Here is a 72089-nt window from a genome sequence, read left to right on the forward strand (position 1 = left end):
TTATCGTAAGAGAAGTTTTCACAACAGGACAAAAATAATAAAGGAGTTATGAGATAAGTGATGTGAACAATGTCATGATAGCTTTTAATATAATTAGTTTTTATGGATATGAGTGAAAGGAGATAGGACAAGGAGTCATAATGGATGTGTACTTGAAAGATGACAAGTTGAAAGACATAAAGAATGTGTCTTATAAGAGTTTAGAGTATACGTGAATATGGAAACCTATTTTGACTAACAACAAAAAAATCGATAAGAGAAAAAAAAATTTAAAATAAGATTTTAACAAAACTTATAAGAAGTATTATAATAAGTGTGATTGATTTATAAGTCACTTAGTTTGCATATTCCTAGTTCTCTTCTAATTCGTGTAAAGTCTTCAAGTTTCAATGGTTTAGTGAATATGTCTGCTAACTGTTGATTAGTGGGTATGAATTCGAGTTTAATTATGTTGTTTAAGACTTGTTCTCTTAAGAAGTGGTGTCTTATTTGAATGTGTTTAGTTCGTGAGTGTAAAATAGGATTCTTAGATAAGTTTATAGCACTAGTATTATCACAGAAAATAGTTGTATTTTCAAAATTTAAACCAAAATCTTTTAAGGTTTGTTTCATCCAGATGACTTGTGTACAGGCTAGGCTAGCAGCAATGTATTCGGCTTCAGTAGTTGATAAGGATACACAGTTTTGTTTCTTACTGAACCATGATACAAGTGAGTGCCCTAGCATATGATATGTTTCGCTTGTGCTTTTTCTGTCAGATTTACTTCCAGCAAAGTCAGCATCACTGTATGAGATTAAATCAAATGTAGAGGATTTTGAATAGAATAATCCAAAATCAATTGTGTCTTTTAAATATCTCATTATTCTTTTTACAGCCTTAAGATGTGATTCTTTTGGATTTGACTGAAATCTAGCACACAAGCAAACACTGAACATAATATCTGGACGGCTAGCAGTTAAATAGAGAAGTGATCCTATCATACCTCGGTATACCTTTGTATCAACAGACTTACCATCTTCATCTTTGTCCAAAACAGTAGTAGTGCTCATAGGAGTAGATTTTGAAGCAGTTGAGTTCATGTTGAACCTCTTCAGAAGTTCACGAGCATACTTAGACTGATTGATGAAAACTCCATCCTTGGTTTGCTTAATATGCAGTCCAAGAAAGTAGGTGAGTTCTCCCATCATACTCATTTCAAATTCTTTCTGCATGGACTTAGAAAATTCTTCACAAAGAGTGTTGTTAGAAGATCCAAAGATGATATCGTCCACATATATTTGAACAATTAGGGTATGATTATTCATTATTTTCACAAATAAAGTAGAGTCTGCTTTGCCTACAGAAAAACCAATTTTTAATAAAAAGGTTTTAAGTCTATCATACCAAGCACGAGGTGCTTGTTTTAATCCATACAAAGCATGTTTGAGTTTGAAAACATGATCTGGATATTGTTCATTTTCAAATCTTGGAGGTTGTTTTACATAAACTTCTTCATTTATAAAACCATTTAAAAAAGCACTTTTAACATCTATTTGATATAATTTGAAATCCATATAGCTTGCATATGCTAAAAACATTCTAATAGATTCAAGTCTAGCAACAGGAGCAAATGTTTCATCAAAATCAATACCTTCCTCCTGGTTGTATCCTTGAGCTACTAGTCTTGTTTTGTTTCTTATAACATTACCTGTTTCATCTAGCTTGTTTCTGAAGATCCATCTTGTCCCAATGATCTGATGATCCTTTGGTCTTGGTACAAGATCCCAAACTTCATTCCTTTGGAATTGATTCAGTTCTTCAGTCATGGCTAGCATCCAGAACTCATCAATGATGGCTTCATCAATCTTCTTTGGTTCAAGTTGAGAAATGAAAGTCATGTTTGCAATCCGTTCTAGCTGAGCTCTAGTTTGAACCCCCTTTGTCAGTTCTCCCAAAATCTGCTTTTGAGGATGATCTTTGATATTGACAAATGTTCTTTGATGATCATCTTCATTAGACTTAGCTGCGTTATCTAAAAATAAATCTGTACTTTCAACATCATCATCGTTAGTTTGCTTATGAACAGATTGATCAATAGATTCACAGAAACTAACATGCATAGATTCTTCAATAGACTTAGAACACTTATTGAAAACCCTGTATGCTTTACTATGACTTGAATATCCTAAAAATATGCCTTCAATAGATTTAGCATCAAATTTATCTAGGCTATCTTTTGTGTTTAGGATAAAGCATTTACAACCAAAGACTTTGAAATAGTCTATTCTTGAAGTTCTGTCATAGAATAGTTCATAGGGAGTTTTATTTAATAAGGGTCTAATGAGAACTCTATTTGTTATGTAGCATGCAGTATTAACAGCTTCTGCCCAAAAAGATTTAGCAAGATTATTGTGTTGGAGCATAGTTCTAGCAGATTCCTGAAGGGTTCTATTCTTTCTTTCTACTACACCATTTTGAGGTGCAGCTCTAGAAAAGGCAAAGTTATGAGAAATACCATGCAAGTTACAAAAGTTTTCAAAAAGTTCATTTTCAAATTCTCCTACATGGTCACTACGGATTTTAACAATAGAACAAGATTTTTCATTTTGTAATTTTTTACATAAAATTTCAAATTGACAAAACGTATCACTTTTGTTTTTCAAAAATATCACCCAAGTAAATCTTGAGTAGTCATCTACAATGACAAAAACGTATTTATTGTGATTATGACTAGCTACCCTAGAAGGACCAAAAAGATTCAGGTGGAGAAGCTCTAAAGGTCTTTTGCTTAAAATGATATTTTTTGATTTGAAAGATGATTTTGACAGTTTTCCTAATTGACATGCATCACAAAAATAATCCTTTTTAAAAGATATTTTGGGTAACCCACGTACTAACTTATCTTTAGCTAATTTAGACATGTATTTAGAATTGACATGACCCATTCTCATGTGCCATAGATGTTGAGAGTCATTTTTAGCTATGAGGCAATGTTCTGTGATGTTTTCTAGGTATAGTTCATATATATTATTTTTTCTTATGCCTTTTAAGATAATATTTTCGTTGGTGTCTGCTATAAGACAGGAATTATGATTAAAGCTAACATTATAACCTGTATCACACATTTGACTAATACTTAGAAGGTTATGTTTTAAGCCTTTAACCAGGAGAACGTCTTTGATAAGAGGTTTATCTATATTTCCAATATTACCAATACCTATTATCAAACCTTTGTTGTTATCTCCAAAGGTGACGGTTCCTCCTTCCTTTTTATGAAGAACAGCAAAGAGGTCTGAATGTCCAGTCATGTGTTTTGAACATCCACTGTCCAGAATCCATCTGTTCTTCTTGTTTGGAGCCTGCAAATCATTAAGTAAAATTTCTTTTTGGTACCCAATCGGGTCCCTTTTTGTTAGACTTTGGAACCCATATCCATTTGGATTTGGGTTTGTCTACAGCCTTAGAGGAGTTAAAAAAATTAAAATTATAATACTCCTTATTTGGTTTAGACGAACTTTTCACAAAAGTGGTCTTTTGATTTATACAAGAAGGCTTGTTGAAATGAGAGTAGCCAATACCATTCTTGTAGAAAGAGACTTTTTTAGAAGATAGGAGTTTATCCAAGTTCTTTTTTCCTTTAGTAAACTTGAAAATCGTTTTCATAAGGTTTTCAATTTTACTTTTTAATTCTAAAATTTCTACTTGCAGATTTTTAGTCTTGAAGCCAGTAGATGAGATTTCAGAAGTAATAAGAAGATTTTTCTTTTTCAACTCAGAGTTTTCACTGCTGAGTTTTTCATTTTTCTGGGAAAGCTCTAAATTTTCAGATTTTAAAGTTTTATTTTTGAAGCTTAATTTTCTAGATTCTTCAAATAGTTCTTGAAAAGCATCTAGAAGTTCTTCAAAGGAAAAATCAGAAATTTCACTTACAGAACTTTCGTTTGCCATGAAGCACATGTTTGCAGTTTCGGCTTCATCATCACTTGACTCTTCACTGGTGGATGGTTCTGAGTCATCCCATTGAGCATGCAGAGCCTTTTTCTTGAAGAACCTCTTCTTTGGTTCCTCGGTCTTGGACTTTCTTTTGAGAAGGGGACAGTCACGCCTCAAGTGACCTGGCTTATTACACTTATAGCACATGGGATCTTCCTTAGGATCTTTTTTTTCCTTGTGCTTGTTTGGAAGTCGGTTCCTTCTCATGAAGCGCTGGAATTTTCTGGTTAGTAGCGCAATTTCGGATTCTTTATCTGAGTCTTCAATCTCAGATAAAGCTGGGAAAGCTAGAGTTTTCTTTATCGGTTGTTCTTCTTCCCTTCTTTCTTTCATGCGGACTTCATAGGCCATAAGATTGCCTATTAAGTCGTCCAGAGTAAGCTTAGATAAATCTTGAGCTTCTTCAATAGTTGTAGTCTTTTTATCCCAATCAATTGAGAGAGATCTCAAAATTTTCTTCACCTTTTCTGTCTGGGAATATGTTACACCCAGAGATTTCAGATCGTTGGTGATGTTGGTGAATCTGGTAAACATCTTTGTGATGGGTTCATCTTTGTTCATTTTGAACAACTCATATTTTCTGACAAGAGATGAGATTTTGGCTTCTTTCACTTTGTTGGTTCCTTCATGAATAACCTCTAAAGAATGCCAAATATCATATGCAGATTCACATATAGATATTCTATTAAATTCGTTCTGATCAATGGCACAATATAAGGCATTCATAGCCTTTGCATTTAGGTTTGCCATTTTCTTTTCTTCATCAGACCATAAGTTATAGTCTGCAGATAGAGATGTGTATGGATGCTGAACAATTTTCCATACAGCAAAATCTATGGATTTGAGAAATATAGCCATTTTGCACTTCCAGTATCCATAGTTGGAGCCGTTGAAGAAAGGAGGATGAGATGTGTGTTGACCTTCAATATCAAGAGCATAAGAGGTAGATGTCATTTGTGTTGGAAGACTTGTTATGTCGAAACCAGCAAACCTGCTCTGATACCAAATGAAATTCCACTAGAGGGGGGTGAATAGTGAAATACGATGCAGATCGATAAAATAAAATAATTAGACAATAAGGCACAACACATAAAACACAGAAGTTATACTGGTTCGGTCAAAACCCAGACCTACATCCAGTCCCCAAGCAAACCACTTGAGCTTTCCACTATAACATCTGAGTCACCGGATAAATAGTACAACACCCTCTTCCTCAGAGGTCTTCTTCTCTCAACAGAGAAGGGGCACACCCTCTTTCACAGAGGTCTTCTTCTCTCAACAGAGAAGGACAACACCCTCTTTCACAGAGGTCTTCTTCTCTCAACAGAGAAGGGCACACCCTCTTTCACAGAGGTCTACTTCTTTCAACAAAGAAGGAAAATAGTGAATAACAGAGTTGTAATACTTCCTATAGAACCTTCAGAATGATATGAATGCACGAATGAAGGATTCTCAGAATGTTTTGTTTGTCACTCAGAGGATACTCTTTGTCAAAGAGCTAGACTTGACTTTTTCTCTTTTCTTTCTTTTCTTTTTCTCTTTCTTTTTCAAGGCTCTCTTTTCAAATATCGAATATGAATTTTTCTCATTGTAAGCTCACATGTCCATTCCATGTTGAATAGTTTATTTGAGTGTGTTTATATAGCTTTTAAAAAAGTAGTCGTTACTTTTTGAAATCGTAGCTTTTTGAGATGTGAAATGTTATGTCATTTCAAAAACATCTTTAGAGAAATTCGAGAAAGTCTTTTTTCCATAAAAGTAGAATGTAGGGTACACTAGTCGTTGTAATATTTTAGGTAATACATATTTTATGTAAAAAGTCTATTTCTTACAATAGTACATTGAACGTTGGATTGTAGGCTATTATGTAGTTTTGTCTTTATTCTAATTAATGATTTGAGGTACATAAGTACTTCTTTACTTTAAATGAGTGTAAGTACAATGAGTGCTTTGAGATATTTATTTGTACATAGTCATGTCAAGTGTTTTCTTTATGTTGTGTTTTTCAAAGTCTTCAGAGAGAATGAAGACTACAAGAAAGTCGACATTCTTTAGAAGGATATTTAACAAGGATTTCTTAGAGGAGGTATTTAATGCTATACAAAGAGAATGATGACTTCAAGTAAGTCGACATTCTATGGGTTTGTAAAAAGGTAATTAGAGTCTTTTCAAAACCTTTTTTATATTTGTTTTTCTTTGTGTAGCCGATTTTATGTTTTTGTCTTTTTCCTATATTTGAAATCATTTCTTTAAAGAAGGTGACTAGAGTCTTTTCAAAACATATTATATTTGTTTTTCTTTGTGTAGCCGATTTCATGTTTTGTCTTTTTCCTACTTTTAAAAACATTACTTTTCAAATTGTCTTGTATATGATATAAGGTACAATTATTACATTTTGAAATCATGTCAAAATACCTTTTCATAAATGGTTGTAAGAAGGTACAATTATTAGTTTTCAAAAAGGAGCTTTTTGAAACTATCGTATACTTTTATGATATAGCTTTTATGAATGAGTATGTAATATGCAATATGCATGTTTCTGAAGGTTCTGTTACATATGACTCTAAAGAAGAAAAAAATCTTCATCTTGAGGTAGCCGATCTCTTCAGTTGATCTTTAGGAATGCATGGCTCATCAAGCTTTTTCTTCAAGGAGTATGATTGCACCATAGTTGTACTTGAACAGGAAGTCTCCATCCTTTTTGGGTGAGATATCCTTGCATCAAATACTCGTTAGATTTATGGCAAAACATATCCAATCATAATATAACATTTTTCAAGAGAACATATTATCATATCATATGAAATTAAATAAGACAGTGTATCATATTATGTGACATCAAAACAGAGTTTCTCAACATCCAACACCCAACTATACACTTGATGATCCTATGCAGAGCATTACCACGCTCGAGACACTGAAACATTGCAATGACTGTATGAAGGATGACATAAAAATATCAGAAGTGCAAGTGCAGTGACAGGAAATCCTTGACAATTTTTGGTTATTATCATGGAGGCCCAGAGGTTTCTATAATGAATGGTGGAGAGTGATGGCATGACAACATTCAGCAACTTCCCAATACCATGAAACTAAAAAATAGAAGAAAAAACCAGCTTCCAGCAATATAGTCAACCTCTGCAAGAGGATACGTGAATAACATTTCCTGAAATAATATTCAGACTTTGATCACCTGTGAATCAATGAGAATTTTAAGTAGCAACTTTGTGGTTTCTCAAATAATCAGATGGCATCATTTCACTTCTAGTCTGACATCATAACCGTGGATCTGACCACAAATTTCCATTCAAGAAACAAACGAAAGATACCCTTTTCCTCAACTTCAATAGGATCTTAAGAAAAAATCATGGAAGCTCCAACATCGCTCAATATTGATTTTGAACAATGAGTAAGACTGGTCATTGGACTTACATTTGGCCACATTGCACAGTTTTGAAAATACTCTGCTGCTTGCCAACGTTTCCGAATCCTGAGATGTAACCCCTTTCTTCTGGGTCGCCAAAAAAAAGACTAACAAAATATAACGGGCCCAACGACTTTTAACTTTGTCAAAGAAAACTCAAGGCCCAACGCGAACAAGAGAAAGATGACACCAAATTGGGCCACAGTTTCAACCTGGTCTAGTTCACCAACAAAACTCAAGCCTTCAGGACTAATGATAGGACATATTAGGAGATAACCAGTTATCAAGGTTGTCCCAAGTAAGCAAAGGTAATTCCATCAACAATTACAACCACCAAGTCTGACATGAACTGCAGATCCACTCGAAGAATTGGATACCTTGACTTCTTGTTGGAAATAATAAAGACGTTATCCCTTTTATCAATTAAAGTGGGCATCTCATCAGAACCCTCATTTTCCAAGGCAAAAAAAAAAACATCTTGAATTTGGAATGGCATGGCGGTATCACTTTCTCGCTCTTTTCTCCAATAAAGCTTTCAACTCCATCCTTTTGATTAACTGGTTGTCTTTCATCTCAGGGTCACATTGCTGCTGGGATGCGGGGGTGCTAGATAATTTGAAAGTGATAAAAAAAAAAACACGAGATACAATGGAACCATTGATGTATAAGATCAACTACCAGCTAATGATGCAGGGTGAAAGCAAATGTATAGTGCTGAATGGAATCAAGCTATGGATGATGCAAACTGAACAAAACTTACATGAACTGACTTCACATAATTGCAAATAAAAAAAAAGGGTTCGGAAATAGAAATTACAGGCTTAGCTTTAAACGAAACAAAAAGGTGCTGGAATTTTGAATGAGATTAACTTGAGTTTCACCTTCTCCTGGACATCCCTCTCCAGATTTGTCTTATGTAAGCCAACTCTCACCTGTTTTCCAGTTAATTCATGCCGATATACCATAATACTATTGGTTTATGATAATGAGCACTTGGATTCCAAAGCTCATCTACAGGATTAAGCCTCAGAACTTCTGCATACTGAATCCAGGGCCACCGATTCATCCCCTTTGTTCTTAATAAACCTTGTATTGCCATTTTGAACAGGGAATTCTCCATATGTTATTTTAATACCCTATAAGACATATCAGATTTAATTCTGAAACAAACAGCTGCTAACTGGAATCTCACTGAGCATATCCAGCAATACAAGGGACGTAGGAGAACCTCATCACCATTCATGATGCAGAGCAGATCAGTGCGAAAATGGAATGAATGCCATACAAATCGTATGTTGGTAATATAATACAGAGCGGCTGAATTATGATTCTTAAATGCAACAGTCCATTATAACCGAGATCAGCATAAAACAGAAACGAATAATGATGAAAAATAATAAAAAAAATTAAAAAAATTAAAAAAATAAAAGAAGAAAGAAAAAGAAAGAAAAAAATGTTGGAACATAGTGGTTCTGTTGCTGTTGCACGGGACCGTGTTGAAGATGCTATGAGCTACTCAACACGATCCATAGTGCGTTAGCGGAATACAACTGGGAGAATCAAAGTAAAAGTTGGACAACCGAAATGAGAAGAGGAAGGGCGGCGAAAGAAAATAAATCAAAAGAAATGAGGAAAAATGAATAGCACCGAAGAAATGAGAAAGGGGTAAGTGTCTTACCTGGTTTTTGCAGAGATTCCGAAGGAAGGAGGAAAAAAAGTGATGCTCTGGCCTGCTGTTATTGCCAGTATTGGAAGCCTGACTGAGCTAGAATGAGAGGATTTCCCGCGAATTGACTTCTTGAGTGATCACCGGGTTAAGGGAGCTTCGGTTTGGGGAAAAAGTGAAAAGCCTCTGGTATATAGCGGATGTGCTGAAACCTGGAGGTTGATATCAGAGAACGAGGGGAATGAAGAAAGCTTTTGCTGTCAGGAGGATCGATTTCCTCCAGTGGGTTAAAAAAAGGTCAATGAAGAGGGAAAGGGGAGGAATGTAAAGAAGAAGAAGCAAAAATATAGTGGTGGGGTGAGAATAGATTGTCAAGGAGAAGGATGATGCGGGGGTTAATGGATGGAAGAGAGGGTCTCCTGAGTCCCTTCTTAAGGAGGAAGAAGAAGCTTCAGGAGGGAGTTTGTTAGAGATGAGCGGTTCGGGAAGGTGTGTGATCGAGGGTGGAGAGAGAAAGAGAAGGGCGATGAAGAAGGGTGCGGCCATCTTTTTCTCCGAGGTCTCCCCAAGAGAAACCCTAAGAAGGGTTCTTTTGTAAAAAAAATTGGTTTTTCCAAAAAGAGGCTTCGTGTAAAAAGATTTTTTATAAAACGGTTTTAAATTGATTTTTTAGCAAAATTGATTTTAAAAAGCTTAAACCCATTTTTTTTCTCATAACTTTCCTAATTTTTTTGGTTTTTGCATTATCTTTTTAATTTTTTTGTATTTTTATAATAAAATCTTAAAATCTATGAGAAAATAAAGATTAAAACTATTTTTTTTTGTTTTTTTGCAAAAATATTTACAAAAGGGAAATTTTTTTTTTGAGAATTTTAAAAGCCATTTTGAGAAAATTTCTTCAGAAATGGGTTTTGATCCGGATTTTGAGGAAATATGGATTTAAAGTACTGGATTCGGATCCGGAGTTGATTTTGAATATATCAATATGTATTTTAATTCAGAAAATCTGAAGAATAATCAAAATTTAGCTTTGGTTTTCTCCGAAAATGAAACCAGGGGCAAAAAGGTCATTTTTACAAATTTTTGAAAAATTTGGGGTGTTCACAGTTACTCAATTATTTTTCTATAAATTTCAATTAGGATTAGTAGATCATGTTTATATGGATGTACTGTAAAAATTAGAATGATTTTCAGGTTGATTTCATAGGAAAATACGTGTTTTATGTTATTAGGTTTCGCAGGAAAAAATTCAATAATTTTAGCAAAAACCATGATATGTCTAATTATTTTCATGAAAAATTTAATTAAAAATTATAGTGTATGTGCATGTGATTACTCTAAAATTATAACATGATTTTTTGAAATTTTATTTATAAGAAAATTATGTGATTTACTTATTTTATTGTAACATTTATCGAATCCATTTCTGAGAAAATAACCTTTGGTGAGATGGGTCTGTTTTTTGTCCCAACGGCTGCAAAAATATGGTTTGTCCATTGCAGTTTATCTTAGTTTAGTGTGGTTAAAATTTTATAATTTTTTTTGCTTAGTTAATGTAAAAAAGATCAGAAATATGAATTCGGGCGACCTGTTTTTGTAACGTCCCTAAAAAATTCAACCTTTTAAAACTTTCCCAAACCCTAAATTTTGAGAAAAAATTAAAACTTTTTATTTATATAAACAATTCACATGGTTTCCAAAAGTAATATGCCAACAAATTCATCTATGGCTACATTCCAACCGTTTCAAATACTAGACGACCCACCTGAGCGCAAGCGAGAGTGTATATTAGCCTCCTAGTATCAGATCCAGTACGGAATCATCCATAGACCCAACTTGATTGGGACTATTACTCTAAAGGTTTCTCACATGTGAAAAAGGAAATGCGAAAGACAAAATATATCAAGATTTAAGATAATTGAGGTGTTACATTAAAATTTAAAATTCTAAACCATATGCAAGACATAATATGAATGAAATGACAGAATTTAAAAATCTTCTCATTCCAAAAGATTACCCTTCTTTAAATATAAGGATTCAAACAAAAAGTAAAATTTATATAAGTTTTTAACCAACTCAAACTTTTGCCTGATCCCTCCAGAAATCGTAGTAGGTAAGAGTGAAGCCTTCAACCATGCAGCAACTCGCGCTTCGCTTCAATCCTCTACAAGGTTGTTTGTAAATATTGTAGGACATCAACCACATGCTCGTAGGAAACCAAAACTAAACTTGAAGAATGCAATTCAAGTTGAAATGATGCAATCAAGTGCATTCCCATAATTTTAGAAATGAGAGTCAAGAAAATCCACATCATAATAAAAACATGATATTCAACCACATAAACCATCATTCATTGCATGGCATTCATAATCACTTCACTTGTATTCATGAAAACTCAAAATCATTCTCATTTTAATTCATGGTATGCAATTTCATAACCATTCATATACATGATAATCATTTGCATAAATGAATGAAACTAACAGTTTATAGCATACTCCAAAGTGAAGTAAAAGTGCAATCTATCATGCATTACCATTATTCACTTTCTTTATGCTCAAAACAAATGTGCTCATGTCAAACTTATGACTAAGGCATGCATTATTTCAATTATAAATTCACATGTCATTTATTATAATATTTATGCACTTTGCATTCAAATATAATAATGGAACAGGTCCTATATTGACCATTCTCACATGCCTCGTACACACAAGCACCTAACATGCATCAACCAAGCTCTTGGCTTGTAACAACAGGTCAAATCTCATGACCAAGCATAAACATGTCTTTTTCATTCACATGTAACAAAATTCATATGCGATAATCATGTAAACTTAAAAGTCTCTACAGGTTCACAATATATGATTATGCATATGAAAGCAGTTATCCTAAAAATCTAATTAATTGTCTCTTGTTATTCAAACTCATTTGGTACAAAAAGGGTATAGACATCCAGAAACAACCATAAGAGTATTTATTATTCTATATATTTTTTATTGCCTTGCCATGGCTTAACTGAGTCTTTCCTGAGTGATTCAACCCTACAGTGCAGCGGTTGGGAGAACGGACCCATGGTCTCAAGTCTTGGCCTACACCAAACAAAAATTGCTAACTAAAAATCGAGCATGCATCCCTAACTCTGTAGAGTTGTGGTACTACCACCTAAGACTCACTGGTAGACCTATCTCGTAACCTCCGTGGGACGGAGACAAGAGGCATATTCAGCCCTCGAAACACATGTCCCAAGAGGCTTGTACCATCTTTTCTTTTTCCGGGAGGACACGAGATCGGAGCAGATCCAGTCATCTTAGGGAGCTCAGCCTTGGCGGCGTCTCAAATAGACCCATGGTCCGGGGTTATCTTCATTATTAAGTCAAAGCCAAGTATTATATACTCACAAGATAAGCCTCTCATGCCCTCATGCATGAATTCAAAAGTCTGTCACTTGCATAACTTAAACTTATATGCTCTCATGCATGATATCAAAATCTATGCCACTTGCATAATTCAAATTTATATGCTCCCATGCATGATATCAAAATCTATGTCACTTGCATAATTTAAATTTATATGATATCAAAATCTATGTCACTTGTATAATTCAAATTTATATGCCCTCATGAATGTTTATAACAAATTTGTATTCACTTTCATGCATGACCCTATCATGTCATGATTTACTATACATGCTCACATGCATGATTCAATTTTTAACATGATTGCATGCATGATTTAATCTCAATCAGGCTTAACATCAAATGCAATCACATAAACTATTATGCATGCATTGATAACTCAATATTTTCATATGCAAAATCATCACATCATATTTGCACCCATTACAAAGATATTTAGAATGATAAAATCACATTCATAAACATGGCACATTCATTTTAAGTATGTTTTCATGATATAATTTTATATGGAAGGCATAATCAATTCGAAAGTAACTTCATGCAAGCATGTATACAGTCACGTCAAATATGGCAATACATTTAATCATTCATACAATAATAATGTCAAACATGTACCTACAACAAATATACTCCAATATCCCGCTAACTACAACCATGCTAGCATGGTCTTCAAACTACAAAAATAAGAGCACTTCTATTCTTATACATTCAAATCAAGCTCAGCATGATCTCCAAATTCCAGCAGAACAGTCCTAGATATCTACAACTAAGTGAGTGTATGAGCAAGAAAGTGTTGCATTCAAGAAAGTAATTAACCTGTGGTGTGCTTGCACCACTTACTTACCACAGCTATTTACATGATTTACATGCTTTTGTATTTGCATTTTACTTATTTCTTTTTTGCATGGCATTTTTAGCCGCATGCGATGCTTAGCACTAAACATCGTGCAATATCTCCTCTATACATCTGTCAAGCACAATTTTTCAAATCATTTTTTCAAAATGGATCTTTCACACCATTTTGGGTTTTTAAAATTCTTTTTCAATATCCATAGATGTTCTAGGCATAAATTACATGAAAATCCAAGCCCTAAATCAAAAAAAGGGTATGCTAATGCATCCCAAAATTAAATATCTTAAAAGTAGAGATTTTCTACCGAAAACACACTTTGTGTAATGACACCATCGCATTTTTCTCCACTCGTACCTTATTTCGGGCTGGATAGACCTTCACCAAGGTGGTTCAGGTATCTAATGAAGGTCTGAACTTTTCTAATAGCTTAGAGGAATAAGAAGATGTGAGGAAGAAGGGAGAGATGCACATCTCTATCATGAGGGTCTCTATTTATAGATGGGCCTAAGCAAGAGTCTTATCTGTAATATGTGTCCTAATTTATTAAATTTTGAAATTGATTAAGCTAAAAAAGAAAGGTGGGGTCTTCTTACCCTAACTTGGGCTCCAGTGACATGGTAACCTTCTGTGAGGCCTATAGACCCAAAGACTCAAAAAAAATTGATGTTTAAATAATTGATTTGATAGCCCTAAAAACATAGATTATCTTGGTTGTCTTAGATTTAATCGTATGCACATGGATCGACAAAAAATTTTAATTGATGTCAAAAACGTTGATTTTTGACTTACAATTAGACATGAACTTTGGTCGATGATAAAATGCTCAAATCAACACCAATTTTGACGTGTAGATAGACGATTTTGATGCCCTTGAAATAAGAAACGTCGAGGTCAACTATGATTTAATAGGTAAGGCACTAATCAACCAAAATTTTTGTCAAAACAATAATAATATTGTTCAGAGCATCTATCCCTATGGGTCTAATCCAATAAGATTAGATCCAAATATCTTGAGTTATATTCAATTCAATTCATCCCTAATTAGATCCAAATTTCATGGATTATATCCAATCTAATTGGGTTGGATCCAAAATACAATCCGATCAATTTTAAATAATCAAATTTTGAACCTTATCCAAGTTGGAAAACCCAAAATAGAAGACAGTCAATTTTAAAAATCATATTTTCTGAACCAATCTACAACCAAAATCACCAAATATGATCTCTTATGAGATCTACGACTCAAAACAGACCAAACTAGAGTCTTTGTTCAATCTAAACTCTTAAATATCACCTGAATTTAACTTGATTTTAACATGAATTTTGCTTGCATTTCACTCAAATTTAAAAGTTGAAATAAACAAAATTTGTAAGTGTTACATTCTACCCTCCTTAAAGAAATTTTGTCCATGAAATTATCATTTTCTAGGTTTTCAATCGCATAAATAATTTATATCAAATAATAACACTATAATTAAATCAATAAACAATTAAACCTACTTATCGAGCGATGTCGGACTGCTGGACGTGTCATGAACTAATGTTTTCAACCAGCTCTGATACCATTTTATAACGCCCCAAAATTTTAACCTTAAAATTTTAGAGAAAACTTTTTTTTTTCTTTTTAAAACAATAGAAACAACTTTTTCCTTTGGGTTAAACAATGGTTGGGTTATAGTACAATCAATCATCACAACTAAATCAAAATGTGAACATTAAGATTTAATTTAGTTTCAATAATTTAAAATACATATCAGAGTATTTTGATAACAATAATTATTTTTTTCCAAAATCATCCACGAGAAAGAAAAACACTTGCTCTTGATGCCGCCTAAGCATTCCACATTCGCTTCGCACTTGCACATTATAATCTATCTAAAACCCTATAAAATGGGCCATACTCGTGAAAGCCTGGTAGAAAATAACATACTTACAATAAATGAAGGATATCGGAATACATTCAAACACAACCTCATATATTAGTTATGTAACACATATCTCAGCAGACATAACATAAAAATCATGCTATCAACAAAATAACAATTCAATTTAATGCACATTCATTCATGCTAAGATTTGCAACAATACAATACATTATGCATATACATGAACATATACAATATTCATAAACTTAGCATTCCAATGATGTGAGTCCTTCATGCATGAGCAAATTATTATCTTCAATTATTATTTTCTTTCTTAAATGACATATGCCATGTTCTATCTATAGACAATTCATAATTTTGTTTCACTTGTCAATATTTGTCTATAGGTACAACACAGACTCTCCCAGATGGAGGTATAACCAAGGTATGTATTTTTCAAACAATTATATCTTATTAACTTGCGTGATTCCCCAACTATGACTATTCTAGAGAGAATATAATTTTATAGAGAGAGTTATCAACTCTTTGTGAACACCCAAAACTTTTAAATTTTCAATTTTTTTTTTTGCCCTGGTACCCACCTTTTGAGCAATCAAGTTAATTTCTATTTATTTATCAGATTTATTTCCTTGTTGAAGATCCAAAATTCAATTTCAGTTTCTATATTTAACCCAATCTCGGATCCAGATAAGATATCCAAATCCAATTTCGGGTCCGGATCTTCTATTTTTAAAATCCAAAAATCAAATTCTTTGTACTGGCTCAAGTATTTTGCCCAGATTCAATCTCATTTCATTTTTTGAGTTTGAGATCCAAACTCGATATTTGCTTAAAACCTCAGATCCAAATCCATTTTGAAACTCAATTAAAAAAAATTAAACTCTGTTATTTCAAAAACTCTCTTTTTATAAAAACCTTAAAATTTCAAATTTAATATTTTCATAAATCCTTCAAAAAACCATATCTGGATCCCATCTTTTAAATCCCTCATATTTTTCCTCGTATATTTTAGGCTTTTCTTTTCAAAAATATGAGAGGGGCGATTTTAGAAAAATAACTCTTGCCCCCTTTTTTTGAAAATCCTCATAACTAAAACCACTTATCTTAAAAATTTCTCGAAACTGGAGGGACCGTTTTTGAAAAATTCGTAACGGTCTCCTCCTATATAACAACCACAGCAGGGGGGCATTAGGGGGATCGAGCATCGCAATCAAGCATCGATTGGGTTCTTACAATGAACTCTCTCGATCTCTTTTTTCATTTCCCCTCTTCCCTCTTCTTTCTTCCTTCTTCTCTTTCTTCTTTTCTCCATTCCATTGGTGAAGAGGCTCGATCCACCATTGAGAAGAAGCATTTCTCTCCTTCCAACCAATGCACGGATCAGCTGTGATAAGAACTGTGCTTGACATATTGTAGAGGGACACCAATGTTTCCAGTTCATTAGGAACATACCTTTTGTCTCAGATGTCATTGATTTGTTTGGATATGCTTAATGCGTACAGAATGTATAATGAACTTATTTCAAGCAGCATAGCTGAAGGAAGTTCATATGCATCAAGAACATCCTATGTAAAACTTCTGAGGTCAGTAAAGAGAGAGACACTGAAACTGATTGAAACTTTTGTGGACAAGGTCGAAGATCAGTTATAGATAGGAAAGTAGTTTGTGCCACCAATGATGGATCCTATTCTTGGCAATTGTGCTAGGAATTTGCCAGATGTCCGAGAGGCAGAAGTTTTATTAGTTTTTGCAGCGATAATAAACAAGTACAAAGGTGTCATGACAGAGGATGTGCCTCACATATCTGAAGATGTTTTTTTTTAGTGCACTCTTGAGATGATCACCAAGAACTTTGAAGATTATCATGAGCATCGCCTGAAGTTTTTCTCATTATTACGTGCAATTGTTGCTCATTGTTTTAATGCTCTAATTCATTTGTCAAATCAGGTTGGAATTGTTAGAAGAATTGGTGACCAGATCATGAATCATGATCATGACGAATTACAATGCAAGCTTCTTGGAGTTGAATTTAAGGGTCTAGGATAACAATGCTCAAAATGGAATATGTTCACATGACGGTCTGAACACCTTCAGCTGACATGGATGAATATATTGAAATTAAAAGATGTAAACTCATGTTTTCTTCTATCTTCGCTTGCTCATCATAGCATTTTAGTCTAACATTGTATTGCAACGATTCACCTTCACTTGCTTAGGATAATGGTTTGTCATAGCCATTCATTGCACCTCTGTATTTGCTGAGTCATTAGCATCTCATTACAACATATAGTAGTAACATCGTGTATTTCCAGGTATTTGCTGATCCTATTAGCTTGTTCATCAACACATCATCTATTTTATTATATCTGCTATAAAAATACATAATACCATTTACACCAAAATCTGCATCATTAATCTCATTATAGTTGATCTTAAATCATTAAATGCTCGAATTCCCAGAGAGTTGTGGCCTACTTTTATCACATTTGTGATGCATGTTCATTACTTTAGTCATCGTTTTATTACTATGTCTGCATCTAGGATTGCATCTGAAGGTTGTTGATTTAGCAATACAGCATCTACATTGTGTAACTTGGGACCTTTGCACAGAATAATTAAGTGTCATTGCCTCTGTTGCATTCATATGTCATTTTTTTATACATACTCTGTATCACGTCATATTTTCTTTTCTGCACACATACATATTTCATCTAACTGACTGTGACCTCATGCATTCATAGCATAGGCATTCACAACAGCCTGTTGTGACCTCATAAGCATTCATAATACTTCGTTATGAATATGCACAACAGCTCATGAGCTGCTGTAAGCTTCATAGCAGCCCATGAGCTGATGTATCTTTGCATCACAAGTATTCACAGCAGCTCATGAGCTGATGTGACCTCATAGCAACTCGTGAGTTGTTGGATCCCCATAACATGTGCATTCACAGCAGCTCATGAGCTGTTATAGCCTCATAGCAGCCCATGAGCTGCTAGATCTCCACCTCATATATATTCTCATATGCATACTTTCATTAGCATAATGCATTGCATATGCATTTTTTCATTAGCATATGCATTGCACTTATGCATTGCATATGCATTTCTTCATAAACATATGCATTGCACTTAGGAATCGCATATGCATTTTTCCATTAGCATATGTATTACACTTAGGCATTGCATATGCATTTCTTCATAAACATATTTATTGCACTTAGGCATTGCATATGCATTTCTTCATTAGCATATGCATTGCACTTAGGCATTGCATATTCATTTTTCCTATAGCATATGCATTGCACTTTGGCATTGCATATGCATTTCTTCATAAACATAAGCATTGCACTTAGGCAAATGCATATGCATTTCGTTCATGTATTAGGCATTGCATCTTCATTAATGCGTGTATTTCCATTATAGCCTAGACATAAGCATATGTCTATTAGTTTTAACATGATATCCTCAATTTCCTTTCTATATTTTGCATTTCTTTTGCCTTGTATTATCTTGTGTTTGCAGAAAAGCCTGGAAGATGTTGATTGCTTTTCTTAGATTAGGAATTTTAATATTTTAATTTTAATTTAAAACTGTAACAAATCTACATTAATGAGAATTTATATTTTTCTATTTAGAATAGAATGTATGAGCATATAGTTGTATTTTAAATTCTTATAATTGCTTGTGGTATCTCCTTTTATTTTATTCTTCAAAAAGCACAATGGTGAAACACGAATGACACATGCACCGTTCTAATAAGTGGTAAATAACCCTAAGTAAATTATTTACATTTATGATTATAGTTAAAATGCGAACAATACTTAAGCTTTTTATCTTTTATGGAATAAAATTTGACCTACACTTCATGTCCTTTATGAAAATCATCATATTTTTCAAAAATATCTTTTCTTCTTTTATCAGAACTCAGAGTAAAGATTAAATCAAGATATATTTGTGGCTATAGTCATGAATATGTTGAAATTTAATCTTGCTTTAAATTATATAAAAGCACAAAAAATAATTTTATTCTTTCTTGGAATTTAAATGAAGATTAAATCAAAATATATTTGTGACCATAGTCATGAGTATATTCAAATTTAATCTCATTTCAATTCTATTAAAGAATGAAATTTGCTTTTAAAATTTCAATTTTAAACAAATTCTTTCAATGCATTCATCATTTTACATCATCATTTGCCATTATCTCAAATCATTTTCAAAATTCCAAGTGATTTTTGAAATAAAATTTTCAAAAACACAGTTTTTATTTCCAAAATTCAAAAAACCACTTTCAAATTCCATTCACAAATACAAATTTATTCGGTTATTTCAAAATTCCATTTAGCTTTAAATCTTATTTCAAATTACAATTTTCAATCCTTATTTCTGAACTTACATTTCTAAATTTCATATTTTAACTTTGAATTTCATTTCTAATTCAAAATTCTTTATTTCTTTTAAAAATTTCCAAAATTCCTAATTTTCATTTTCAAATTCAATTCTACATTCTGAAGTTTATCTCAATTCAATTCTAAATCAAATGTTTGAAAATCCCATCTTAAATTCCAAATTCAATTTCAAAAATCGATTTCCAATTTTGAATTCAAACTCAATCTCAAATCCTAAATTCCAATTTCAAAATCCAATTTCAAAGTTTGCTTTTAGATTCCAAATTTTTTAACTTCCAAATTCATTTCTAAATTCCCATTTTAAATTCAAAATGTCAATCCCTATTTCAATTCTAAAGTTTCAATTCACAAATTCATTATCTATTTCAAAATTAAGTTTCAAATTCAAAATATAAACACAATCTTCAAATTTTCAAATTCCAAATTCCAAATCCGAAGTTCAAATTCAATATCAATTCTAATTTCAAGTTCAAGTTTAAATTTTCAATTCAATTATGATTTCAAAACTTAGAGTTGATTTCTAATCTTGCTTTTCAATTCAAATTCGATTTTCAATAAATTTCAGATTTTAAAATTCTCAAACTCTGAATCCAATTTCCAAATCCTCAATTACAAATTTTTAAAGTAGAGTCCATTTCAAAATTCAATCTTTCAAAATCATTTTATGAATTTCTAAACCATTTTCTAAAGGATATTTTCAAACTTGTTTCAAAATCACTTGGAAAAATCTAAATTTTTGAAACATTTCCAAGAAAAGCATACACATCCCTCAAATTCAAACATCATAGCACAAGCATGATTCTCCTTGTATTTATGATTTTAGAATAATCATTTAGACAAATTTAGGCAAAGCAAAAGGCATTGATTCAGTCCTTGGTTCAATTACCTCTGGTAAAGGCGCCATGAATGGTTGAACCTCGTATCGACGAGTGAATTCTATCTCTCCATTTTCGCACAAAATTTTCAAAACGAAGGCGAGTAAATTTCATAATTTTTTTCAAAAGGTCAAGTGAGTCCTTGCAAAGAGTTTCTCTCTTCTGTTTTTTTTCTTCAAAAAAATAAAAGAAAGAAAGGTTAAAAGAGAAAAATTTTGCAACAATCACAGGTTTGGCGATCGTGATGGGACACATCTTTGTTTGATTGAATTAATATCTTTGCTTTGTTTAAATTCTTCTAAGTCATTATTTTTCAAATGCCAGCTTCATTTTCATGCAGCCTTAGAGACCAAGAATCATACCCAACTAACATTAATGCATATAGGATTAAGTATGGTTTGGTAGAACCATATTGAAAAGATCTATGCATGATCACTTAGACTTAAGTCTGAAATACAACCCTCCTCAATCTAGGGATTGAATGAAAACAATGTATGCAAGTCTGTGCTTCTTTATGATTTTCAAAATTCTATTTCTTTAGAACTTTGCATTAGAGACATCTGATTTCTTGCATGTTGAGCATAATTTCAAAAACATCCCCACCTATATTATCTTTGTCTTCACGTTGCTGGGCTGCCTCACTGAATCATAGTTCAAGAAAGAGCCTCACAACTTGACTACTTATTTGGGTTAACACCTCCTGCCATGTACTAAGGGCCATAGTCCAAAGTATATCGACAGACGCTCAAGGATGTTGGGAAACTATTACCTTAGAACCAGAGAAATTTTCTTATGCCACGTACTTCAAACTTCGGCTTGAGTATATCGGCGTATCTTGATTGGATTCAGATGATCTAAACCGTAGAGTTAAGATTAAGGTCCTATAAGCTCTTTCAAAGTTTGCATATTAGGGTCGCCTTTTAGGGAATGCTGATTGTGCATCCTTGCTTGTATAATTTTGGTGTGATTTTTGCTTATCCTCTTGTAAATTCTCATATTTTAAATTTTCATAAAACCCTGGATATTTTTCAAGATTTTCCTATATTTCTCAAAATCCAGGTGTATATTTTTCTTTCTTTATTTCTTCAGAATAATTTTCTTAAACCCTGGATACTTTTTTTTAAGATTTCTCTGTATTTCTCAAAATCTAGGTGTATATTTCTCTTTCCATATTTCTTCAAAATTATTTTCTAAAAAACCTAAATATTTGTTTCGAAGTCTTCTTCTATTTTTCAAAGTCCAGGCGTATATTTTCTCTATTTCTTCATAACTATTTTTCCCAAACCCTGGAAATCCTTTTTAAAACTCTCCTTAGATTTTCAAAACTCCAGGTGTATTTTCTTTTCTTCTTTTGATTTCATCAATTTCTTTGATCTTGTCTGCTATTTTTCAAATTTTAAATCTTGCCATCTATTTTTTAAACTTTTCCTTCTTCATATCTTCTAGTATATCTTTCGATTCTATTCAAATTTTTTGTCTTCTCACATAAAATCTCTTTCGTCAAGAGATATCTTTTTCAAAATAACATTTTCCTTCATATTCTAGTTGTTTATTCCTCCCACGGAGTAACAACACAATTGTGACAAATTTTGCGATGACCTAATCCCTGGTAATGAGATATCTTTTCCAAATTATCAACCTAATTCTCAAATATCTCCTTCATCATCTCTTTCTTTCAAAATTTCTTCAGTCTAAACCATTCCTTATTCCGCAGAGAGCTTTGGCATTGCCATAATATCAGATTAGAGGATTGCATCATCTTAGTGTGTCAGTTAGAGCAGCAGTAGCGAGCAAAAGATGGATTCTCTAAGATTTGCCAGAAGACAGGGTCAGAAAGACATGGAAGATATTGATCCTGTTATATATCAGTTGTTCAAAAAAATGATGGTTGAAATATTATTCAAACAGGCTGAAGCCAGTTTCAAAAACATTCCTGTTGAAGAAAAGACACCTACCACCTTCCCTATGAACATCATTGACAATCACAACAATAGCAGCGCTGGAAGTTCTAAGCTCAACAGGAGCAATAACGAAGGCAAACAGAACAACCATGGTAGCAATTCAAAGGGGTTTAAAGGCCAAAATGGAAAGTTCTACAAAAACAATAATAGGCCTTTTCAATCCAGCCCTCAAAAAAAAGAAAAAAAAATCAAGAAAAACCAAAGCACAGAGAATGAAGCAATGATCGAGATTTCACTCCTTTAGATGAGCCGCTCGACAAAGTCCTTGAATACATGTTGGCCAATGAATTAGTCAAACTCCCAAGAATCAATGATCCTCCCACGATCATGGGAAGATTCAAAAATCAATTCTATAAATTCCGTAGGGCATGTGTGATCGTTAAAATTTTTTTCTCTTTTCTCTTCTTTTCTTTTTCCCTTTTCCCTTTTGAGGAGAAAAAGAAAGAAAGAAAAGAAAGAGAGAAGAGAAACTCTTTGCAAGGTCTCACTTGACCTTTCTTTGAAAAAGATTTTAAAAAATTACTCACCTCCGTTTTGAAAATTTTGCGGGAAAATGAAGAGACAAGCTTCACTCACCGATATAAGGTTCAACCGTTCCTGACGCCCTTACCAAGGGTAATTGAATCAAGGATCAAATTTATGCCTTTTGCTTTGCCTAAATTTATCTAAGTGATTATTCTGAAATCCTAAATGCACATGGAATCATGCTTGTGCAATGAACTTTGAAAATGGTGGTTTGGAATATGATGCATGCAGAAATATTTCAGAAGTTTGGATTTTTCAAGTGATTTTCAAACAAGTTTGAAAATATCCTTGAAAAAGTGATTCAGAAATTGAACTTGATTTGGAAGTTTTGAGATTTTAAATCCAAACTTGGATCTGAAATGAATTTGAGATTTGAAAAGAAAAATTGAAATTTGGAAGTTGAAATTATAACTAAAATCAAAGGTTGAAATATAATTGAGATTTTGAGAGTTTTTGAATTTGAAAAATGAAAATCGAAAATGGAATTGGAAGAGAGGGAAACTAGAAAATAAGAGACTGAATTTTGAAGTAGGAATTCAAAAATTAAGTTTATTTCTAGAATTATGAAATTGAATCAGAATTTGAATTTGAGACTTGGAATTGATTTTAAAATCAGAATTTAAACTTGGAAATGGAATTGGAAATTGGAATTTTGAATTGGTTTTGGAATTGAAGTTTAACTTTGAAATGGAAAATGAAATTAGTGTTTGAAATTGAAATTAAAATATGAATTTAAAGAATGAATTTAGAAATTGAAAATTTAGAATTTCGAAATAAAACTTTAAATTTGGATTTTTAAATTAGGATTTGAAGTTGGACTTAGGATTTGAAATCAGAAAGGAATTTGAAAATTCAATTGAATTTTGAAATTAGAATTTTGAGTAGATTTTGAAATTTGACTTCGTATATGAGATCAAAATTAAATTTGAAAATTGATTTAGAAATTCAAAGTAAATCTCAAAATTTGGTTTGAAATCTCAAAGTGAATTTCAAAACTTTGATTTAGAGTTGAATTAAAACTCAAGATTTGAAATGAAATTTGAAAATTCGAAATGGAAATAAAGAATTTGAATAAAATTTGGAGTTAAAAGAAATGAGAATTGAAAAATAGAGAATTGGAAATAGAATTTAAAATTGAATGGATTTGAGAATAAAAGGATAAATCTGAATTTATAAATGGAAGTTTAAAATGATTTTGAATTTGAGAAATGAAAAGTGTGTTTTTGAAGATTTATTTCAAAATCACTTGGAATTTTGAAGATGACTTGAAATAATGCAATTCTATCCTAAATGATGAATGCTTTAAAATTTATTTAAAGATTGAAAAAAGCAAATTTTATTCTTTAATAGAATTGAAATATGATTAAATCATAATACATTCATGACTATGGTCACAAATATATTATAATTCAATCTATATTTAAATTCTAATAAAGAATAAAATAAATTTTTTTGCATTTATAGGATTTAAAATAAAAATAACCTTTAATATACCCATGACTATGGCCATAAATATATCTCAAGTTAATTTATATCTTATATTCTGATAGAGGAAGAAATGATATTTAGAAAAATATGATGGAAATCAAATGTTATTCCATAAAAGATAAAAATCTCAAGTATTGTTCACATTTTGACTATGGCCATAAATGTGAATCATTTACTTCGGGTTATTTACCTCTTATTAAAAAGGTGCACATGTCATTCGTGTTATACCACAATGCTTTTTGAAGAATAAAATGAAATGTCACAGGAAAATTTGAGAATTTAAAGCATAACTATATGCTCATACATTCTAATCTAAGCAGAAAAATAGAAATTCTCATTGATATGGAATTATTACAGTCTTACATTGAAATTAAAATATTAAAATTCCTAATCTAAGATAGGAAATCAGAATCTCCCAAGCTTACCTGCAAACATAAGATAACATAAGAAAAAGAAAAGCAAAATACAGAAAAGAAATTTAAAATACCATCTTAAAACTAATATACAGATGATTGTACCTAAGCTATAGTGGAAATGAATATGTTAATGAAGATGCAATGCCTAAATGAGATGCAATATGAAGAAATGCATATGCAATGCAAATTCTAATGAAGGAAATGCATAAGTAATGCCTAAGTGTAATGCAAATGCTAATGAGGAAAATGCATATGTAATGCCTAAGTGCAACGCAAATGCTAATAATGAGATGCATATGCATATGCCTAGGCGCTATGCTTATGCTAAATGAAGAAATGCATATATATTTACAAGATGAAATGCATATATATATATATATATATATATATATATATATATATATATATATATATATATATATATATATATATATATATATATATATTCATAACTGAAAATGCATATGGGTGCTTGTTGTGAAACTACAGGGATAACACTAATATGCAGGGGATGCACATACCGATATGCAATGTCATGAACAATATGCAGGTGAAAAGATTGTTGTGATGTTGGAAATGAGAGTGGGATAGGTGATGTGCTGGTGTAGAGGGAGTGAGGGTGAAGGTGATGTATTGATGTGCAAAGGAGTGAGGAAGTGAAAGTGTTGTGTGTTGCATAGGTCCATGAGATTGCATTGAAGGATGATATGGCCGCAGCTGTTGGGGAGGAAATTGATTTGGTACTTGCATCTCATGAGGAAGAGGCTGGTTTAAGAGCTACCATTGAGCATGCATTTGCACAGGATGCTGCTGAACTGATGCATTCTGTGGTTGTGGATGCACAGAGATAACCTGCTGCTGATGTTGTGGTTGTGGAACCTGGGCAATTAGTGATGTTGGGGCTGGAGTTGCGACTACGTAGGAGGAAGTCCCTGCTGCACATAGGCATAGGTTTGAGATTGCGGATAAGCATGCTGATGAGTCTGGACTTGGGGCTGAGGATATGGATGTGGTTGATGAGAATGGGGATGAGTGCTATGCTGTATAGGCCATTGTAGGTACCATTTTAAGCAATGAGATGTAGATGTATAAGCTAAAGCTGGTATGATGAAATATATATATATATATGTATGCAGCAAATGCAACAGTAAGGTGCAATAGAAAATTCCTGGAAAAAACCAGTAGAAGCTTGGATCAGGACTTTGCAGTAAACAAGGGAAATGCTAGATTAAGCCTGGATTTTCTGGACTGTTGTGTCCAATAATGGTTGATCAGTTGAGTGGAGGTGGTGCTTCCTCTGGGTATCGAGGATGAGCTCCTTCAGTCGATCCCAAGGGAAAACTAGAGGAAAAGAGGAAGAAAAGGGGGAAGAGAAAGGAGAAGAGGAGAAGGAGAAATCGGGAGGAGATGCGTGGTATAGTGGATGGGTGAGAAACGGATGCTCGACCTCCTCCCTGCGATAGTTTTTATAAGAGAAAACCGTTACAATTTTTATAACATGGGTCCCTTGCATTTTTAAGAAAATTCAAAAAGAGGGTTCTAACTACAAGGGTTTTCAAAAGAGGGTAAAGTTGTTTTCTGAAATTATTATTTTAAGTTTTTTGAAAGAAAACCTTAAGAATATGAGAGAGAGGATCCAGATGAATTTTTTAAGAAGTTTTGTAAGATATTTATTTTGAAATTTAAGGGTTTTTCAAAAATGAGGTTTTGAGAAAATACATGGTTTAATTTCAAAAATTGAGTTTCAAAATGGATTTGGATTCGAGATTTTGAGTAAATATTTGAGTTTGGATCTCAAATTTGAGAGAATAGTGGATCCAAATGGATATTGGATCTGGATGAAAATATTTGAGCCATTCAGAAAATTGATTATATATTTTTAGATTTTGAATTGAAAACAGGAGAATCAGGCTCAGAATTGAATTCAGATATCTAATCTGGATCCAAAATCGGGTCAGATGTAGGAAATGAAATTGAATTTCGGATCTTCAACCAGTGAATCCGAGAAGTGAATAGAGATTGACCTAATTGCTTAGAAGGTGGGGGTCAAGGGCAAAAAAAGAATTTTTGAAAATTTGAAAAATTTGGGGTGTTTACAGCATGACACCGATCATTGTTTCATCTTTAAAAATATCGTTAAGGATTGTATTGATAAGAACCAATTTGTTGAGGACAAAGAATAAGACCAGCCAGTGGCCCTAACCAAGCGTGTTCAGTCCAGCTCCCAGAAAAAAGTCAGCACTCAACAAAAAATCAAGCAATCGAGAAAAGATAAAGCATGATGGTTGGGGTTATGATTGCAAGTTTACTCATTTAGGTCAGTCGATTGAGGAAATTCTTGGATACCTGCTCGCAAAGGATATGATCAAACTTCCAAGGATTGTTGATCCTCTTGTCACCGTAGGAAAATGGAAAGATTGTTTCAGCAAGTTCCATCGAGCAATGGGGCACGATACTGAATGTTGCTTCATCCTCAAGAATATTGTACATGACTACATTGACAAAGAGCTTTTGATACCAGATGAAGGAGAGAAGAAGCTTATAGTCATGACCAAACCTTTCCCTGATCATTCATGAAAATGACAATGCCAATGCTCTCTCGTTTCTGTCATTTCTGTTTGTTGTTGTTTCGTAAGAACAATGTAGTCCCCAATTGTTTTTCCTTAAATTTGTCATCTTTTCTCCATTACATCAATGAAATCATCAATTTTCCTTATATTTGAGTGTCACTTTCTTTATAATGTTATTCTCTGAACTCTCGTGCAATATATTTTTTGTAATGAATAATTTTTCCTGAAAATTTATTCTTGCCTTCATTTTCAGATATTCTCCCACGTTCACAAGGAAGCTCATTACCAATTCTGAATTACTTCTATTATTGTTATATTTCTTCAAAGAGCCTTCTTCAGTAACAATGATCTTATATTATTCTTTCTTCCCTGCTATACTGGGGCATTTTTCTATTATTTTATAAAAGTTCATTTTTTCAGAAACCATGTATGCAGGCAGAATCAAATAAAACCTTCCATCATTAATTTTGTCAAACTTTCTCATTCAGGATAAGAGGATAATTCTGAAAGCAGACCTCATATAGCTAACTATGATGGTCCATTCAAATCATGAATTAAGAATTTTTTATCAAGAATTTTCATTTCCCAAATTCAACCTACAAGTTGAACCCTTTTTTTTTCTTAAATTATGGTTCTTAGGTTGAGTCCCTTTACAAACCAATTTCTCTCTCAAAATTGTGTTTCCTAGGTTGAATTCCTTCTGATTCAATCTTTCATTAAAGATCCTTGCTCAATCAATCAGTTTTTAAATCTTTGGGTCACCCAGTTTTTCAAACAGACCTTTTGGGTCAACCAATTTTTGCAATCTAACCTTCGGGTTACAAACTTGTCAAATATCTCCTAAAATCCAACTTTTAAGTTGGTCTGACTTTCATTAAAAGTTTCGAGTTTCGACTTGGGATTTCTTTCCCAAAAATCCAACTTTTAAGTTGGTCTGATTTTCATTAAAAGTTTTGAGTTCTGACTCGGGCTTTCTTTTCCAAAAATCCAACTTTTAAGTTGGTCTGTTTTTTATTAAAAGTTTTGAGTTCCGACTCGGGCTTTTTTTCCCAAAAATCCAACTTTTAAGTTGATCTGATTTTCATTGAAAGTTTTGAATTCTGACTCAAGCTTTCTTTCCCAAAAATCCAACTTTTAAGTTGGTCTGATTTTCATTAAAGGTTCTGAGTTTCAACTCGAGCATTCTTTTCAAAAAATCCAACTTTTGAGTTGGTCTGATTTCTCTTGAAAGTACTGAGTTTAGACTCAAACTTTCTTTGACAAAATCTAACTTCTGAGTTGGACCTTCCTTCAAAATTCAGCTTTATGGGTGGTCCCTTCCAAATTCAGCCTTGAGGTTGACTCTCTTCAAATTCCTTTTCTTTCCCTTTCAGGTTAAGGGATAAACCTGAACCTCGTTCTTCAAGGTATTTCCTTCCCTTTCAGGTTAAGGGATAAACCTAAACCTTGTTCTTCAAGGTATTTTCTTCCTTTTCAGGTTAAGGGATAAACCCGAACCTCATTCTTTGAGGTATTTCCTTCTCTTTCAGGTTAAGGGATAAACCTGAACCTTGTCCTTCGAGGTATTTTTTTCCCTTTTAGGTTAAGGGATAAACCTAAGTCTCTTTTTAATGAGGTATTTCCTTCTATCCATTCAGGATAAGGGATAAATCCTAAGACCCCGACAGTTGTCCAAATCATCGTGAGGGTGACGATTGAAGATCTCTCATCATAATCATCAAGCATTATCAAGTATTGTCCTTTATTTGTATGATCGGCATTCGGTGGAACCGATAGTTCGTAGGTTGAACCCTTGTTGAATCGATGTGGTTCTTAGGTTGAACCCCTATAGAACCGATAGTTTGTAGGTTGAACCCCTGTTGAACCGATGTGATCCTTAGGTTAAACCCCTATAGAATCGATAGTTCGTAGGTTGAACCCCTGCTGAACCAATGTGATCCTTAGGTTGAATTCCTATGGAATCAATAGTTTGTAGGTTGAACCCCTGCTGAACCGATGTGATCCTTAAATTAAACTCCTATGGAACCGATAGTTCGTAGGTTGAACCCCTGCTGAATCAATGTGATCCTTAGGTTGAACCCCTGCTGAACAAATGTGATCCTTAGGTTGAATCCCTATAGAACCGATAGTTCGTAGGTTGAATCCCTGTTGAACCAATGTGATCCTTAGGTTAAACCCCTATGGAACCGATAGTTTGTAGGTTGAACCCTTGCTAAACCAATGTGATCCTTAGGTTGAATCCCTATGGAACCAATAGTTCATAGGTTGAACCTCTGCTGAACCGATGTACTCCTTAGGTTGACCCCCTATGAAACCGATAATTTGTAGGTTGAACTCCTGTTGAACCAATGTGATTTGTAGGTTGAACTCCTGTCAAATCAATATGGCTTATAGGTTGAATCCCTTTGTGAACCAAAATTCCTTCTCAAATTGTGTTCTTAGGTTGAATCCCTATTGAACCAATGTTGTTCCCAGTGAATCGATGTCTATTCTTAATTGAACTGATGTTCTTAGGTTGAACCCTTATTGAACTGATGTTGTTCCCAGTGAACCGATGTTGTTCTTAATTGAACCGATGTTGTTCTTAGATTAAACCCCTATTGAACTTATGTTGTCCCCAGTAGACCTATTTTGTTCTTAATTAAACCGATGTTGTTCCTAGGTTGAATCCCTATTGAACCAATGTTGTTCCTAGTGAACCTATGTTGTTCTTAAGTAAACTGATATTGTTCTTAAATGAACCGATGTTGTTCTTAGGTTGAATCCTTATCGAACCAATGTTGTTCCCAGTGAACCTATGTTGTTCTTGATTGAATCGATGTTTGTTCTTAAGTGAACCAATGTTGTTCTTAATTGAACCGATGTTGTTCTTAGGTTGAATCCCTATTGAACCAATGTTGTTCCCAATGAACCTATGTTGTTCTTGAGTAAACCGATGTTTGTTCTTAAGTAAACCTATGTTGTTCTTGATTGAACTGATGCTTGTTCCTAAGTGAACTTATGCTATTCTTGATTGAACCGATGTTTGTTCTTAATTGAAGCTATGTTGTTCTTGATTGAACCAATGTTTGTTTTTAAGTGAATCAGTGTTTTTCCCAATGAACCGACGTTCCTATGGAACCAATTTTGTTCTTATAGAACCAATGTTATTCCTATGGAATCAACCATCCCTTCTGATCTAATCTCTTATCAAAATTCAATATTTTAAAGGTTCCAGCTCTCGCTGGTCATGTATTTCAAAGGTTTCATCTTTCGCTGGTCATGTATTCCAAAGGTTCTAGCTCTCGCTGGTCATGTATTTCAAAGGTTTCAACTCTCGCTGGTCATTATTTCAAAAGTCCCAGCTTTTGCTGGTTATCATTTCAAAGGTTCCAGCTCTCGTTGGTCATTATTTCAAAAGGTTCCAGCTCTCGCTGGTCAGTATTTCAAAATCCAGTTTTCACTGGTTGGGATTTTTTAAAATCTAATTTTCATAATTTTAACTAAAGGTCCCATCAGATTCAATGTGGAGTGATTGTTTCATAAAGGATTCCCGAATATTTTTCTAGTTTACTGAAGTTGTTGATTTTAATATTTTACTGCACAAAAGAATCACCTCAGATTATCTCTAGTATTTGTTCAAAAAAGGTGAAGCTTTTTGCGAAAAAAAGGGATAAAATTTAAATCTTTTTCCTGTTGATCAACCAAAAGAATGAAAGAAATATCCTTGGTATGATTAGCAAAGAAACATTCAATGATGTTGAAAAGCCAAAAGCGAAATGATATTGATCATAGCTATGGTGCATTTTAAAAGTCAATTCTTCTGGCAAGAAAGCAGTGAAAATATTCTGAGCAATATAGAATCCACTCAAATTTCCCAATAAAGCAAGTGTAATTAATTATCTGTAAAAGGGTTCTCTCAACTATCATCAAGTTGAAGATGAATATACGAGTTAGACCCTGGGGATAAAGAAGATTCGGATCACCTCCGAGTTGAAGGAGTGTGTGACGTATCTTTCCAAGGAAAGTTTAAATCATCGCCAAGTTGAAGGCCGATGTGATGAACCTCCTGACCAACCCTAAAAGATATTTGATTCATACTATCAAAAGATTTCAATCAAAATAGACATCTTTATCAATTTCTGGGGACAAGGAAGACCCTGATTATCTCTACGTTAAAGGAGTATGAAGTGTTCTTCTATGAAAAATTAGAGCATCCAAGTTGAAGGTTGATGTGATGAAATTCTCCCCAAACCCTAACAAAATAATTTATTCTGTCTCAAAAGGTGCAAAAAGTATATCTCAGATATCAAAATTGCCAAAAATCATCTTTTCTTATGCAAAATTCCTTTATCAATATCTTTTCACTACTTGCTTTTATGAAATTAAGAATATTTCTTTTCTTTTCATATCAAGGAAATGGATATCTTCCTTGAAGAGCATTAAAATTTGAATTTGATTCTAGAACCCGTGGAGTTAACCTTGTTGGAAGAAATAGTCTAGGTAAAAGAGAGAATATCGTTTGCATATACGTGCACATTTTCAAGCATTTGAATCAACTACAATTTCATCTTATTGGCAAAATTTTCTAGCTATTCAAACATGAAATAAATACTCAATGTCTATTTTGATGCAACCTGGCATTGTTTACATCTTCAAAATAGTTGTCTTATTCATTCTAAAAATTTGCTTTGGCAACATCATATTTCTTCCCTTTCAGGTAAGGGTTAAAACCTGAGCCTCATTTCGATGAGGTATTTTCACTTCCTGTTCAGGTAAGGGTTAAAACTTGAGCCTCATTCCGATGAGGTATTTTCGTTTTCCATTCAGGTAAGGGTTAAAACCTAAGCCTCATTCCGATGAGGTATTTCCATTTTTCATTTAGGTAAGGGTTAAAACCTGAGCCTCATTATCATGAGATATTTTCATTCCCCATTCAGATAAGGGTTAAACCTGAATCTAAGCTTTTTGAGGTATTTTCGTCTCATCCAGGTCAAGGGCTAAACCTGAGTCTTTGTCAAAAAGCTTATTTTTGTCTTAGCCATGAGACTTCATCAAAATCTCTCTATTACAATTTTCAGATCTTCATCCAAGAGTCCCATCATGATTTCCTCATTTCCTATTATCCAATTATCTTATTTTCAAGGATTTTGTCTTTTTCTAAGCCATTCCGGATAAGGTGTTAAACCTGAGGATAATTTTCACAAAATGATTCTTTCGCGCTCAGTTCAGATTTTTTGACTGGGGTATTTTTGTTTTAAAATTTTGGTGTGTTTTCTTTGCTGCTAAGCTCGACTTTCAACCGGCTTAGCAGCAAAGAGGGGCATCTGTGAACACCCCAAATTTTCAAAATTTCAAAAAATCTCTTTTTCCCCTGGTACCCACATTCTGAGCAATCAGGTTAATTTCTATTCATTGCTCGGATTCATTTCCTTGTTGAAGATCTAAAATCCAATTTCAGTTTCTATATTTAACCCAATCTCGGATCCAAATCAGATATCCAAATCCAATTATGGGTCCAGATCTTCTATTTTTAAAATCCAAAAATCAAATTCTTCGTATTGGCTCAGGTATTTTGCCCATATCCAATCTCATTTCATTTTTTGAATTCAAGATCCAAACTCGATATTTGCTCAAAACCTTGGATCCAGATCCATTTTGAAACTCAATTTTTTTAAAAATTAAACTCTGTTATTTCAAAATCTCTCTTTTTGTAAAAATCTCAAAATTTAAAATTTAATATTTTTATAAATCCTTCAAAAAACCTCATCTGGATCCCATCTTTTAAATCCCTTATATTTTTCCTTGTATATTTTAGGCTTTTCTTTTAAAAAGTATGAGAGGGGCGATTTCAAAAAAATAACTCTTGCCCCTTTTTTTGAAAATCCTCATAACTAAAACCCCTTCTTTTAAAAATTTCTCGAAACTAGAGGGACCGTTTTTGAAAATTTCGTAACGGTCTCCTCCTATATAACAACCACCGTAGGGGGGCATTAGGGTGATCGAGCATTGTAATCAAGCATCGATTGGGTTCTCACAACGAGCTCTCTCGATCACTTTTTCCATTTCCCCTCTTCCCTCTTCTTTCTTCCTTCTTCTCTTTCTTCTTTTCTCCATTCCATTGGTGAAGAGGCTCGATCCACCATTGAGAAGAAGCATTTCTCTCCTCCCAACCAGTGCACAGATCAGGCTGTGAAAAGAACTGTGATTGACATATTACAGAGGGACACCAATGTTTCCAGTTCATCAGGAACATACCTTTTGTCTAAGATGTCATTGATCTGTTTGGATATGCTTAATGCGTACATAATGTATAATAAACTTATTTCAAGCAGCATAGCTGAAGGAAGTCCATATGCATCAAGAACATCCTATGTAAAACTTCTGAGGTTGGTAAAGAGAGAGACACTGAAACTGATTGAAACTTTTGTGGACAAGGCCGAAGATCAGTTATAGATAGGAAAGCAGTTTGTGCCACCAATGATGGATCCTGTTCTTGGCAACTGTGCTAGGAATTTGCCAGATGCCCGAGAGGCATAAGTTTTATTAGTTTTTGCAACGATAATAAACAAGTACAAAGGTGTCATGACAGAGGATGTGCCTCACATATCTGAAGATGTTTTTTTTTAGTGCACTCTTGAGATGATCACCAAGAACTTTGAAGATTATCATGAGCATCGCCTGAAGTTTTTCTCATTATTACGTGCAATTGTTGCTCATTGTTTTAATGCTCTAATTCATTTGTCAAATCAGGTTGGAATTGTTAGAAGAATTGGTGACCAGATCATGAATCATGATCATGACGAATTACAATGCAAGCTTCTTGGAGTTGAATTTAAGGGTCTAGGATAACAATGCTCAAAATGGAATATGTTCACATGATGATCTGAACACCTTCAACTGACAGGGATGAATATGTTGAAATTAAAAGATATAAACTCATGTTTTCTTCTATCTTAACTTGCTTGTCATAGCATTTAAGTATAACATTGTATTGCAACAATTCACCGTCACTTGCTCAGGATAATGCTTTGTCATAGCCATTCATTGCACCTCTATATTTGATGAGTCATTAGCATCTAATTACAACATCTAGGATTGCATCTGAAGGAAGTTGATTCAGCAATACAACATTTACATTGTGTAATTTGGCAGCTCTGCACAACATAATTAAGTGTCATTGCCCCTGTTGCATTCATATGTCATTTTTTTATTTATACTTTGTATCACATATCATATTTTCTTTTCTGCACACATACGTATTTCATCTAACTGACTGTGACCTCATGCATTCATAGCATAGGCATTCACAATAGCCTGTTGTGACCTCATAAGCATTCATAATACCTTGTTATGAACATTCACAGCAGCTCATGAGCTGTTGTAAGCTTCATAGCAGCCCATGAGCTGCTGTATCTTTGCATCACAAGTATTCACAGCATCTTATGAGCTGATGTGACCTCATAGCAGCTCGTGAGTTGCTGGATTCCCAAAACATGTGCATTCACAGCAGCTCATGAGCTGTTATAGCCTCATAGCAGCCCATGAGCTGCTATATCTCCACCTCATATATATTCTCATATGCATACTTTCATTAGCATAATGCATTGCATATGCATTTTTCCATTAGCATATGCATTGCACTTATGAATTGCATATGCATTTCTTCATAATCATATGCATTGCACTTAGGCATTGCATATGCATTTTTCCATTAGCATATGTATTGCACTTAGGCATTGCATATGCATTTCTTTATAAACATATGTATTGCACTCAGGCATTGCATATGCATTTCCTCATTAGCATATGCATTTCACTTAGGCGTTGCATATGCATTTTTCCCTTAGCATATGCATTGCACTTAGGCATTGCATATGCATTTTCCCTTAACATATGCATTGCACTTTGGCATTGCATATGCATTTCTTCATAAACATAAGCATTGCACTTAAGCAAATGCATATGCATTTTGTTCATGCATTAGGCATTGCATCTTCATTAATGCGTGCATTTCCATTATAGCCTAGACATAAGCATATGTCTATTAGTTTTAACATGATATCCTCAATTTCCTTTCTATATTTTGCATTTCTTTTGCCTTGTATTATCTTGTGTTTGCAGGAAAGCCTGGAAGATGTTGATTGCTTTTCTTAGATTAGGAATTTTAATATTTTAATTTCAATTTAAAACTGTAACAAATCTACATTAATGAGAATTTATATTTTTCTGTTTAGAATATAATGTATGAGCATATAGTTGTATTTTAAATTCTTGTAATTGCTTGTGGTATCTCCTTTTATTTTATTCTTCAAAAAGTACAATGGTGAAACACGAATGACACATGCACCATTCTAATAAGTGGTAAATAACCCTAAGTAAATTATTTACATTTATGGTCATAGTCAAAATGTGAACAATACTTAAGTTTTTTATCTTTTATGGAATAAAATTTGACCTACACTTCATGTCCTTTATGAAAATCATCATATTTTTCAAAAATATCTTTTCTTTTTTTTATCAAAATTCAGAGTAAAGATTAAATCAAGATATATTTGTGGCTATAGTCATGGATATATTGAAATTTAATCTTGCTTTAAATTATATAAAAGAACAAAAAATAATTTTATTCTTTCTTGGAATTTAAATGAAGATTAAATCAAAATATATTTGTGACCATAGTCATGAGTATATTCAAATTTAATCTCATTTCAATTCTATTAAAGAATGAAATTTGCTTTTAAAATTTATATTTTAAACAAATTCTTTCAATACATTCATCATTTTACATCATCATTTGCCATTATCTCAAATTGTTTTCAAAATTCCAAGTGATTTTTGAAATAAAATTTTCAAAAACACAGTTTTCATTTCCAAAATTCAAAAAACCATTTTCAAATTCCATTCATAAATACAAATTTATCCTGTTATTTCAAAATTTCATTCAGCTTTAAATCTTATTTCAAATTCCAATTTTCAATCCTTATTTCTAAACTTACATTTCTAAATTTCGTATTTTAACTTTGAATTTCATTTCAAATTCAATCGCTAAATTTAAAATTCTTTATTACTCTTCAAAATTTCCAAAATTCCAAATTTTCATTTTCAAATTCAATTCTAAATTTTGAAGTTTATCTCAATTCAATTCCAAATCAAATGTTTGAAAATCCCATCTTAAATTCCAAATTCAATTTCAAAAATCGATTTCCAATGTCGAATTCAAACTCAATCTCAAATCCTGAATTCCAATTTTAAAGTTTTCTTTTAGATTCCAAAATTTTTAACTTCCAAATTCTTTTCTAAATTCCTATTTTAAATTCAAATTTTAAATCCCTATTTCAATTCCCAAATTCATTATCAATTTCAAAATTAAGTTTCAAATTCAAAATATAATCTTAATCTTCAAAATTTCAAATTTCAAATTCAATATCGATTCTAATTTCAAGCTAAAGTTTAAATTTCCAGTTCAATTATGATTTTGAAACTTAGAGTTGATTTCTAATCTTGATTTTCAATTCAAATTTGATTTTCAGTAAATTTCAGATTTCAAAATTTTGAAACTCTGAATCCAATTTCCAAATCCTCAATTACAAATTTTCAAAGTAGAGTCCATTTCAAAATTCAATCTTTTAAAATCATTTTCTGAATTTCTAAACCATTTTCTAAAGGATATTATCAAACTTATTTCAAAATCACTTGGAAAAATCCAAATTTCTAAAACATTTCCAAGAAAAGCATACACATCCCTCAAATTCAAACATCATAGCATAAGCATGATTTTCCATGCATTTAGAATTTCAGAATAATCATTTAGACCAATTTAAGCAAAGCAAAAGGCATTGAATCGATCCTTGGTTCAATTACCCCTGGTAAAGGCGCCAGGAACGGTTTAACCTCGTACCGACGAGCGAATCCTGTCTCTCCATTTTCCTGCAACATTTTTAAAACAGAGGTGAGTAAATTTCAGAATTTTTTTCAAAAGGTCAAGTGAGACCTTGCAAAGAGTTTCTCTCTTCTCTATTCTGCCTTTTGTTTTTTCCCTTCAAAAAAGAAAAATAAAGAAAGGTTAAAAAATATTTTTTTTTTCAACGATCACACTCCTGCAACCTGATATATCATATTTTTCTCATGAGTCTTACTTATCACACCATAGACAAATCATGATAGTTCTCTCGGTTACAGGTCCTGTGAATGGTGGATGAAAGCAACCTCTCGTGCTAAGTCAATATTTCACAGAACCGTCAATATCAATCTTACTCTCCAAATAAGTCACAAGGGAATTAATTTTATTTTTGATTTCTTAATTAACTCCTTTGTTAATAGTGTCAATGCAAACATACAACCACATTCAGGGTTCATATGCAACAATATTCATGTCACTCAGTGCATGCTTTCGATAAGTCTCTACCATAAAATCAATACAATTAATGCAATCAATATGTATATACACAACTAAGGTAGGCTAATCATTGATATTTGGGCATGCCCAATACAATCAATAATGAAATGCATTCACTTAACATGCATATCAATATAATATTTTATTTAAGCATCAATAAACATGATGCAAAAAATAAAATACAATCCAGCATCAACATATGTCATACTGTGTAGTTCGGATCCCTGTTAAGCCGATTTGGAAAACCCACCAAAACTCATAAGGATCGAATATAACTCTCACAATTTTAATGGGATTGACCCCATCATTTTAGAAACAGAGTCTAAAAAATAGATTTGCAAAATTCATTGTAATAAATACAGGAAAATTCTGGGACTAAACCCTATTAAGAAAACATATCAGACAGATCTTGTCAACTTTAAAAATTTATTTCAATTTGAGAAATTTCTCAAGATTTACAAAAATATCTTTTGAAAAAAAATACTTTTTACAAATTCTTGTTATACATGTTACCTTTTATCCATATTTTTCATAATTTAGTTTGATCAACTTTGATTAGGGTTTTAGAGCTTTCAAAAACTTTGGTCAGAACAGTCTTGCTGACAGGGTAGAAAATTTATGCTCTGTTGCATTGAACGTTTTATCCTCAAAACTGAACCAAATGAAATAAAACAAGATTCTAAATTCAAGCTATGGGAGTGTAGAATACTTTCATATTTTTATTTGTATTTATTGACCTTGTTTGCATAGAGATATCAATTTTTTTCTAAGATTGATTAAAATAAAAAACAAAGACTGAATAACCAAGATCCAAACTCATGCAAAATCTATTAAGCAAGAACAAGAATCATGAAAAAACTCATATAATCACAATTTTTGGATGCTCTAGACACATTTACAACATCATAAAATGCATCTTTGATCATATTTATGCTAATCTTGCTAAAACATTAACAAACATAATCCAAAAATCACAAAACCTTCATAGAATATCTCAAATAAAATTTTATCTATGCAAGAATCACAAGAAATATAAAAATAACATGAGTTTATCTATATTTCTTGGAGTTGAATTTAAGAGTCTAGGATAACAATGCTCAAAATGGAATATGTTCACATGATGGTCTGAACACCTTCAACTGACAGGGATGAATATGTTGAAATTAAAAGATATAAACTCATGTTTTCTTCTATCTTCGCTTGCTCGTCATAGCATTTTAGTATAACATTGTATTGCAACGATTCACCTTCACTTGCTCAGGATAATGCTTTGTCATAGCCATTCATTACACCTCTGTATTTGATGAGTCATTAGCATCTAATTACAACATCTAGGATTGCATCTGAAGGTTGTTGATTCAGCAATACAACATTTACATTGTGTAACTTGGCACCTCTGCACAACATAATTAAGTGTCATTGCCCCTGTTGCATTCATATGTCATTTTTTTATTTATACTTTGTATCACATATCATATTTTCTTTTCTGCACACATACGTATTTCATCTAACTGACTGTGACCTCATGCATTCATAGCATAGGCATTCACAACAGCCTGTTGTGACCTCATAAGCATTCATAATACCTCCTTATGAACATTCACAGCAGCTCATGAGCTGTTGTAAGCTTCATAGCAGCCCATGAGTTGTTGTATCTTTGCATCACAAGTATTCACAGCATCTTATGAGCTGATGTGACCTCATAGCAGCTCGTGAGCTGCTGGATCCCCATAACATGTGCATTCACAGCAGCTCATGAGCTGTTATAGCCTCATAGCAGCCCATGAGCTGCTAGATCTCCACCTCATATATATTCTCATATGCATACTTTCATTAGCATAATGCATTGCATATGCATTTTTCCATTAGCATATGCATTGCACTTATGAATTGCATATGCATTTCTTCATAATCATATGCATTGCACTTAGGCATTGCATATGCATTTTTCCATTAGCATATGTATTGCACTTAGGCATTGCATATGCATTTCTTTATAAACATATGTATTGCACTCAGGCATTGCATATGCATTTCTTCATTAGCATATGTATTGCACTTAGGCATTGCATATGCATTTTTCCTTTAGCATATGCATTGCACTTAGGCATTGCATATGCATTTTTCCCTTAACATATGCATTGCACTTTGGCATTGCATATGCATTTCTTCATAAACATAAGCATTGCACTTAAGCAAATGCATATGCATTTCGTTCATGCATTAGGCATTGCATCTTCATTAATGTGTGTATTTCCATTATAGCCTAGACATAAGCATATGTCTATTAGTTTTAACATGATATCCTCAATTTCCTTTCTATATTTTGTATTTCTTTTGCCTTATATTATCTTGTGTTTGCAGGAAAGCCTGGAAGATGTTGATTGCTTTTCTTAGATTAGGAATTTTAATATTTTAATTTCAATTTAAAACTGTAACAAATCTACATTAATGAGAATTTATATTTTTCTGTTTAGAATAGAATGTATGAGCATATAGTTGTATTTTAAATTCTTATAATTGCTTATGGTATCTCCTTTTATTTTATTCTTCAAAAAGCACAATGGTGAAACATGAATGACACATGCACCATTCTAATAAGTGGTAAATAACCCTAAGTAAATGATTTACATTTATGGTCATAATCAAAATGCGAACAATACTTAAGTTTTTTATCTTTTATGGAATAAAATTTGACCTACACTTCATGTCCTTTATGAAAATCATCATATTATCTATGCAAGAATCACAAAACCATCATAGAATTACAAAGAAAAAAACGATGGTGTTATTTTTATGAAAATAAGATGAGTGACACCATCGCTTTTTTCTTCACTCGTACCTCGTTTCAGGTTAAATAGACATTTACTAAGGTGGTTGCAGGTTTTTAATGGAGGTCTGAACTTTCTTAATGACTTAGAAGAATAAGAAGATGTGAAGAAGAAGGGAGAGATGCACATCCCTATCATGAGAGCCTCTATTTATAAATGGGCCTAAGCAAGAGTCTCATATGTAATATAAAAAATTAATATCTATTAATTTTTTATTAATAAAATAAGTAAATAAATTATGGATCGTAACTTATTAAATTTCAAAATTGATTAAGATAGAGAAGAAAGGTGAGGTCTTCTTATCCTGACTTGGGCTCTAGTGACATAGTAACCTTTCGAGAGGCCTACAGACCTAAAGACTCAAAAGAATTTAATGTTTAAATAGTCGATTTGATAGCCCTAGAAATGTAGATCATCCTAGTGGTCTTAGATTTAATCATGTGCACATAGATCGGTAAGAAAATTTAGTCGATACCGAAAAACATTGATTTTCGATATATAATTAGGCATGAACTTCGGTCGATAATAAAACACTCAAATCAACACTAATTTTAACGCATAGATAGTCAATTTCAATGCCCTTGAAATGAGGAACGTAAAGGTCAACTCTGATTTAATAGGTAAAGCATCAATTGGCCAAAATTTCTGTCAAAACAATAATAATGTTGTTCGAAGTGTTTGTTCCTATGGGTCCAAGCCAATAAGATTAGATCCAAATATTATGAGTTATATTCAACCCAATTCATCCCTAATTAGATCCAAATGTAATGGATTATATCCAACTTAATTGGGTTGGGTCTAAAATACAGTTTGTTCAATTTTAAATAATCAAATTTTGAACCTTATCTAGGTTTTAAAACCCAAAATAGAGGCCGGTCAATTTTAAAAATCATATTTTCTGAACCAACCCATAACCGAAATCAACAAATCTGATCTCCTATGAAACCTACAACTCAAAACAAACCTAATTAGAGTCTTAGTTCAATTTAAACTCTTAAATTTTACCTGAATTTAACTTTATTTTAACCTAAATTTTGCTTGCATTTCAGTCAAATTTAAAAGTTAAAATAAACAAAATTCACTGGTGTTACACTAAGCCACCCAAACCAAAACCTGGCTAGCAACTCAAATTTGTATCCGAGTTCAGACCCACCAAAATCCAAATCAGGCCTGACCCATTGGAGCTCTAAGTAATAACTACACTACTACATGTTTCTAATGCAAGATTTCTATAAAATCTTTTCTACTTTAGGTGATAATACGGAACTTGAAAATCATGTTTTTGTATGTCCCATAGTTTTCCAAATAAGAGCTTTTGATAATTGTGGATTAAACCAAATGTTCATGCCCCGACTTTGGATAATCTACACCATGTGGCTTTGACCAAATGAAGGGTTTGAAATAGGACCCTACTCTAGCCTGAATTACATCGAATAGAATCTGGGCTTAGATTTAAAACAATAGGTTTGATTTCTTCGTCGGCCGACCCTGGTTTGATTTATGAAACGTTAAACTAGACATGTGCTTGGTCTTGGTTCCAATTAAGATCTGCTATTTTTCAATATCAAAATTTTGCTGGGGCTGGCTCATTCTATTTTGTAATTCTGAATCCAGACCCAGATGTATGAACGATCTTATCGGACCCAGACATGATACCAACACGTCGAAGACAAACACGAGGGTGGACCGACTTGATTGCAGTGATTGGGTAGCCTGTATATCATCAAGATAAGTTAACATTTCAAAGTATGCCAATAAGCCCGTCTAGCTCAGTGGGTAGAGCGCAAGGCTTTTAACCTTGTGGACGTGGGTTTGAGCCCGACGGTGGGCGGTTTCTGTTTTTTTTTTATTATAACTTTAGCAGTTTCTGAAAAAATATTGTACAATACATGTATAAAACATATATAATATACATATATATACATATATATATATATATATGGGTAATAAATACATCATGGACAAGATGCTAAATGCTATTAAAATTTTTGGGTTTTTTTCTAAATTCTGACTATACATATGTGATCTATATGCTTTTTTTTTGTCAGAAATCACTTCATAGAGCATTTGATTCTGATGCATGGATATGTTTTTTTATAAGGTTTCAAAAATCAACGGCCTACAAACTTTATAAAATTTTCAGGATCCAAATACCTTTTTTATCTAAAATGCATGATCTAAAGTGTTGATTTATAGTAAATCAATCATGTTGAAGACTTCTATGGGGTTGGAATTGTGAAAAAACACTAGAATGTTTCATTTAGCAGAGTATCCATTTAGCACATATTTATATAATTACCAATATATATATAAAAAAATATTTTCTACTAATGAAGGTAACAAACTATTGAGCTAGAAATCATAGGTGAAAGTTTTATCGACTCATTCTAACCACATAGATGTGTTACATGCATGTGGTTTGTTTGTCACAGATCAAGCATTGGATTGTGCTTTGTTGATGTAAAAATGGGATCTTTTGAGTTATGAAATTTTGGCACATTATGGGCCATTGATTTTTTAATCCCTTTAAAAACCTAATTGTCATAATCATATGATTCAAAAGAAGTTTCCTACTAAACAAGCCGTCTAGATCTACAAAACATTAAAAAAATTTGAAGAAAAAGTGACTTTTAATCATTTGATCTACAAAACATTGAAAATTCAAAAACTCGCAATGCAGAGGGAACATTTTGCAGGTTCTGATGGGAGAATACACTCAGCTTGGTCCTTGCAGCAAGAGATGCTCCCTGTGGGTCTTGAACCGTTGTCATTCTTAGCCACAAAAACCTAGTTCTTGTGGGCCAAAAACAGTTTCATATTAACTTACCAATCAATCACATGACAGCATTGCATGGGGCCCACAACTACATATTACAAGCCCCACCACATGAAATGGTGTCATGTGATTGGTTGTGTCACATACCCAGGCACTTAACAGTTTAATTAATTAATTTGATGTTACTTAAGATCCATTCACATGTCATTGTTTAATTAATTTGGTGAATCTCTTAAATGTACATGCATCAAACACAAAAAGTATGTGTTGGATGAGTTTCTGACCAGTCCATATCCATGTCCATATTCAATCATGTATAATCGGTCGGTGAAGCTTGTGGGAATTCCAAATCAAATTCACCAGCATTCTTCCACAAAAAGAATAGACAGTTTTGATGGGACACAAAAACCCAAAGTATTCAAGTGATATCGCTAGTTCATGGTTTTTGCCGGGTACCCTACCTGACCCGAGTAGCATATATTTATGTGTTTTTTTGATAAAAATAAGTTTCTGAAATTTTGCGGGTCCAGATTTGAGATTTCATTTTCATGACCCAGCAAAACCCAAACTCGACAAATGGTTATTTGGGTGGGTTCAGGTACCGAGGCAGAGTTGGGCAGATTTGTTTGGACCCCGAGCCCAGGCCCGGCCCATTTCTTAGTGGGCCTAACAAAAGCCAGCCAGCAAGTTGACACGACATGGACCCAGCTTGGCAGGGCTCATCGCGGCCCAACTAGGCCCCTGGGCCTAAAGGACGGGCTAGCTGCGCTCTAGCATTACCAGCTTTGATCGACACAAACAACAGGAAGATGGATCCACTTTTGAACTTCTGGATTTAATAATGTCAGAATACAATTGATATTGGAAAGACATTGAACTAATTGGAGAATAGTATCACGAAGATTTGATCCATTTTTTTTTTCAAGGAGCATGCTTTGGATATGTTTTTTACAAGATCCAATATTACCACGTATCGCGATTCAATCTCAGATTATCAGGTCTTTTTCGGATCTGGACTCGAATTCTGATCCAATTCACAAAATTTGGATTTCATATCCGATATGTTGGCAACCCTAGCTGTGATTAGAAGTCAGTGTGAAGTGAAGTCTTCCGTTATGAATATGTAGACAAAAATTGAAATCGAGTTTTTATTTAGTGAAACCTTATGCGGTGGGTCGGTTTGGAGTTTAGACCAAGCACCAACCAAGAGTTTGTTTCAAATCTGATTCGACCGTCCAAGAAACCCCATTGCACATCAACGGTCCAGAAATCACTATTCATTCTCAGATCTTTTTAGAAAATTCTACTTGGATTCGTAACCAATGCACAAAATTCATGTTCGGATTCGGATCAGACATGGTCCGGTCTGTACCAGACCAGTTTGTGCCATCCATGTCAATTTCGAGAATACAGACCGAAAACTTGATATTTTGGAAAATTGGGTGATTCAAAAGCATGCATTTCATTTTGAAGCGAAAATATCTCAATTTCATCCGGAGATACGTTTTTAGCGGCCATTTAAAAAGAATGGTTTCTTTGCTTCACGTTAAGTTAGCCTAAGCACTTTCCTCACTTAGACAGAGCGGAGAAGCCACCGACATGGAAAGTTTTGACTCAAAAACCCAACGGTATAAAAATCCCCCGTGGCACCAACACTCAACCACCCACAAGCTCTCTCTCTCTCTGTTTCTTGTTACTAAATCTGAACGGAAGAGGCTTTGCTTTTATCAAGTCTGCTTTTCTTTATTTTTTCCTACTCAGAGGTTTCCTTCTTCTTCCTTTCATTTCATCCACAATCGTCAAACTTGGTGGTCAGCAGATAGAAGCGAGAGACAAAGACACAGAGAGAGAGAGAGAGAGATCAAATCAACACGAGGTAATCATCACAATTCTGATATTGGTTTCTTCTTCTCCTTCTTGTTGGGGATGTACTCTCTCTCTCTCTCTCTCTCTCTCTCTCTCTCTCTCTCTCTCTCTCTCTCTCTCTCTCTCTCCAAACCCAATGAGATGAATTCCGATTGCTATTTACAGTGTTCAAGGCTTTAAGCATAGCACGGGTGACTTCTATAGCAGCTTGCAAGGACTTCACCAACCTTACTGCTGAACTTTGTTCCCACTCAACCACAATTCTCTCCAAATTAATTTTTGCAATCACTATCTCTTTAACTTTTCTTTATTTTTTCCCACTGAGAAGTTTCCTTCTTGTTTAGCACAACTTTGATATTTGTTTCTTCTTCTTCTCCTCCTTCTTGTTGGGGATGTACTTGGTCTTCTTTTTCTTCTCCACTTCTTCTTCTATCTCTCGTTACCAAGTAGGAATGAACACAAACTCAATGAGATGAATTCCGATTGCTAACCTGTGTTCAAGGCCTTAAGCAAAGCACTGGTGACTTCTATAGCAGTTTGCATGGACTTCACCAACATCACTCACCACTTTTGTTTTCTTTATAGAAATAAGAGAACTATTCAAAGTATAAAGAATTGAAGTAATAATTAGGCAGGGTGAAGAGGGATCACCCTGTGGTACTGTACGAGTATATTAAACAAACAGAGAAAAGCTACAGCAGCAAACCAAGACATGAGAGTCAACCAACAATCCAAATTCCAAGGACCCTGTTTCTTATATTACATATATCTGCATGTATTTGTATTCCTGGCACATGCATATGTTTATGTATATATATTTGCATCAAAGAATTAAATCCCTAGCAAACTATTATGAATATATCTATGAATCTGGTAGACAAAATAATACACCCACCTATTACTCTATTACTATAGGAATGTGTGTGTGTGTGTAATATAAGGTTTAGTGGGCTTCTCTGTTGCAGGAGACTAGGAGAAGTGCCTTATGCATGCTAACCTTTGGATTACACTGACAAAACTTTATTAGATCTAAATTGGGGCATGCTAATTTCCAGTTTAATTTCCTTTTAAACTTTTCGTAGGGTACGTACATAGTGTCTGCCACCTGATGGCTTCTTCTATAGGGTTGCAAATTGCTAGACAATGGTTTCTTTGACTTCAGTCTAGATTTGATATTCTGCACATTGCATGCATGCTATCAACAGTACTTGGTTGTCACCTGTCAGTTGAGCTCAAACAGAATCCAATCCAACTGAAATGTTCTCAATGTTGTAATGCAAGTTGAACCCGTTTTACAGCGTGATATGTTATAGGTCGTAAAATTGGTATAGTTTCGAGCACTTGCAGAACTGCAATCCTTTCCGTTCCTGCCACTCCTTAATATTACATCATATGAGTAACATATATGCTGCTTATGATATTTATCATTATGCTTTGTTTTTATTCTAGCCACCTGCTTTATTACTTTTACCATTCTCCAAAAACAGAAAAGAAAAATAATATTATTTTTTTCTTGTATATAATTACTTCCATATGCGAGTGGTCATAGGTTACCAAGCCACTCTGGTGGCAGTTTAAATCCTTCCATATATGAGTGATTGGTCATAGGTTAGCTAATCATCTTCTATCAGTAGCATCGATTTCCTTATGAATGAACACAAACGCAATAAGATGAATTTTGATTGCTATCTACTGTGTTCAAGCAGAGGATAGGTGACTTCTATAGCAGCTTTCATGGACTTCACCAACATCACTACGTTGAAATAAGAAAACTATTCGAAGTATAAAGAATTGAAGCACGTAATGCATTAGGCAGGGTGATACGGAAGGTTGCCATCCTTGCTTGTTGAGCAGCCTTGTTGGAGAACTGGGTTTTTCCCCACATTATCAAGGCTGTTGTAACATCACCCTTTTGATATTTTATATCTGTGAAATAGGTGACTTATCTGCTGCCAGATATTGACAGCTACTTTACAAGAAATAAGCAGATGAGCACATGATTCCTCTTCTAATCTTCACAGCACACACTGAGAAGCTAAGGTCAATCCAGTTTCTTGAAGTCTATCCTGTGTGATCAACTTGTCTGCAACTGCAAATCTTAAGGTTCCCACACAACCTTAGTGTTGAACTCTGTTCCCACTCAACCACTATCTCTTTCCAAATAAATTTTTGCAATCACTATCTCTCTAACTTGTTTCCACACAACCTTAATTCTGAACTCGGTTGATAGTGTAGCTTAGCTATCTATGGTGGGCAATCCAAGACATTATAATTTTTTTTTCTTATCAAAACCTCTCTTCTTTTATAACCTGTTTGATGGTTATATTGTTATAAAAAACTTTAAATTGGATTGTTTGTTTGCAATTGAATATAAGCTTACAGCTGCAAAAGAAAGGCCAAAGATTGGTGAGATGGATCCAACCTTGGTCTATTCAGCTGCAGCCCAAAAAGAAAATGCCCATCTACCTAGCAGGCTTCACTTTAACCAAGCTGATCCAAGATTGTGTCCACCTGCGATTTGGGTGAACATCCTTCAATTGGAAAAGCTTGGAAATCTCAGCAACCCACCAGTGCCTAGGTATGTTCTTCTTTTCTCTTTTCTCCTGAACTTTTAACATATTGGATGCTTAGTAAACTTCTTTTTTTCACTCTATGTTGTGGTGTCTTGTTTGGTTTATTTACAACTTCTTTTTATTTGATTTAGTAGATGACACTTGAAGTTGCATGTTAATTGTATTGCTTATAGTAGAACCTGTTAATGTATTATAGGATTTTTTTCTGTTTTTGCCAACCACAAGTTGTTGGAATATTCACTCTAGTTAAGTATCCCTAATAATTTAGTCATGCATATTGAACTTTTGATTGTTCATAATTTATTTTTTTGTCTATATCTTTTGTTCTCTCTTCAAAATTTTAATATGAAAACTTTACTCATTTCTTCTTTCAGAGGGAGCAATACAACATTTGAAGAAATGGCATTGGAGCAAATTGGTAAAAATGTTTTAGGAGCTGCAGCGGGAGAGCTCTTGAATTTTTTGCTAGATGCAAAGGTCAAGATTATGGAATTCAAGGTTTACTTTGAGAGGCTTAAAGTTTCATTAGAAGATTTCATGCATCAAGCAGAACTGATCAATGAATTCAACAAAGAGTTGGGTCTTGAGAGGTGGAAGTATCATTATCACTTGTTTCGAAGCTTAAAAGAAGGCATGAAGCTTTTTAAAAAATGTGAAAAGCTACCGTGGTGGAAATTCTGGAAAAAGTACACTTATTCAAAGAAACTTCTAGAGCTTGAAGTGACAATTCTACGATTTTCGCAAATGAACATGCAAGCGGAGATGAATGTGGAATTAAAAAAGGCTTTATGTCTTTTGGTGAAGTTGGAAAAAAAGGTTGATGTTGCACTAGATGCCTCTCCAAGTGAAAGCATTTTTTAGAGCACAACCCAAGGCAATGCAATTAAAGGACGAGTTTCCTTCACCTTATGTGTTTCTTAACCTTCATGATTCTATTCTTTTAGCAGCTGTCCATTGATGTAATTGAGAAGTAATTGTATGCCCATGTAAATATTTTGTTGGATATGTACATCTTTTGAATTGAATGTGCTATAAAATTTTCTTTCATATAAGCCCCCCCCCCCACCGCCTCCAAACTCTCTCTCTCTCTCTCTCTCTCTCTCAATCTCTTAAGATAAAAAATGTCTGCAATACAAATGCCATTTACTAATTTTTTGTCATGCACAAACAAACACACATGTGTAGACATGGTCAGTTGTCATTAGCAAGTATAGACTTAATCAATATCCTATAAGTTGCTTGAAACCTGCTGAAATTCAAATAGGATCTTTCTTCCTACTTATATCTAAATCTTTGAAAAACATATGGGCAAAATGATTCCGAAAAAACTTGAAGATAAAATATATCACCAACATGACTGCATGACAATTTTATGCTGCCATAATATAAAGATATGATTGACTTTCCTAATTCTCAAAAAGTCATCCGATATTTCCTAAATGTTGACAGGAGTTCTAGACTCTATTCATACTCCTATATCATTGTTCATTTCTGTGAGAAAAGCTTTGAGGAGGTTCCTATCCAATTAAGGAGGATGATTAGAGCTGTCAGTAATGACAATTATTGGTGCCGGTTGACTGCCACTAGTGGTGCCAGCAAAGGACTCATTGGTATCTAATAATGTGCACATAATTGAAGCACCAGTAACTGGTTGCTTTTAGTGGTGCATGTTTTGCACCAGTATAGATTACTTTGGATGGCACTTTTGAGGGCCAGTATAAACACTTTTACTGGCATTTCTGAGGGCCAGTACAAACACTTTTATTATGCTTTTAAGCACCAGGATAGGCATTTTTACTGGCATTTTTGTATGCCAGTATAGGTGTCTGGTGTTAGTACAAATACCTTTTACTTGCCAAATTCAGTTATTGACCATCAGTAACGTTTTATTGTCTAAAAAAACACAAATAAATTTTATTTAGTGCACAACATTTAACAAATTTCAAAATATTTTGTATCATAGAAGTTTTTGTCGAGTTTGAGTATGGTTTTCAACATATTTTATTTTGCATTTGCAAAGGGTAACAAGTTATTTTTAAATCTAGATATTTGTGATTTTGGACATGGGGGAGAATATAAAAAATTATAAGTATTTTAGAAAAATGCATCAAATTACTCGTATAGTATGGTCATTTTTTGTAGATTATGATTGAGGGAAACACATGGTTACATTTTTTTTTTTTGCTAGGCCAAGGATTAAACTCCCGTTGGGGACAAAACATTAACAGGTTCTCATTGGTAAAGCCTTGACGTGTCCTCAGTTGATTGAAGACAATACTCAGATTCGTCCTTGCAACAGAAGATGTTCCCTATGGGTCTTGAACCGTGGTCATCCATAGCCAGAAACTAGGAGTTCTTGTGGGCCCAAAACTGTTCCATATTGACTTGCCAATGAATCACATGACAACATTGCATGGGGCCCACAACAACATATTAAAAGCCCTGCATGAAATGTTGTCATGTGATTGGTTGTCACTTATCAAGGCACTTAACCGCTCCATTCCTATATCTCAGCAGATGTTACTTAAGATCCATTTATATGTGGGACCTTGGATTGTGCCTTTTTTATATAAAGATGTGATCTTTTGAGTCATGAAATTTTGGCACATTATGGGCTGTTGATTTTTTAACCCTTTTAAAAACCTAATTGTCATAATCATATGATTCAAAACAAGTTTCCTACTAAACAAACCATATAGATTACATATGTAACATTTGATCTACAAAACATTCAAGACTCAAAACTCTTGCTGGAGAGGGAATAATTGGCAGGTTTTGATCAGAGAGTACACTCAACTTCATCCTTGTAGCAAAAGATGCTCCTTGTGGGTCTTGAACCGTGGTCATCTATAGCCAAAACTAGGTGCTCTGGTGGGCCAAAAATTGTTCCATATTGACTTGCCAATCAATCACATGACAACATTGATTGGGGCCCACAACAACTACAGATTAAAAGCCCCACATGAAATGTTATCAGAGATGTGGGAGCCCAATGACTCCCTCTTCCCTCTCATTCTATTGTATTATAAATTGGGGATTCTCCCCTCTTATTTTGTATTCTTGAGTGTGAGTTTGTCCCACTTGAATGAAAGTCTTTTCTTATTCTCTTTTGCTTTGCATACTCTTTTTGAGTTTGGTGTATGAACCCTAGTGGTTCACATTATGTGTTTCCTAAGCTTCATGATTCTATTCTTTTTGCAGCTGTCCATTGATGTAAGTGATAAATAATTGTATGCACATGTAAATATTCTAATGGATATTTACCTATTTTGAATTGAATGTGCTATGAAATTTCCTTTCAAATAAGCCCCCCCCCCCCCCCCCCCGCCAAACTCTCTCTCTCTCTCTCTCTCTCTCTCTCTCTCTCTCTCTCTCTCTCTCTCTCTCTCTCTCTCTCTCAAACTCTTTAAATATAAAATGTTCACAGTATAAATGCCATTTACTAGTTTCTTGTCATGCACAAAAACACATGTACAGACATGGTCAGTTGTCTTTAGCAAGTACAGAGTTAAATCAATATCCTATAAGTTGATTGAAAGCTGTTGAGATTCTAATAGGTCTCTTTCAACCTACTTATATGTGAATCTATGAAACACATATGGGCAAAATGATTCCATGAACTTGAAGATAAAATATATCACAAAAATCACTGCAGGACAATTTTATGCTGCCACAATATAAAGATATGATAGGTTTTCCTAATTCTCAAAAAGTTATGGTATTTCCTGAATGTTGGCAGGAGTTGTAGACTCTATTCATACTCCTACATCACTATTTATTTCTGTGAGAAAAGCTTTGAGGAGCTTCCTATCCTATGAAAGCAGGTGTGCAAGTTTCAGTGCAAGAAGGAGCATGACTAGAGATGTCAGTAATGACAATTATTGGTGCTAGTTGACTGCCACTAGTGGTGCCAGTAAAGGACTCATTGGTAACTAATAATGAGTGTATAACTGAAGCACCAGTAAGTGGTTGCTTTTAGTGGTGCATGTTGATCATGCATATATTTTAGGAATATTTCATATAAAAATATGCATGATTTCATGAAAAAATGATTTAAAAAACCCAATTTTATGTTGGTTTTGAGTGAATGAGCTAAAATGAATTAAAACTAGAAAATGTTTGAAAAATTAGCTTTATTTTGCAATTTATTACATATTTTAATGTTTGTTATTTACGTAGTAGTTTTAGTTTTAAATAAAAATAAAAAAAAATATAAAATAATCATAAGTAGAATTAGATTAGAGTAAACTAGTTTAGTTTTAAGTCTTTTAGCAAATAAAATTTCATTAAAGCAGTTTTTAGATTTTTGAAAAAAATGCAACAAACCGGTTTAAACCGGTTTGCTGTTTTAAAAACCCACCAAAGGAAAAAAAATCATATGTCTCCCCTCTTGCGCCTAAGCTCTCCTCTTTCCCCTCTGTTCCCTTTCTTTCTCTCTTCTCCAAACCATCGGATTTCACTTCTTTTCCCTGTCTTCCTCTTCTCCCTACTCTTCTTCCTCAATTCGGTGGAAAACACTCAGTCTGGCGGTGGCGTGAGCGGTGGAGACCGCCCTCTCTTCTAACCCTTCCAGTTACGGATAGCACAGGAGTGGAGCTCAAGCGCATACGCGACACGGAAGCACAAGAGTAGAAGCTTTTTGTTTTCAGTTTAGAATTAGGAATTTAATTCTAGGTTTATAAATATCATTTTTTATGCCCTCTGCAAAGGGTATTCATTTGTTGTAATAGTTAGTTGTTTTTACTTTTCTCGTATATTTTACATTTTATAATTTGGCAATAAAGAAATAGTTTAGATTTGTGTGCTTGAATACGAAATATTCCCGTTCCCTGAGTTTGACCCGGTCTTATCCACTAGTGAGAACCGGTTTTTATTATTTGATGTCTGGTTTTCACATGTTCTTCATTTAAAAATCTTTCAAAACTACAACAGATTTCAAATAGACATCAAATTTTTGTCACCGTTGCCGGGGAATGGCGAAATACTAGTATTCACTTTATTGCCTAGTGTTTGTTTGCATTTAGGTTTAGAACCACGTATGTGCATATCGTAGAGACAAGCTTACTTTTCTACACAGCCCATCAATAGGATCCTCTTAGAGGTGACTGTGTACGATTGGTACCGTACACATAGATTTCATACTTTCTTTGCATAATCTTTGCGATGTGCAACTGTGTGGTGTTTGTTTAGTTTTTGTTGTTTTTAGTTTACTCGCTTTGTAGTTTGCGTGGTTTGACCGCTTAGTGCGTTAGTTAGGTAGAAAACCCAATGTTAGGACGTGTGCTACACTAGTCTACTTCAAGGTGTACGCAATGGCTGACGATCATCATTTGATCCATCCTTTGAGGGAGTACTTCATGCCAAATACGTATACTCTCGCCTCTTGCATCGCAAGACCTGATGTAGGAGCGAGTCATTTTGAGATTAAGGCCAGTGTGATTCAAATGCTACCTTCATTTTATGGCCTTAGAAATGAAGACCCATATCGTCATCTCGACGAATTCCTTGAGATTTGCTCGACAGTGCGAATCAATAACTTTGGAGATGATGCTATGAGGTTAACTTTGTTTCTGTTTTCTCTCAAAGATAAAGCCAAGCACTAGCTAAAAGCTCTTGAGACGGTTCGTATTACTACTTGAGAAGGAATGCAGCGTGAATTCCTCAAAAAGTACTTCCCAATTGGTAAAACGAATCAGTTTCGTAAAGCTATAACCAGTTTTTCTTAAATTGAGGGAGAACAGTTTCACGAGTCTTGGAAGAGATTGAAAGATCTTCTCCGTAAGTGTCCCCATCACCAGGTGCCTCATTGGCAGTTGGTGCAGTATTTTTATGACGGGCTTACTGAGAAGCACCGTCAAATGGTTGATTCGTCTTGTGGGGGCACTTTTATGCTCAAGAGTGAGGATGAGGCGTGGTCTCTATTTGAGACCTTGAGTGAAAACATGATGCATCATGCTTTGTCTTCACGGCTCGATAGGACTACATCTTTGTCTAGTGGTCCTAGGAAAGTTAGGATTTCCGAAGTGGGGTCCGAGTTAGATTTGCGTATCAAGGTTGACCAGTTGACTAGAAAGTTAGATCAATTCCTAGCCAATTCTTCGCGAAGTCCAGTAGGAAGAGTGTGCGAGCTATGTGATAGCCCTGCACATTGTGTTTCAGATTGTCCGGCAGCGCCGCTATATCCTGAATTCATTCAGGAGCAGGTGAATGCTGCCCAAGGTTTCGCTAGACCCATGCTTGATTCATTTACACCATCATATAACCCAGGTTGGCGAAACCAGTCCATTTTCCCATCCCATCAGCCATCCCAGATGCAATATAGACATAGTAACCCTTCACAAGGTTACTCGTTTCCCATTTTTCCACAGGTTCATTCCCAGTCTAGTCTACCTTCTCCTCAGAAGCCCATTCCAAGTTTATCATTTCAGGAGAAGATGTTAGAGACTTTTTCTGATATTAAGGCCACTCTTTGCTCCCATACGCAGTCGATAGCCAAGCTAGAGACTCAAATGGGACAGTTAGCTCAGACATTGCGTAGACAAAACCAGGGGAACCTTCATAGTCAGTCTGTTGTCACATCCAAGGGAGATGATTCTGTGTCATTTAACCTGCAACCCACTGCTTCACATCATGAGCATGTTAAATCTGTTACATCCCTTCAGTATGGGAAGGCGTGTCACCCCACTCAGGAATCGACTCATGAGCCCCATATCATTTCTACTAACGAGTCGATTTCCATTATACCTCAGCAGAAGAAGCAAGGACCTCAGTTGTTACATTCTTCACATATTCATAAAGCCCCATTTTCTCAGCCTTTAGGATCACCGATTGCTTTTAGTAAGCAAAAGGTACAGATGCAGAAGGTGCTTGACCAAGTCAAGCCAGATCATATTCACCACTTGTCTGAAGTTGCATTCATTGATAGTCGGTCGGTCCTAGAGTCTCATTTCTTGACCAGTCTCTCAGATGAGACTAATCTCTGTTCTTCTTGTCTACAGAGTCATGATATTACATTTAGAGGTAGAAGGGATGGAAACACAGTGTCACAGATGACACTCTTTTTTTCATAGAGCCCGATTGAGCCTGACTTCATGTCCATTAATCTCATAGACGATGAAGGTTTTTCCAGGGATCCGTCTGGCTGGGGACGTGAAACTTAGTGCTTTATGGGAGGCAACCCATATCTTGTATATTATTAGATTTGCTTTAGAATTTGTAGATTTTATTTTGGTCTTCCTTTTTTGTTGTACTCATAAGTTTTTCATGTCATGTCATGTATACATTGCATTAATTACACCCATAGAACGCGCATTTATAATTCATGACAAGTTATTTATACTCTTTTCCCTCATTTATTTCCTCTCATGTGCATTCATGTAGTTTCATATAAGCATGGGGGAGTGTCACTGGGACAGTGTCATATAAGCATGGGGGAGGGTGTAGTAGCTCACCTGAATATTTTTGTCTACGTTCTTGCACATGTTTACACATCTTTCATGAAAAGTAGGTTTTTAAAGAAAGAATTTGAACTTATATGAATGTTATTTCAAATCTAATATTTTTAGAGGATTTTTAAGCCCCACGAAATTTTTTTTGACATGGATCTAGAAATTATGGTTGTTTATGCGAATTTCGAAGAAATGATGATAGATACATGTTAGAATTTATTTTGAATCACAAATATGAATATGCACAGTTCTATTTTTGAAAAACTAAGCAAATGAACAAAAGCACAAAAATGAGTTCAAAAAGTGAAAAAAAGAGCATGTGTTAGGTTGTTTGGATAATTCCACAATTTTTAGTAGATGGGACTTAGATATAAGTTGAAACTTTTGGATTCCATTTCGAAAAGGAGAGTGGAAAACTTCGTGATCCTAAGTAGTTGAGAACAGATACAAGTTGAAGTGTTTGACTCTCACGTTGCAAAGGTGAATGAAGGAAGTCACTTTTATGTCTTAGTTGATATCTTTTGGTATGCATTGAAAAAGTATAAAAATATTGACATTGCACAAAGCATAAAAGCAGACCACACGCAAGCTATAAGAGAAGAATGAATGCAAAAAAAGAAAAAGAAAAAAAGCATGAAAAATGAAAAATCAAGAAAAGAGCTTAAAAAGAAAGAAAAGTTCAGTGCTTAGAAGTGTGATTGAGAAAATCTGTGCAGAAAACATATGAGTGAAGATAAGTAAATAATAACTTGTTTTTATTGGATTTTCTAAGAATAAAACATAAATAATTGTGATATTTAGAAAAGTGAAAGAAATTCTTTTTCTGTGGTGGTATATAAAAACTCTAATTATGTTTTGATTTTTTTTATAACACGAAATATTTGTGAAAACAAAGTCTTTAATTAAGTACTACTTATGAAGATGTATAATATTATGCATACATGATAGAGATGTTTGTGGGTAGCATTACTGCAAACCCTCACGAGACCTTACTCGTCCACTGGGGTAACCCAGGGGTTGAAAGGGCTTGTTGCATGAGCTAAATGCAACTGTGATTCCTATGAAAGTGAGTTAGGTGATAGTTTTCATTTCATGCATTTGTCTAGTTTGCTCGAGGACTAGCAAAACATAAGCATGGGGGTATTTGATCATGCATATATTTTAAGGATATTTCATATAAAAATATGCATGATTTCATGAAAAAATGATTTAAAAAACCCAACTTTATGCTGGTTTTGAGTGAATAAGCTAAAATGAATTAAAACTAGAAAATGCTTAAAAAATTAGCTTTATTTTGCAATTTATTACATATTTTAATGTTTGCTATTTACGTAGTAGTTTTAGTTTTTAATAAAAATAAAAAATATATAAAATAATCATAAGTAGAATTAGATTAGAGTAAACTAGTTTAGTTTTGAGTCTTTTAGCAAATAAAATTTCATTAAAGCAGTTTTTAGATTTTTGAAAAAAATGCAACAAACCGGTTCAAACTGTTTTGTTGTTTTAAAAACCCACCAAAGGAAAAAAATCAACCGTCTCCCCTCTTGCGCCTAAGCTCTCTTCTTTCCCCTCTGTTCCCTTTCTTTCTCCCTTCTCCAAACCACCGAATTTCCCTTCTTTTCCCTGTCTTCCTCTTCTCCCTACTTCTCTTCTTCCTCAATCCGGTGGAAAACACTCAGTCCGGCGGCGGCGTGAGCGGTGGAGACCGCCTTCTCTTTTAACCCTTCCAGTTACGGATAGCACAGGAGTGGAGCTCAAGCGCATACGCGACACGGAAGCACAAGAGTAGAAGCTTTTTGTTTTCAATTTAGAATTAGGAATTTAATTCTGGGTTTGTAAATATCATTTTTTATGCCCTCTGCGAAGGGTATTCATTTGTTGTAATAGTTAGTTGTTTTTACTTTTCTCATACATTTTACATTTTATAATTCAGCAATAAAGAAATAGTTTAGATTTGTGTGCTTGAATACGAAATATTCACATTCCCTGAGTTCGACCCGGTCTCATCCACTAGTGAGAACCGGTTTTTATTATTTGATGTCTGGTTTTCACATGTTCTTCATTTAAAAATCTTTCAAAACAACAACATATTTCAAATAGACATCACATGTTTTGCACCAGTATAAATTACATTTGCTGGCACTTTTGAGGACCAATATAGGCACTTTTACTGACATTTTTTAGGGCCAGTATAGACACTTCTATTGTGCTTTTAAACACTAGGATAGGCATCTTTTACTGGCATTTCTGTATGCCAACATAGATGACTGCTATAGATACCTTTTACTGTCCAAATTTAGTTATCGACCACTAGTAGTGTTTTATTTTGTCTAGAAAAACACAAACATATTTTATTTTAGTGCACAACATTTAACAAATTTTAAAATATTTTATTTATAAAATTATTTTGCATGGCCATAAAATAACTTATACTATGATATGCAGTATTTGATCAACACAAATTACAAGCATTACAAGAACAATTGTAAAACCCGTAATTTTTAAGGATTATTACTAAATAAAGAACTCATTTTTTTATCTCCAAATTATAAATGTGTTTCTAGTTTTTGAACTTCATTTATTGATGTATTACATGTTCATTTATTTATTTCTGGCCAATCAGGGCATAATTTGCATTTATAGAACTATTTTGGGCTATAAATCACTATTTATATATAAATTATATTTAAATATATTTCTAATGAAGTTTGTAAATTATTGGAGTGTATTTGTGTGTTATGTGGCTCTTTGTAATGGTTTATAGGATTATTTGTCATTTTTAGCTAATCTTGGTATAATTGGTATTTTTGGAGTTTTTGGCATTTGCGATCACACACGAAGGGTTCATTGTATTGCTTGGGTAGCGGCCTTTGCAGACTTCAAAACCCCTCAGTCTTTTGGGTTTTGATTCATTGTTCTTTACATTATTAAAGTAAGTTTCCTTAACTGAACTTGTAGAGAGCATATTTAGGCTCTAATTGCGTAAGCATGGTGTTGTTGTGCTAAATACTTCATTGAATTGCAAATACAAATTATGTACGCACACCGCATGTAGTTGTGGCTATCTAGAGATGCTATAGTTGCCTATATGTTTAACTAATTTGAGTGCAGGATATACTAAAAATGTGATACTTATGCTAAGTATCAAAACAGCTATAAGCCAATGTTCATTGAATGCAATGCAATGCAATGTGAAATGAAAATCGGGTAAATACTCGTAGTAAGTAAGTGGTGCAAATGCATCACCCAATAAATTTATTTTTATTGTATGCAACACTTTTCTGTTCGAACACACCACTTAATTGTGAATATCTAAGACTGTTGTGATTATAGTTCAGAGATCATGCTGAGTATGATTTGAATGTATGAGAATAGAAGTGTTATTAATATTCATATTCATGATAGGATTATGCAAATACCGTTATGCATAGACTGATATGTCCTGTGCTCTCATGAACGAACCATGATTTATGTGAATGTTATTAATATATATGTGTGTGTGTGTGTGTGTGTGTGTGACACATTATGCATAAAGTGCTTGCTTTGCATATTGATTCATGTGGTGAAACAATGCATATATGACTTGAATCCTGTGTGCACAACTCAAACTACGTAGGAGTTACATATGTTGAGGTTTAGCTGCTTTGTATTATGAAATATGCATGTTTACGTATGCATGCATAGAACTCATGTATTGTTTACGCATGCTTCGATATTCAATTTACGAAATGCAATGTTCCCTGTGATGATGATATGATGCATAGGATAATATGCTTATGTATGATATGATTTAAATGTCATGTGATATGAAATTAAGAATGCATGCAATAAATATTTAAGTTCAATATTGGACTATGGTTCATGGGACCTTATTGATTGAATATATGATTTTATGATTTAAGTGTCATATGAAGTGATGTATGATGTGATGCATATTAATTATATACATGCTTGTACCCGTGTTTATGGCTATCGACCTTGAGAGTGGTCAGTTATACTGATGCATGTATCACAATAGTTTTCACTAGATATGGTACCCATTGAGAAACTATTCTCAAAGGATTCTCTGTGAGAGTGTGCATGACCAGATCAAGTAATCCGGCTAGAGCGATAAGTCTCTTTGAGAAAGTGCATTGTCCAAGAGCAGGTAGCCCGTGAAGATGGTATATTCCTGTGAGGAAGTGCATTGTCCAAGACCAGGCATACCATTCATCTAGGGCGGTAACTCCTTGTGAGGTTGTACATTTTTCAGACCAGACGATCTGACATGGTTTTTGTGAATATTTATATGATTAAATGAAATGTTATGATGATCTTCTAAGTTGATTAAGATAGCCAGTTATGAATCTATAAATTTGACTTTTCTGTTGTAGCATGATTATACACTGAACTCATATGTGAGAATCAGATCCTTATTGATTTTAGATATTGATACGAGGTTATGATTGTGAAGCTTATGTTAGCGTATAGGTGAATAGCACATCATGCCTACAAATGACTAGTTTTGACTTATTAGATGAATGATACATCATGCTTACATAATTTTGTTGCAAATAATTATATTATGATTGTTTGAGTGAATATATCACACCTATGTATCATGATTGATGTGTATCATGAATATCTAACTAAATTACTTATAAGATATGTGCGTCAACTGGAATTGTCAAATGTGCTTTGACTTATTGTTTATAAGAATTATAAATGCATATGAAATGATGCAATGATCTGAATGTCTTAGATGCATATATATTTTTGCGATGACTTGTATGACTTGAATGCATATAGATTATGCTTTATTATGTGAATTAACGTTGAATAGAATAAAGTGATGAAATGCTCTTAAATGCTTTATGTTCGAATGCTTGAAATGAATGACTCATAAGACGTTGTTCCCTTATCTATCACTTGACGATTGATGAATAATATATCATGTTTTTACCTTTAAATGCTAGACATGTTTTCTTTAAGTTTAAGTTTTGGTTGCTTTACTAGACTTTAGCGTGTAAAACTCAGGAAAAAAAAATCGAACCCAGGTCAGATCCGGATTTGACCCAAACCCGAACCCGAGCACTCGATGCCCTCCCCCGTGCTTACTTAAAGCACGTAGGGGGGTGAGGGTTTCTCCTCGAGAAACCATGCGCCCCCCACTCTCTTTCTCTCACCTCGTTCGCCCGACACCCTCTATCTCCTTTGTCATCTTTAGCTCGCCAAAGCCCTACGCCGGTGACCCCACCCCTTATCCAGCCACCTGCCGCCAATGGCCCACTGCCATCCCCCTTCCCCCGATTCTTGTCACCCACTCCTCTCTCTCCCTCAACCTTTTTGGTTGGCCGGAGGGTACCCCGACGCTCGCCCTCATCTTCTTCCCCCTCCTGCAGCTCTCTCCCTCTCTATGCTCGCCCTCCTCCTCCGCGTTGCTCCCTCTCTCCCGCTCACCGTGTTCTGGCCATCCGCAGCCCTCTCTCCAGTCTCCTCCCAGGTAAGATAACCTCTCTCTCTCTCTCCCTATGTTGTGTTCTTCTTCATCATCTTCTTCGTCCCCTTTGTCTTCCTCTATTTTTTTAGCAAGCCGGCATGGGGCGACGCCCCTGCCGTCTATGTGCGACCAACCGACAGGGGCTTTTCCCCTGCCTCTCCTGTTTTTTTCCCTCCATGTTTCCCATTTTCGCAAGGGAGGGGACGATCCCCTCCCTGCCTTTTCGTATGCAGGGGAGGTGAAACGCCCCTGAATTTTAACCCAAAATTTTGAGGATTTTTTTTTCTTCAATACAATGAAAACAAGTAATACTATAAGGTTAAGTATTCCGGAATATTACAGTGGGGAGAAAGCCAAAACATTGATTTCATTTCATTTCATTATCAAATGAATAATAACATCATAGTTTAATGACATGTTCTAATAATTAAAAAGAAAACCAAGATATCCCAGGAACAGTAAATCCAAAATCCTGATCTGATGCCTCATCTCGCAGTCGCTCATGACTCTATTTACCTGAAAAATGGTAAAATTATAGGAATTGGACTACAACTGTCTAAGTAGGAAATTTGTAACTTTTAATGCAGGTATATCATGAATCTAGTATGTGATGTGAGTGTCAAGTGTGAATCTTTAGCATAAGCAAAAACACATAAAGCATGTGAATTGACAATGTCACCAGCTATAACAATTCTAACATTGCTACATTGAAAGTAAAATGGATAAATTGACATCATTACCAGTTATACCATTTCAACATTTACATATTTCAGGATTAATTATCTCACAAGCTCAAAATATAAGGCATGCTGGAAGAACAAGAAGTTATCTCCCTAATCACTCTATATAATGTGATACCTAACTATTCTAAGTAGTGTTTATTTTATCTTAGCCCGCGGGTACACAATATTTACGATTAAGCTTTCATCGTTTTTTTTGCCATAGCACACAAGCTGATAGCCCAAGTACTCGCGTCGGGTAATCCATTCATATTGCCCGTTTATGCAAAGCACATATGCATCATAACAAGGTTTTGAATACAAGAGAAATGTAGTACAATATGCATTTAATTGTCCAATACCATATGCAGTTAATATCAGAAACATTTTACAGTCTTTATAAGTCTGTGACATAATTGAATATACATTTACATTGTTTTTGGACCATCACATACAAAATACCATTCATTTTCAAACACATTGATCCGGGAATATTTAAGAGACCCTGTTATCGTCGCGAAAATTTTTTCCCTCTTCCCTTCCCTTGTGGGAGAGAAAGAGGAAAACATGCTTCCGCGAGTCAAACTTGACCGAATTTTTGGAAATTTTGTTTTGAAATACTCGCCTTCGTTTTTAAAAATAGCGGGAAAATCCATGGGATGGGGCTCGACCTGTCGGCACGAGGTTCGACCGTTCATGCCGCCTTTAACAGGGGTAATCGAACCAAGGACCAAAATTGTGCTTGACTTAGATAAATTATCAAAATCGTGTTCTATCCTAAATGTACAGAGAATTCAGGCATGTGCTATGAAATTTTTGTAAAATGTAGGTTGGAAAACATGATGGATGCTCAGAAAATGCTTTGAAGCTGGAAAATATTTCTCATAAAAAGGATGAAAGTCCATCTCTCAGGAAACTCAGATGAAAGGGTTTTGAAATCACGAGAAAATTCATAACGGTGTGGGAAACTCATGGATGGAGGAAAATCCTGAGAAAATGGAAAGAATTCTTGAGAAAAGGGGTAAATCTTTGAAGGGAAAATGCTTGTCAGAAAAACTTCAAGTTTTGAAAGCTTTCTTTGGAAAATGGTTGAGATTCATTGGAAAATTCTTTGGAGATGGAAAGTCAAAGACTCGGGAAACTGAAATCCTAAGAATTTTATCTCTGAAATACTGGAAAATCGATTTTGGTCTTGAGAAAGATGAGAAATTCCTTTTGAAAATCTTAAGAAAATAACATTTTCCAGGGAAAATCACGGGAAAACTTAACTTGGGAAATCCAATTTTGAAAAATTCTCAGAGTTTCTTGAGAAATCAATTTTCTTGAGAATGAAATTTTCTTGAGAAAATCATGAGAAAAACCAGTGATTTCATGATGCAAATGATATGACTGAATGTCATTTTGTGAAAGCCTCTTTTCAGAAAATATGCTATTTTAGAATTAAACTAATTAGAATTGTCACATATTCCTACTATGGGCGTGAATACGTTTATAATTTACTTAGTCAATTCCAAAATATTTTGTAGAATTGAAAATATGCAGTGAAATTTTGGAAGATAGACTAAGAGTGTAGGCTCAATGTGACTGGAAGAAAGATGATGGATCTGGGTTTCGTCAATATTCCAACTAGGGCCGTAAATATGGACTCCACCGAGTTCATCAACTCCCTAAGAGTTGGTGCACATGCCATTTGTGTACATCCATAGTGCTTTCGAAATAAAATGCATGAATCACATAAACAGGATATTACATGAATTCAAACTATATGATATGCCTCATAGTCTAAGCAGAGAATTAAACCTCTTATTCCAAAATTTACATTATTATATCACTAAATAAATGAAAGAAAGGGAAATTGCAGACTTCAGTTCCTTCTTTTGAATGTCCCTGCCAAACTGGAAATGAGGTTAGCTCAAATATGTGGGTTTTTTCAAGATTTTCCAATAATATTATGAAATTATTAGACTTAATTGGATATAAACCCTATTCTCATGCTTTCTTGATATTTGAAATGATGTAAATGCAAGAAATTCAGTAAAAAATAGTTGAAATTCGAAATTGTGGTCAAAATGACCAAAATACCCATAATATTGAAGTTACACCTTTAAAATCAGGGTTTTTGGAAGAAATTTTGGTAAAATTGAGATTTTTGAAATTTGAATTGAACCAAATGATGGTGAAATGCAGTATGAGGCATGATGACATGCTGATAAACACATTAAAACTATAAAATCAGAATTTTGATATGCTACTATTCATCGAAGATAACAAATTTCGCTTGTTTTTTGCTTGGATCAGGATCTCGCGGGGCCCTGTTTTGATGATATGGCTAAACCGAGCCTCAAATGAATTCCAAATCACACCAAATTCGGTATGAAGCATCTTTCTATCCTGATAAACATCCTAAAATGCTAAAACTCACGAAATGACATGGTTTGGATGCAAAAATTTACATAAAATCTTAAAATGGGTGAATTTCGCCTACGGGCCCAAACCAAATGTAACACTTAATGCGATAATACAAAAATTCCACCATGGAAACATCTGAGATTTTTCAGACTGCTAAATGACATGAAAATAAGCAATTTTGTCTTTTATAGCTCTGGAATTTGAACTACGGTGAGTTCGGTAACGAGAATTTGGTTCTGACGGAGGCAAAATCAACCTGATCCGATGTAAAATTGTATAAAAAATAGCAGCCAACCATGGAAATTTCTGATATTTAAATGGGAAACTACTGACAAAAGCAGGAACAAATTTTATTTTTATGGTTTTGGCATTTGATCAACAAGAACAGAGATACAAATACGACATTACCTGCCTAAATCAATAGAATAGATAAATGTAGCAAAATAGGAGACTGACAAGAAAAATCTGAAACTGATATTAAGACTATTTTAAAAATCATAAACTTTCATATGAAAACAGATGACACCTCGAATGACATTCATTTTTTATAGATTTGGATTTGGATCAATACCCAAAGAGAACCCATCGACCTAAGTCGATCTAGAGTCTCAGAGACTCAAATCAAGCTCTGACACGTGTCCCGAACTCTCAGATTTTTTTCAGATGTCAAAAAAAATCAGAAAACTTGGATCAAATCAGATTAAATACTAGACATCATTTCGAGTTCAGAACATCTTTCGGATCGAAAATCAGACCTCATATGAGAGAGATCCTGATTTTACAAGTCGGAGATAAATTTTCAAAACGTATTTCGGGTAACAAAACCCGACCTACCATTTTGAACTTTTACCGCAGTAAATAAATTCAAATCATTCCGAATTTTTGTCAGATTGTTAAGGACACATAGGGGCACATACTATGATTTTCTCAGCATTTTTAACGAAAAATAAATGCATGAAATAATGTGTGGACTGACTGACAAAAACAAAGAGTTACCTAAATGAAGCTGAATGCATAAAATATTAAATAAATTCATGGAACTTGCTATTTAAATGAGATAAAACGTAAATCTAACCTATTTTAATGCATGAACATGATGGAATGCGTAAATTTAATCAAGAAAGCATAAGAAGCATTGGTCTGTCGACTTCCCCATCTTCTCAACAGTTGTACTATTTTGACATCCACATAATTCTGTTCGTCTGGAAAGAAAGCGAGTCTCACAGTGCACAGAACCATCGCATGCTAAATTCTCTCTCGAGTTGTTCTAGATAACGAGCTGACTTCTGCGAATGCCTCATACTGTCGGTATATCTCGATCAGGCACACATATTTATTTCTATTTTTTTCAATCAGTGGCCAAGACTTACGCCCTGTCATGCTAGCTAAAGCATATTTGGGGTCCAGACCCTTGACATTGATAAAAAATTGTTGCTCCAATGGATCTCCAGGCTGACCGGATGGCTCGAGCAATCCCATGATTTCTGAAAAATCATCTATCAGCAAGGTCATCTCTCCCCATGGGAACCAGAATGTGCAAGTGCGCGGATTCCACCGCTTTGCCAGTGCATGGATCAGATTGTCGTTGACTGTCAACTTTCTCACTGTAGATGTCAGTTCTAACTCACAGTCGCTCAAGTAGTCCGGAAACATACGAGAGAAGTTCATGGACCAGGTATACTACCACCGGAGAAAAAAGGGTCCGGTGTTGAGAGTTCGATGCTCGAGAAGACTTTGTTGCACCTCATAGGAGATGTGACCCTCAGAAAAGACAGAGTCGAGCTGACTGGATGTTATTGGACTGAAAGATGAGAAGATTGGAATTAGACTTAGGAAAAATACAAGAATTTTAAAAATTACAGGTAGGATAAAGTAAAATGTTAGAAATTCAAAGTCTAAAGGAACGGAAGAATGGAAAATCACCTGGAGTTTTGAAGAAAAAGTGGATAATTTGGAAAAATTGTCCAGGGTTTTTAAGAAAAATGAGATATTTCACAAGAGATGGAAAATGAGGTATTTTGGAAATTTGTCCAGTATTTTGGGAAAATTGAGAAAAATATGGGAAAATAAAGAGGAAAATGAATTCAACACATTCAATCACAATCTGCATAAACAATTTTGCACATACAGCACCTCGTAAGAAGCTGACTCTAAATGCATCAATTTTGAAAATGGCAGTAGGACCTTAATCCTGACTCTAGGCCCAGATCATCTGTGTCCAATCATGCTATGCCGATATACTCAAGCCGAGGCTCGACGTGCGTGGCATAAAAATTTATCTCCAGTTCTAGGCTTGTGTTTTCTCAACATCCTTGAGCATCTGCCGATATACGTTGGACTATGGCCCTTTGTACGTGGCAGGGGGCGTTAACCCAAATAAGTGGCCCAGTTGTGAGGCGCTATCCTCAATTATGGTTCTGGAAGAGAGCTCAGCAACATGAAGACCGGGTAGACATAGGTGGGGTGGTTTTTTAAAAATGATCACATGTAGGCAAACAAAGAGCTCAAAGTCCTAAAGAGATAGTTTTTGAAAATCTTGAAGAAACAAACATTGTTTTCATACAATTTCTAGATTAAGGAGTGTTGTATTTCAGACCTAAGTCTAAGTGAGCATGCATAATTCTCCTCAATACGGTCCTACCAAACCATGCCTAGTCTATATGCAATTCATGTCAGCTCGGTTCAAGCCTAGGCTCCTAGGTTCGCATGATATCAGAAATTAAAAGTTGGCATTCCATAGAACACAATTTTGATAATTGAGCTAAGTCAAAGCACACAACTGATCAGACGAAGACAGGTCACATCTCGGTTGCCAAACTTGTTATCATCGTAAAATCCCCCCCCCCCTCCCTCTGCAAGAGTGAGAAGAAATGATTCTGCGAGTCAAACACGACCAAAGTTTTGAAAATGGTTTTGAAAATTACTCGCCTCTGTTTTGAAAAATTGCAGGAAAATCCCATGGAATGGGATCCGCATGTCGATACGAGGTTCGACCGTTCCTGGTGCCTTTACCAGAGGTAATCGAACCAAGGATCAAATGTGTGCTTTAACTTTACTCAAATATCTAAATTATGTTCTATTTTCCTAGAATGCACAGAGAATCAGGCGTGTACTATGGAATTTTAAAAAAATGCAAGTTTGAGAAATACGATGTTTGCCTTGGAAATTGAGATGTACTTGAAAAATGATTGGAAAAGTGCTTGAAAATGGAATTCTTGGGAAAATCATTGAATTTCATTGGAAATCAGAAATTTGCATTGGAAAAATGAATTCTCAAGAAAATTTGAACTCTGGGAAAATCGATTTTGAGATTTGAATTGCTTTTCTGAGGAAATGGATTTGAGAATTCTGAGAAAATCAGAAAGTTCATTGAATAATGGTTTTTGAAATGGAAAATGGATTCTCAAGAAAATGGAAACTCTGAGAAGATCGATTTTTGAGATTGAAATAGCTTTTTCTAAGAAAATCGACTTCTGAATAGGATTTGAGGATTCTGAGAAAATCAATTTCAGAAATAATTCAAAGTTTTTGAGAAAATCAATTTTGGAGCTTTGAAACTTGAAATTGAGAATATTAAAATATTGGAAAATCATGATTTGAACTTGGAAAATATTTGGAATCTCATTTGAAAATTCATAGTTCTGAGAAGATCAAATTCTGAGAAAAACTTAGAGAATTCTAAGAAAATCGATTTCTCTAAAATAGAATTGGAAAATGAGTTTGAAAATGGTGCAAATTGAATGAATGAATATGAGTTTGAAAGATATTTTGTTGAGGAATTGGGAAAATCCTTTTGAAAATTTGAGAAATGCAGTGCATTTGTGAAGTTAGCCTAAGAGTGTAGGTTGAATGTGGCTAATACGAAGATCACAAATCTTGGTTTTCTTCGTATTCTGACTATGGCCATAAATATGAATCCCACCAAATTTATGAACTCCCTAAGTGCTTGTGCACATGCTATTCGTGTCAACCATAGTGATTTTGGAAAATGTGCATATGCATCAAACATCAGATATTGAATTTTTTTTAAATTAAACTATATGCAATGTAGTCCTATTCTAAGCTGAAAAGTAACTCGAATTCCAAATTAATAAATCTTGATATTATATTTAATTGAAATAAAAGAAAATAAAAGTCTTCTTCCCGGATATTCCTGCAAAACTAGAAAACATGTTAGCATAGAAATGTAGGTTTATCTCGATTTATCTGAAAATATTAGAAATTATCAGATATTATTCAGATATTAACACAAATTCATACCCCCTTTTGATATAAACATGAGAAATAAGTAATAAAATCCAAAAATAAACTTGGAAATTTGAATTTGGGGTCAAAATGACCAAAATGCCCCTGATAACCATGAAATCAGGGTTTTCTGAAAGAATTTTTGGAAATTTGAAAATCAAATGAAATAAAATCAAACATAATATGATGACATGCATTAAAATTTGGAAAATTGAAGCTTGGAATTTCGAAATTTAGGTCAAAATGACCAAAATGTCCCTGATAAGAAGACTATGGCCTTGAAACCAGGGTTTTCTTAAATAAATTTTGCAAAAATGAGAAATATGAAATGCAAATGATATGGGAATTAACCTTAATATGATTCTATATGCTTATTCACATGATAAAAACCCTAAAATGGCAAAAATATCACAAATTATCGAATTTGACTTGATTTTCGCTTCTAAATTTAAAAGTAAACTAACATACAAAGCAAATGAACTTAGAATTGAGCCAAATTTGGCATAGACACCTATAATAACCCTAAAACAGAATGAAGCACGAAAATATATTTTTTTGTTATTTTGTTAAAGTAGAAAATAACTAAAAATCCTAAAAATCAAGATTTTGCCTAAAATGCTAATTCTAAATTGGATTTCAGGCACTACACTTCCATAAAAATTTCCCAAATTTTATGGAGTGACAGAGGACAGTTAGGCAAAGATTTTTTCTCTTTACAAATTCTGGTTTTGACCTATGGTCGGAGCTGGACAGCTCCGGTAAGTTGGATCGGAATCCGGTGACTCTAGGACTTAGGGCGAACAGAAAGGTTTTGGAAAAAATTATAGGAAAAATAGCAGACAGATGAGAAAATGTCTGAAATTCTGGAAAAATGTTTTTGACAAATAGAGGAAGGTTTACATTTTTTATAGTATTGGCATTCGGGTTATGGTTTGGGAGAGAACAAAGGGTTATCAGAGACCTAGATCTCTGAAATTCTTAGACATAGGAATCTGACAAACAGAGAAATTAATTTCAGGAAAACTACTTAAGCTATTCTAAAAAATCCCAAATTTTGGGAAACGACATAAGGAAGAGTTAGAAATAACTTCTATGTTAGAAGTTTTGGCATTCAGCCCATGGGTTGAACGGACATAGTGGATTAGGGTCGGTCTAGACCCTGACAAGGAAAAAGTGAGATTTTCCCAAAGGTTTGGGAAAATCGATTTTTAGCAGGGATCAAAACTCCTTAGAAAAAGCTAGGAAAGTACTGAAAAATAGTAGACTCTAATAGGGACTCATTGTATTTTTGTAGAGAAATTCGGATCGTCCATTTAGGAGATCCTGGAGGTTCTTGTCTGCTAAAACAGAAATTGGAATTTCTGGAGGGTTCAAAACCCGATTTGGAGTTTGATTTATTAAAGAGGGTTCCAAAAATCAAATCAATCTGGGTTTCTAGCAGGATAACATTGACATATCAACCTAACTACCATAAAATATCTAGGATTTTTAAACGAAAAATTAAACACGAAATTATAATTGGACTACATGCATGGATTTAAGTTTACAAACTATCAATGAAACTTTAAAAAGATAACTAAATGAATGAAAACAAACTAAACATGTTGTCTAAAACATGAAAGTTATATGAGAGATAATAAGAAAACAGAAAAGAATCGGGGAGGCATGCTTGAAATTTGTTTTAGCTATTTGTAATGAGGGGCTTCATCCATTGAATGGATGGACCACCTCATCTGTATAGCCCTAAGTCCGTGTAAAACATAAAAAAGAAGAGAGAGCTTATTACCTTGGCTTGGTAGGTTGGAGCCAATGGAGGGCCTGTAGAAGGTGGCTGGAGCTATAGTAGGGAAGCTGTAGTGGTGGAGCAGGTTGAGGTTGCAGGAGAAGGCTTTGGGGAAGCAGCAGTAGATGGCTGCTGCGTTGGAGATGGTGGAGACTATGGGAGGTGTCACCAGTTGGACCTCCATTTGCGTTGTGGTTGCTGGAGCAATGGAGGTTGAATGTGATAGGCTGGGCATTCTCGTATAGGCTTCTTTCTCTCTCTTTTTTTAACCAAAATACTTAGGGTTTTTTATCTATTAAGGCTAAGGTTGAGGGGGGCTAATGAGAGGGAGAGAGGGTGTAAGTGAATGGGTTGGGCCTTATGGTGGCTGGACAATAAGGAAGGGAAAGAAAAAAGGAGGAAGAAAGAAGGAAAGAAAGGGAGGAAGGGGAAAAGGAAAGAAAGAAGAGAAGGAAGAGGAGGAAGAAATTGGAAGGATAGGGTGATACGTGAGTGGGCTGAACCAAGGAGAGAAAGGAAGGAAGGGAGAAAGAAAAGAAGAAAGAAAGAAAAAGAAAGAGAGAAGAAGAAGGAAATGAGAGGAAGAAAGAAGAGGAAAGGGGAGGAAGAGAGAGGGGCTGGTCGATCCCTCTTGTGGGTCCCACCTCTTCACAAAAAAAAAATAATAAATAAAAAAATAAAAATAAAAGAAAACAAAGAAAGAAAAGCTATATGTTTTTGTTTTAAAATAAAAATGTAGGTGTACATGAAGAAACCATCTCAGAGTGGGTTCACTTTCCACATTTGAAATTCATTTTGAGGATCATAGGGGTAGAATAGTCTTTTTAGAAAATCTCTGGATGAAACAAGCTATTTTTGGCAGTTTTTGAAATTAGCTCAGAATTTGAAGTTCAATACCCCGTTGTGAAGCAAATCCAGTTTAGAATTTGAAAATTTGAGTTTGAAAGAAATCCAGATTACTTTTCTGGAGAAAATATTTCCAAATTTAGACTCTTGGAGGTAAAAATGTTAATTTTGGAAACCCAGGGTTTGAAATTGATTTCTGAAAGATTTTTAAACTCAATCTGGATTGGAATTTATAAAACTGGAGTTCTGGACCTCGAAAATGAAATGAAATATAATGAAATGTTATCAAATGTTGAGAAATGATGAGAAATGTTATGTGAAATGCAGACCCTGAATGAAGAATTTTGGATATTGGACTTTGATTGACACTTGTATCAGTTCAAAAAGTGTTAAAATTGATCAAATTTGCAAAATGGTTCAAGAAATGGTTTTTGGGCTCTGTCGGGCTAGAGTGACACTGAAAATTAGGGTTTGAGCTGATTTGAACTAAAATAAACTGGATTGAGCTGGGTTTTAGAGTTTCAGAACTCGACTGGACTGACAAGGCACTGACTCAACTGAACTCCCCGAATAGATTTTCAAGAAAAGCTATCATTTTTAGAGAAATGGTACGGAATGGTCACTTGAGTGAAGTGAATTACGAACCAGAGCTGGGTTTGAGCTGGAACAATGATCAGTAATACTGAGATAAACTAAAATCGAAGCTCGAACACTGGCTTAATTGGCTGGACTCAGCTCAATTTCAGCTAAAAGGGCTGAAACAAGCTAAAATGGGCTCTTAAACACTTAGAAGTGGTTTTGAACTGAAATTGGAGCACTTGAACTCCTAGTGAGCTCAAGCTAGACTCTGGAGAATAAGATTGACTGAGAATGACTGACTCAGAGACAATTGGCTTGGGTTTGAGTAAGAAATGAGCTCATTTCTGAAGAAATGATCCCATTTTGGTAGGAATGGTTAGAAATGAAAATGGTTTGTTCATCATGAGCTCAGATGAGCTTGAAATGACTGATATTCTAATTGTTCTGAACTAACCAATGAGCTTGGTTGACTACGACTGACCAAGGGTCCGGGATGACCTAGGGGTAAAATGGTAATTTTTCTAATGAAAGTGGGTAAAATGGTAATTTTCTGACACAAATTTGGGGTTGGACTTCTATACTGACCTACCAGGGTTGGCACTGCACGAGGGGTGTGTTTGAAAATGGATGAGGAAAATTTGGGGTGTTTACACTTTACCAAGGGTAATTGAATTAAGGATCAATCTAGTG

General features: G+C 34.2%; 1 non-coding gene across 1 annotated transcript; it reads left to right on the top strand.

Annotated features, from left to right (window-relative positions):
* The first annotated feature begins 42434 nt into the window (after window positions 1-42434).
* Window positions 42435-42507, top strand: TRNAK-UUU (transfer RNA lysine (anticodon UUU)). The gene has a single exon. It is a non-coding gene; the product is annotated as a tRNA-Lys (tRNA).
* The last annotated feature ends 29582 nt before the right edge of the window (window positions 42508-72089 follow it).

This window comes from Nuphar pumila, chromosome 3, assembly GCF_984573655.1.
Source record: "Nuphar pumila chromosome 3, dmNupPumi1.hap1.1, whole genome shotgun sequence".
Taxonomy (NCBI): Eukaryota; Viridiplantae; Streptophyta; class Magnoliopsida; order Nymphaeales; family Nymphaeaceae; genus Nuphar; species Nuphar pumila.